Source organism: Pipistrellus hanaki (genome assembly GCF_964339955.1).
Source record: "Pipistrellus hanaki genome assembly, chromosome: 5".
In the NCBI taxonomy this organism is placed as follows: Eukaryota; Metazoa; Chordata; class Mammalia; order Chiroptera; family Vespertilionidae; genus Pipistrellus; species Pipistrellus hanaki.
In genome coordinates, this window is record NC_140507.1 from 13,932,492 (window position 1) to 14,004,580 (window position 72,089).

Below are 72,089 nucleotides of genomic sequence, written 5' to 3' on the forward strand. Positions count from 1 at the left end.
GATAATCCTTACTTCCTAGGATCACAGTAAAATTAAATGTGATAAAATCCATAAAAGTGTTGGCACAGTGTCGGAGCCCCAAAATTAATAGTTCCTTTCCCTTCTCCATTTTCCTTCTAAAATAGTTTTTTCCTCTCTGAAAAGGATGTGTACGAAATTGTGGTCTCATTTGTTTTCTGAAACTGTAACTTTACTGAATTCACCCTCTCCTGCCAGGTGGCTCCTACCACTTAGCTATCTTTGCAAAGTCTTACCCTCCCTGAGCTCTTGTCAAACACATCCCAAGCCCCCACTTGCCTTCTTTCTCCTAGATTCAAAGCTTTGGCTTACCTGTCCAGTGTCTTAGACCTACTTAAGTTCATGTAGAAAAATCATTATAACAGAGCCATCCCCTGCTTTCCCCTGCAATAATCAGGTTTTCTCCTTGGGATAAATGACTTGGCCATTGGGTTTATAGTTTTATAGTTGACACATTTGGGAACTGGATTATTGCTTCATAAAACTGTGCTACGTGGTACTATTATCATTTAATTATGTTGCCTAAAAATAAAACAATAAAGACTACCTTTTTAAGCACTGCCCTCCAGCTCTGTGCTAGGCTATCTGGGTGCCTGGGTTCTTCAGGAAGCTGACTCTTCCAGCATGTTTCCTGGCCTCAAGCATCTTGGAGGGTGGAAGGTCATTCTTACTGGCACATTTTTTTTTTGTGGTAGGATAGTTGGATCTTTATTTAACATGCTATCTCAAGTCCCCCCAGAAAATTGGGCTAGACTTTATGGCAATAGTTTCCTTCCCCAAAGCATTCTGTGTCTCATGTCCCTTTATCTAATATATCCCAGACACTCGATGCAATAAATTAATTTCCTTACATGCTGCATGGTTGTTCAAAAGAGCACCTATGAAAATGCTCTTAACTGTCTCACTGGTAAAATGCCAATAGCTCCTCCTTAAAATGCATCCTTCTGGGTTAAGTTGTCTATTACAATGCAAATGCCCATAGAAAGCATCCGAGGTAGAATGGAGTCGTTGGGAGCGCAATGGAAACAAGATTTGCCTTGAGTTGATTACTATGGAGGCTGGCTGGTGGTATTCAGAAACTCAATATACTATTCTCTCCATCTCTGTGCAGGTTGAAGATGGGAGGGATAATAGGATCAGTTTCATTTACATTTTAGTATTAATTAATCTATCAGGGCTGACAAAATCCTTCAAGAGTAATATAAGGAACCATCGATGGGGAAGTGAAATAAAAAGCTTTATGCTCAGCTCCACGAGAGCACGCTGGTTCAGTGCAACTGAGGGTTCCACCCATGGATACCTGTCCAAGTGCAGTGAGAGGGGCTTGCTGCAGGCAGCACAAATCCTGCCTGATGACCTCCCTGGATCCTTTCCCAGCTCCCTGCCATTGTTTCTAGGTTGCCCTTTCCATGCCCCCCAACCCTCCCACCCCGTGCCTTGGGCCTGCTTCTTAGAAGGCAGTGTTTCTTAACTCCATACCACCTTAACGATGATCAAGTGATATCATGAGGTCAATGTGGCCATAAACCTGCTCAGCTGACCCCGAGGACAGCCCTGCCTGAGCTCAGAAGAGCAGGGAATTTACAAATCCTAAGAGGGACAAGAACCTGACTCAGAAAGTAGGGATGGATCTTGGCTTTTTGCAACTTTTTCTTTTTAATTGACCTTGTTATGACACAACCCAGACATCCAAGCACTGAGTAGAGATAGCCTAAAAGTAATGTGATGAAAATGCTATATTTTAAAGATTGAATGAATGCATGTTAATAATAAATTTACCAAGGCTCTAATGAGAGAGAGCTAGGACTTCAAAAGGAGCATGGTCTGAACTCATAAGGAGGATTTCAAAATAGGTTAGTCCCATTCCCCTCTACCTCCACCCTTTCTCCTCCATGAAACTGACCAATTCCAAAGCACACTGTCCATCAACTGGAGGCTGTGGTTCGGATAAGAGACTCTGAGGATTGGAAATCTCAAATGTTCACCTAGTCAGTCCATTGCAGCAGAGCTACATGGCATTAAGACTCCTAAATATAGTTAAGTCTCACCTTGGGAGACCTGCCACCTTGTGCCAGAAAAATCAGAACAAATAATTAAATATATTTGGTCATAAGGATGATGAATCTCTTACCCAAGATTCATCTATTTTCATGTAGTTCTGTTGTTTTCAGTAAATCAGCTGATTTCCAAATTGTATCTCATGTGTATGCAAACATGAACTGGAACATAGGATGGTATAATAAGTAAGGTCACAGATTTGTGAGCCAAAAAGACAAGTGTCATTGATAAGTTTTGACCATTTAGAAGTCTATTAACTTCTCTAAGCCTTGTTCTCCTCATCTGTAGAATAAACATATTCCAAATACTTACCTGGAAGGATTGTGGGAAAATTAAATGAGAAAAGTCATGTAAAAACCTTAAAATAGTAAATACTCAGAAAAATGTTAGCTATTATTAATAACTAAACATGATTTTTATTTTTAAACCTTCATAAGACTCTGGTTAAAAATAAATTCACAAATGAAATAACTCTTTTTCTAACCACATGATCCAATTTTCAGTTTGGAAACTGCTCACAATAGACATAAATAAGTTAGAACAGGGGTGGGGAATGTCTGGCCCATGGGCTGTATAAGGCCCACAAAACCATTTGGTCTGGCCCTGCCAAGGCATTAGCAGTGAGTTAATTAAATGTTTGACCAAATATAGCAGGCTAATTTTTAAGTTGATAATTTTGTATGGCCTGTGAATGATGTTATAAATATCCAAATAGTACTTGGCAGAAAAAAGGTTCCCCACCCCTGCACTAGAAAAATCAATATGTAAAATGTAAATTCCTCAACAGTGCTCTTCTCTCCAAGTAAATCATTTCTATAAGACTAGATCTATTCACCAATGTCTTTTTCTCCTTATAAAATATACATACATACATACATACATACATACATATATATATTATATATATAATGCCACCGAGTTTAAAACAAATCAACAAGGAAAGAGAAGAACTGTACAGAGGTCAGCAGAACTTGATCCCAGGCCTGGTTCAGCCACCACTAGCTGGATAACTTGCCCATGTCACATTCTCCATGCAAGTTGGTGGCCTCGTCCGTAAGATAAGGGCTTTGGAACGAAGATTTCGCCCAGCCCTTACATTCCAGTGATCGCTATTTCAGTGATTCATTCAGACTCAGAGAGCAGCAGAGGGCTCCAATGTCAGACAACGATTTACCTCTACTCTTGCCTTTGTGGAAGACCACATGCAAGATGACAAATAAACATTCAGAAAAACAGGGGAAGGGGAGAGGTGGCATTGACTAACTCAGATGGACAGGCCACTCAATCTTCAGGATGGCAGGCTCCTGGGCTGAGGTTTTGAAAGCAGATTTCCCTATGGCCAGTCCCTCTGTCCCCAAGGATAGGAGCCTCCACCTATTATCACGAGATGACCCCCATCTTTCTGGCTCATGGAATGTTGGCAGCGAGGGAAATCCTGGCTCTAATCCAGGCAACCAGGTAAGCATCATCAATATAAGAGAGTAAGCCCTCAGCCTGCCCCATCATTATTGTTCTGAAAATAAAATTGGATGTGTTCACAAAGAATGCAGTCATGATGCGGCTCTTGAAAGTATGCCAGAGAAGTGCTCCTCCAGATGCAGCCCTCAACCACGAACCAGCATTGATTGCTGTGAGTTCATCACAACACCAAGAACTATGAGGATTCAAAAGTCTTCTGAACAGCAATCAATCAGATGGGCAACAGATTTAAACCTATTTGTCATTGCTAATGCAATTTTAAGTTGGATATAAATTTATATATTCATATATATCAAGATATAAATATGCTCTTAAAACATGCTAAAATGCTAAGGTTATCTCTGGTTGGTAGAATTATGGCTCTTTTTTTCCCCATATTTTCTAAATTTTCTGCAATTGACCTGTATTGCTTTTATGCTCAGAAAAAAAATAATAATTTTAATAGAGTTAAACACATACACACACCTCCGTTGGTCTTTGACACTATTTCAGAGAGATTAGCAGCCTGGCTGTGTGGCTCAGTTGGTTGAATATGGTCTCATGCACAGAAAGGTCATCAGTTTGATTCCTGATCAGGGCACATACCCAGGTTGGAGGCTCCTACCCAGGTTTTGTGTGCCCTGTTGGGTGTATAGGGGAAGCAGCCAATTGATGTCTCTCTCTCACATCAATGTTTTTCTTGCTCTCTCTCCCTCTCCCTTCCTCTAAGACCAATGAAAAAATATTTAAGAGAGAGAGCACCAAGTTTGTCCACTCCTTTTGGAAACTACTTTGTATGAACTGAATGCTCTCTTGAATTTGGACATTTGAAATAGCATTCCTATGACAGTTAAAATCAAAAGGTAATGTGATATGATGAGAAAAACTAAAAGTCAGAAAGCCTAAACAATAATCTTAGTTCTACTCCCCCAACTAGCTTGGGTATCAACTTCCCTGGGTGTCAGAATATGACACTAAAATCAGATCTCCCACATCCAAATCTTTCCTCTGCTTTCTAGCTGTGTGACCTCAGAGCAGTGACTTCCTCTCTGAGCCTCAGGTGCCAATTCAGAAACTCAAAGTAATAGTTGTGCTGCCTCCCAGGATGGCTCTGAAGATAAAATAAGACAGTCTGTGTAGGCCTTTAACCTCATGTCTGCACCTAAAACATTGGAACATTAGCTGGAACCCTTATTATTACCTTTCCTGTCCCAATGCAGAGGGAAAAATCTATCATGTTCTTGATGGGGGTGGAGGGTGTTCCACATGGGAACAAGGTCTCTGCCCCTCACTACTTTCCCAGAGGCAAAGCCAGTTCTTCCCCATAGGGGTCCGAATTCTACAATGTCAAGTTCTGCCCTCCCTTGACATTCCTTTGTCCCCCACAAGCAGCTTCTAAGATCTCCAGTCATCCAGGGGGGACAGGAAGGGGTAAAGGAAATCATGTGGTGCCTGCTGCCACCCACGGAACATCAAGATGACCTCTCCTACCTTTAAAAGAAACGTTTTGCATGTGTGGACCAAGACAAAGGGAGCACTGTTGACTTTTATTTGTTAGAGACTATCTCGGATCCCTGAGTTCATTTGATGAATTGTTTGGGATAGATAAAATAGCCCTGTTCCCACTCTCCCCGATTCTGCCACCAAACGCTGATTAACAAAAAATGTGCTCTTCACATCGGAAAATGCAACCCAGCAAAAACAGTTCTTAAGAGAGAAAATGTTTTCTTTTGTCTCTGCTGATAATTTTCCCATGCTTTGTGGACAGCCCACGCTGGCTTGAACTTGGGGTCACCTTCTCTCATTTGGAAGCATCAGGAGGACTTGGGGTGGAAGACCCTGCACACAGCTTGCAGGTAAAGCTGGACCAGATGAAAGATGGGCCAGGAAACCTGTAGGGAATGCAGCAGACTAGCACTTGCTGTGATTCATGAGCCTGACCACACTGACAGAAGAGGAAGGACAAGAGGGACCTTTGGCTGCAGGAACACAGAGCTTAGAGAAGGCACAAATAACAGTTACATAAGGCTGTATAGCCCAGGGGTTAAATGCACAGGCTCTGCAATCAGAGAGACCTGGGTTCCCATCCTGGCCCCGCCCCTCAGGCAGGTGAACTTGCTGAACCTCAGTCACAGGGAAGAGAAAGACTGATCACATAAGAATTGATGTTTAAACAGGGCCCTGGAGAACCAATGCAACCCTTGCATGCGACCTGCTCTCTGTAATTGTAGTTGATACTATATTGAGTATAAAGGCTGATGGTTATTGAGCAGTGCAGGCACCTTTCTAGGTGTTTTACCTGCATCCTCTTATTCAACCCTTAGAGAACCCCTTTAATAATAAATGTTATATTCATTTTATAGAACACTGAGTCTTAGAGACTTGTCCCAAATCACTCAGAGAGTAGAAAGCAGAGCCAGAATTTACCTATGCACATGCATGAGACATTTTGGGCACATTATTGGTTGGAGTCACTGAAGATTTTACCTCTTTTGCATGAAGAGATGTTAGGATGACATTCATCACATCACATTAACCCTTTATCCATGACCAGACTCAACTCCCACATCCGTGCCATTCCTTAAGTTGGGACCCTGCTGACACTGGCTGGAAATCAGACAGAATTGTTTATCCAGCCAACCCCTAAGAACCACCTATTTTATACAGTCATTCAATGAAACACCCCAAAGACCCTCAGAGATCTTCACTCAATGCCCTCCCTTTACAAAAGGGAAAATAAGTTTCAGAGAGGTGAAGTGACTACAGCAAAAACACACGGCCAGCTCCCAACCCAGAGAGTCTTAGAAGAATCAGCCTTCCCAGTTCCTTCCTACCATTTCATGCTTTGACACTGCTAATGTCATAGTCTTCCCTGCGAGTGAAATACTGGCTTTCACGAGGATTAATGATAACAGATGGCAGTCCACCTTCCAAACCTCATTCTCAATGTATGCGCCCATGTGAAACAGGGGAGCCTTCACCATAAATTGCACAAGCTGATACCTGCTGCCATGCCAATGAGAATGTCCACTTGCTAGCATCACGTAGCTGTCCTAAGTATAAGGCACCCCTCTCTTCCTTCCACTCATTTCCTGCAGCCCATCCTTGCCCTTTTGCTACCATGCTTAGCCATCATGCTAAAGCACAAGTCCACTGTGGATGTTTCTCTTCTTATTGACAAAGACTTTTGGGATATATAAGGATCATGAAGAAAATGAGTATCCAGCAATTCATTTAGTAACTCAAAAAGTATTTATTGAGCACCTACTATGGGCTGTGTGCAGGAACAAACCAGCAGATGTGGTTCAAGATAAGAACCTATAGTTCAGAAGTAAACAAATATTAAACAAGCAAACACCCCAACAAATAAAACGATAGTGAAAATGCTGTGAAGGAAACCAAAAGGGGTATTGTGGAGAGGATAGTAGAGGAGGTTCGCCTAGTATCATGGGCTTGGCCAAGGCCTCCCCTGAGAGGTGCTTGAGTTGTCTGTAAGAACAGGACTGACACTTCTCTTATAAGTCTATCCCTAGTCTCCATTCCAGATATTCAGCTTTCTCCCAAACCATGCTTAACATTTTTAATTATAAAAATAAGATATATTCATTGTAAAACTTTAGAAACTCAGAAAAAGACAAAAGAAGAAAAAGGAAATTGCCTACAAACTCATTCTCCCATTATTGCTAGCTGGTACATTTATAGTTATATACCATTTTAAAAAGGAAACTGTTATTATTGAAAAGAAAGTGTATGGGCATGGTAAAAAAAAAATCCAAAGTATAAAAAATGCATAATAAAAATTGCTATTCTCCCTCTAGCTCCTACCACCCCCAGTTTTATTCCCTAGAGTAACAGCTTTTTGTGCGGACTTCAAGGAATATATATATATTTTTTTTCTATAAACTCTATTCTGCTCCTTGCTTATCATTTAAAAATATATCCTAGGCAAAGAAGTATAATCTTTATTCTTTTTTAATGATTATTAATGTCTATTTTTACATAACTGAGACCACAATGTATAATAATCTTACATCCTGCTTTTTTACTTAATATTACGTCATTTAAAATTCTTAAGTTTTTTGTAAAAATTAAAGAAAAACATTTTAATGTCTGCAAAACATTTCACTATATGAGTGAACCATAATTTACTTAAATATTACCCAATTATGAATATTTAGACTGTTTTAGTGAAATGTGAAGGGCTTAAATGAACATTACATATAAAGCCTTTGTTCCTCTACCTATGGGATCTTGAATTAATTTCTATAAGAATTTATGAAAAGTCAAACAGAAAAGGACAAGAACCATCTGATTTCACTCATGTGTGGAATATAAAGCAAAAAGCAACAATGAACAAATAAAACAAACATACGTGCAATCAAAAAAACAGACTCATAGATACAGACAACAGAATGTTGATTCCCAGAGAAGGGGGTGGGGAGTAGGAGCAAGACAAAGAGGGCAAAAGGGGTCAAATACAAGGTGGCAGAAGGAAGCTGTCCTTCTGGTGGTGAGCACGCCATGGAGTACATAGACATCATATTGTGAAGTTGCACACCTACATTTATATAATGTTATTAAGCAATGTTACCCCAAAATTTTTAATTTAAAAATATGTTTAAGAAAAGAATTCACTGAGACCTCTCATGAAACAGCATTGTTCTCTAGTCTACAATCTACTGCAATATCAAAGATCTATATGATGTTCATGGCAATGTTTTTTTAAACATATTTTTAATATGGCTGCAGAGAGGAAGGGAGAGGGAGAGATAGATAGAAAGATCAATGATGAGAGAGAATAATTGATTGCCTACATACCCCACACTAGGGACGGAGCCCACAATCCTGGCATGTACCCTGACCAGGAATTGAACCATACCTTCTTGGTTCATAGGTCAATGCTCAACTACTGAGCTATGCCGACCGGACTGCATGGTAATATTTTTAACAATAAGAAGACTATTCACTGTGCTATATACAAATGCTCTCTGGGTGACCCCATTTCCCACTGATCTAAATCAACTCTGTTTTAGGCAGCAAGACTAAAGCCCATTCTCACTATTTTTGCTATCTGACTTATTCCTTCCATAACTGATTTTTGCTTACGGATAGGGTGATAAGATAAAGTGAGTCAAGGGCTCAGAAAAAGGGGCAAAGGAGGCCACTTGGCCAGCTAAGATTCCAAGCCTTGGTCTCCTTCTGATTTAGGGGGGGAAAAAAGATGTCTTCCATGTGGCCTAGGAATTCTACATTAAGGTAAGAGGATAAGCCCAATCTAGTTATAAAAGGTCTCTTTATCTGGCCTTGCCAGCACACATCTTTTGGGAATCTCACTGGGATTAGGGTGGAATGGCTGAGATACTTCCATATCCACTTGCACATAATTATTGGCCTAGTAGATATGAGGGTTCATAGACAAGTTATTACACCTCTCTGTGGCTCCAATATTCTCATCATTAAAACAGTGATAAAAACAGAACCCATCTCATATAGGACTGATCTGAGAATTTCATATAAGTAATTTAGAATTATGACTGGGACATTATAAGCACGCAATAAATGTTTATCATTATAATTTGTAACAGTCGAAAAATTAAGTTGAGCACTTAAATTTTTAAAAACTCATCAAATTCCAATTGCATAGAAGACCAAAAGGAATAAAATATTTTACAAAATAAAATGTAAATATTCAAAATTGTTAGAATAAAATAGGGAAGCACTGCCTGATGACTGAATTGTTAAGACCAATGACTAGACCAAGCTGTATGGACTTTCCTTCATCTATCCAAACTCATGATAGAGAAAATACTAGTTATTATTTCAATAATTCAATCATTGCAGTTATCCACCCTTATTTTTAGCTCTTCTAGGCAAGGGCTGGAGTATCAATTTCTCTGAGAGGCATTCCAGGCGGAGGGAATTATATCAGCATGAACACAGTGAAGAATACTATGTGCTCACAGATGACAAATGACTCACTGGAGAAGACACTGGACACTTTCTCATGGTGGGAGCCAGAATCTAGCAGAAGAAAATCCTGGAAAAACTGGAATTGGGTCAAATATGTAGGGCTCCTGAGGCTACTTAGAAGTGACTGCACTTATCCAACAAATGTAATAAAAAGAACAACTCTTCCTATTTCTATCTTAGATAATAGTATATGTGGCCATATAAAAAATAATTCCAAATGGCAGAAAATAGAGATAAAAAGGCTACATTAAGGTTGTTATAAAGATTCTAGGTGAACCCTGGCTGGTGTGGCTCATGCATCAACCCAAGTACCGAAAGGTTGTCGGTTCGATTGCCAGTCAGGGTACATGCCCAGATTGTGGGGTTATGGGCTCAATCTCAATGAGGGGTGTGCAAGATACAGCCAATCAATGTGTGTCTCTCTCATGGATGTTTCTATCTCTCTCTCTCTCATTTTCCATTCCTCTCTCTAAACTCAATAAAAACATATTTTAAAAAAGAAGAATCTAGGTGAAAGGTGATGAGAATCTAATGGAGGAAGATGAGGAAATTCAGAGGAAGAATGGCATTAAAAGGTATTTCAGAGAGAGAAGCAATGAGTCTCAGTGACTGTTTAATGTCATAGGCAAAAGAAAAAGAGTTAAAGTTGCTCCAAAAGCATCACATGGGAAAGACGAGATTGGAGTGCAGGACAGTGAAGTTGGTAGAAAAGGTTCCCTACATGTGGGAGTGTTGAGAAGGACATGATCTGCTGGTTATGAGGCCCAGGTATCTAAATGGCTGGGTTCCCCTGGAGCCAGGAGATACCTGGAGAGAGAAAACTGTTGAAACTGGAAATGTAGGATGTTCCAGGGATAGACTTGACTCGTTTGAGTACTGTGCCGGCTATTGTTTCTGCCGATAGAAATTTTTCTTCATTGCCTTCCGATGCTTCCCAAACCATCCACATTGCCTCTCTCTGCCTCCCACCAAGAGTGATGTGTTCTTACCCTGTACCTCCATGGTACTCAGCAAGTATGACCACATAATGTTATAATTATTGGACCCTCTATCTATTTTCCTAGGAATGTATCTTATCTACCTCTATAATATCAAATACTTAGCACATTGTCCAGCACAGAAGTACAATCAGAATCCTATGATGCAGGATTCCTTTACTGCCCAATACACAAAGATAATCACATTAGCCCCACACAGACAGTTGCATTAGCCCTCATGGATAGTTGTGGTTTTAATGTTCCTTGACCTGTTGAAATTGATAGGAGGAGATGTACAGTCTGACAAATTTTAACCAAGACATAGACCCATCTGCCTTTTCTCATATTCCTGCACAGTCGTTTTGCTATCTCTATTTCTGGAGTCGTGTCCCCCCCGCCCCCCCCATCCTCCCCCTGGCCCAGTAATTGTGTTTTTAAATCTGTACCCTGCCAATGCCCAGGGGGGAAAAATAGCAAGAAAAAAAGTGAAAACCAAACTCCAAAGGAAAGCTGATGACAAGCAATATATTTTTCTATGTTAATGATTTTATTTTAAAATGTGTTACCTGTTAGAGATCTGAAAGGATTGTGGAGTACACCAGGATTTCGAGATTTAATTTGGGTTTTACAAGCAGTGAAAGCAAATGAGGCATTCATCTCAGAGTAATTTCTCAACTATTATTATTGTCCTTGGTACATTGACAAGGAAACCAAGACACAGAATAGATAAGTAAGCAGTCCAAAGTCACAGGCAGCCTGAGGAGAAGAGGAAATGAAATAGAATTCTGAACACAGACCAGTGGCTCATAACCTTTAGGGGGCAGAAAAGCCACCGTGCACACTTGTTTTCAATGCAGATTCCTGGGCCCAGCCCTCACCTGGTGAACAAGACTCAGAAGGGTGTATTTTTAAAATATATTTAAATATATTTTTTATTTATTTCAGAGAGGAAAGGAGAGAGACAGAAATATCAATGATGAGAGAGAATCTCTGATCAGTTGCCTCCTGCATGCCTCCCACTGGGAGTTAAGCCCTGACCAGGAATCAAACCATGACCGCCTGGTTCATAGGTCAATGCTCAACCACTGAGCTATGCAGGCCAGGCTCAGGAGGCTGTATTGATATTGAGCTTTCTGGACTTCCTAGGTGATTCTTGTGAACACCTACATTTGAGTACCACGGAGCCCAAGGTCAGGGGTCAGAAACTGCACTGTGAGAAACACTATGCTAGACCCTTCAAATGGTTCTGTTCTTCTTGCCTTAACCAGAATGCAACTTTGTAAAGCAACTGAAGGAAGGCAGGAAGCAGGGATTCTGGGGGCTCTTCCGATCTCACCATGCTGGGCTGGCCAACAGGACCCAGCCCCACACACACCTATGCCTGCCTGCTTCCTCAAGGCCACTGTGCAGACATGGAAACTTCCCCCGTGCTGTCCTGCTTCTGAAAGGTTGCTGCTTCGATGGGACAGCTCCCATTCCCAATCCTTCCTGCTAGCTTTTTTTTTTTTTTTTTTTTGGTTGTTCTCTGTACAATTAATTAGCTAATAATTTTTGCTTCTGATCTATTCCTCATTAAAAAAGCTGAATCCCTGAGTTGAAGCTGTCAGAACAAAGGTGGGAGAATTTATGTCTTAATTTTGGTTCATTATGGCAGGAAGCCCCTTGCTCCCATCACTCTCTCTCCCCAGCCCCTCCCGTCCAAGCTCTGAAGGATCGGTGACCCTAAATGCCTCTCGCATGGCAGCCGCCATAGAGGCTCTGTCTCTGCCCTTTATCTTCCGCTGCCTCATTAAGAGAAATGAACCTGAGTCTGAGAAAGATGACACAGGGGAAATAAAAATGTAATCCCTTGGTGCCACCTATAATGAATTGTTATGAAAACCATGAAAATATCTGTCTGTGGATATTGTTCTTTGATTTGAAGTCAGTGTTGTAAGCGGTAATTTTTGTCATTAAAGCTGTTAATCTGCTCAGCGCTCTTCATAAGTTTTTATGAAGAAAAACAGCCCTGCTGCCTCCCTGCTCATTGCAGAGCACCATGGAATAATTAGCTTTAATTATGGCTGATACTGCTGTCTGTGGAGGTGGAGGGACTTCACGCTGCTAGGGTGGGGATGGGGCTGCTTGGCCTTTGATAGGCCAGAGAAGAGGGGCCTACAGTTTTGAATCTGGGCCCCTAATCACAGCCAACCACAAACGTCATGCACCACACCCCAGCTAGGGCAGATACTCTCTGGCCATGACATACTCATACCCAAGTATGTACATGCACACTCATGTGGACAAACACATATACACATATAGCTTACAACATACATACATACAACTTCACCACCTCATCCCCTAACTGTCATACACAAGTTCAACCCCCACAGATACCCACATCAACCACGATCCACACACACTTCTAATCATAACATAGGTATACCAAGTCATGAGAAGATAGGCACCAACTAAAGCAAGCACCACAAAAACTCAGCATACACAACCCGCTATAGCAACATAACCCTTTAGCTTTATCATATCGTATCATATCATATGCATACCCTCATCCCCTCAACCATACCCCACACCCTCTACAACACACATACACCACTTTGACATAGGTAATTGATATATACAGTCATGCACCATATAAGGACATTTCAGTCAACAACGGACCACATATATGACAGTTGTATACCTTAGCCTAGGTGTATAGTAAGCTATACCATCTAAGTTTGGCTAAGTGCACTCTATGATGTTTGCACAATGACAAAATCATCTAACAATTAATTTTTCAACCCATATTCCTGTTGTTAAGCAGTGTATGACTATACAGCCAACCCTGAACAGACACATACCCAACTATGAAGCACACCAGTGCACTGGCTCTAAGAGGTAGGCAAATCAATCACCCTTATTATGTGAAAAGCCTAGTATTACATTCTGGAAGAACAAATGTCCTTGACTCAAAGAACTCATTATATGGTCAGAAATAAGCATCCAGGCCAAAAACAACTGGAAATTCATTTAATATCTATCAAATATTAAATGTAATATTTAATACACTGAGCACTGATGTGTGTCAAGCACAGGGTGAGGCTCTAGGGGACCTTTATAGACAAGACATGGTCTGTGTCTGTCTCAAGAAGCTTGTGGTAGATACAGATTGCCTCTTAAGAAAGAATTTGCCCCATTTGCTGAGAGTGTGGTCTGCAGAGAACCTTTAGTTGTCTACTACCCCGGGGATTACATCAATGGCAGAGAGCTACCTAGCCCAAGGTCACTCTATGTCCGGGTGGACACACTCAATGACTGACTGCTGTATGGGTACAGACGGCTGGCCATTTCAGTCAAGGCTAGACAACTCTGACCAGCCACAGATCCCCTAATCAGTGGAGTTCGAGCAAGGTCTACAAGTCTGATCAATTTTTCACTTGGCTCACTCTATTTTTCTAAAGGGCACTCCCTAATAAACATCCTATCCCACTCAACTACATCTCAGAGTGTGCTTCTCAGAGAAAGCAACCTGTGACAGAGCTAAACTCAACACTATGAATGCTACCTACTAAGTAAGATTATCAGGGAGTAAATGTTAAGGGGACTCTGAAAAGAGAGAAAAATGGAGTAGTAAGAGAATGATTTCTGGAGAAGGTAACATTTAAACTAGGTCTGGAATGATGACTAGCATTATATAGCTGAGAAAGCACAGAGCTTTTTAGAGCAAAACGACTTGGACAAAGGCAAAGGAGCACGCAGTACAAAGTGTGTTCTTACCTCAGGGAAATAGTGAGATTTAAGAATGAAGCCAGACTATGGATGGATTTTGGAATAAAATTTTTAAAAAAGGTTGTACTTCATCTGTTAAACCACTTGACATCACATTTGGCATCTGAATTAATAAGAAGGAGTATTGAGCCCCAAAATGAATCCGGGAAGGTTATAGTTATAGTTATGATGGGAGTGCAGCATCATAAAGTGAGGAATATTGAAAAAGAAAGAGAGCAGGTTATGGTCATATTCATAAAGCCTGGCAAACACTGCTACATCAAAGGCAATAGTCTAGTTCTCCCACTGTGGGCCTCCAGGCTATCCATCCAACCATCCATTCATTCATTCAATATTTACTGGGTCATCCCAACCCCAACCCCAGCCCCCAAGCAGTATGCCTCCTGTTACCAAGGACTTTGCATGGAGAAAGCATTTGTCCCTAGCAGAGTGAATGTAGACATTTGAAGGTCTCCTTTTGTTCCATTTCAACAGAACTCAAAAATATATAGCTTTGCTGCTGCTTTGAACTAATTTCCTAGGGAGTTTGTAAAAGAGGGGGGAAAAGGCCTTTTCTTTGACTTGTCACTCAGTTAATATTTAACATAAAAATAACATTTGGGTTTGGTTTAAAAATTCAAAAAATTAGTATTTGCTTTTTCAGTGATTTACTTAATCAATTCAGTTCAATTTCCTATAGTTAGCCTAACCCAGAAGAATCTATACAGTGAGGCATTGTGGTTGCTTAGGAGTCATCCAAACTTTCCAACTACTACCTCTTAGGCTTGGGTTTAGGAGCTCAGGGGGGTGGAAAGATGGCTCCTGTGTAAATAAGTGAGAACAGTGAATTCTACTAAGGGGAACAAACAAATCAAACTATGAACTCTTCCTAGGAATCAAAGGAAACTTCCTTAATGATATTCAAAGTATATATCAGATCCTAATAGCAAACATACATAATGTTGAAACACTATGAATAACTGTATGAAAATTAGTAACAAGCAATGAAGCCACTATCGCTGCTATCATTGAGTTTTGTCCTAGAGCCAATGCAGTAGGACAAGAAGAAAAATATCTGAATAAATATTGTAAAGGAAAAGAGAAAATATTATTTTTCAGTCATAATTATCTTCCTAGAAAATTCAGAAAATAGACTGAAAAATTATTCAATAAGGGAGTTCAATGTAGAATAAGATACAAGATTAATAAGCAAAAATTAATAGTTTTCTTATATGCCAGTTAATATATTGGGAGTCTTTATATTAAAGAAATATGCTATTTACATAAAAAATGTAAAATTCCTAAAAATAACTTAATAAAAAAGATCAAGACCTACATTTTTTGAAATTTTTAAAATAAATCCAAGCACAATTGAAAAGCATAAAGCCATTTGAGGCTTACATGCATGATGCTATAAAGGGACTGTGGATCTGAACTCCCTTTTGTCATTAATTTTTCTTCTTGGTGAATTTTCCTCCTACACATAATGATTTTGCTTCATTAACAACCAGCCCTTTCCAGCCTTGGGTCATGGAGAGCACTATAATGCAGTTTAACTTTTTTGCCTGCTGGAAGCCAATCAAAGGATATGCTTCTAAGATTGCTATAGCTTTGACCAACAACACAGACACCCAACTATTCAAAACATTTGGGTTCAGCTGAGAAGCTTGAAAATAAATGCCATAGAATGGAAGTTTACATATAATAAAAAATTAAGCTCTGGCTGGTTGAGCATTATCCTAGACAACAAAAGGTCACCAGTTCATTTCTATTTTGTTTGGCTCAGTGGATAGAACGCTGGCCTGCCAACCAAAGGGTCCTGGGTTCAATTCCAGTCAAGGGCACATACCTTGGTTGCAGGTTCCTCCCCGGCCCAGATCCTGGTCAGGTTGCAGGAGGCAACCAATCAATGTGTTTCTCTCACATCAATATTTCTGTCTTTTCCTCTCTTTTCCACTTTCTCTAAAAATCAATGGAAAAAATATCTTTGGGTGAGGATTAAAAACAAAAAAGGTGACCAGTTCAAATCCCTGTCAGGGCAAATGCAGGGAGGCAGGCAATTGATATTTCTCTCTCACATAGGTAATATTCTCTCTCTCTCCCTTTCTCTCCTTCTCTCTCTCTCTCAAATCAATAAAAAATTAGTATTTATGAAGTAAATAATGCTTACAACAGGTGTGAATTTTATTTTCTTATGTTTTTTTCTTCATTTTTTTATTAAGGTATTATATGTGTACATATCTTACCATTGCCCCCCCCCCACTCCCATACATGCCCTCCCTCCCCAGAGTTTTTCGTCCATTGGTTTTGCTTATATGCATGCATACAAGTCCTTCGGTTGATCTCTTATCTCCCCTATATCTCCCTACCCTCCAGGTGTGAATTTTAAATACTTGTATGTATGAAGCATATATCCTTCTGCTCTGTGGCATACACAAACAGTGTACTAAACATTTCACACACAATAACTCATTCAATGACGTCTCATGACATCACTAAGGTAAATGTTTTATTATGATGCTTATTGCATAAATAAGGAAACTGAGGCTCAGATAAGTTTTTTTTTTAATCTAATGACAGAGCCAGTAAGTGGCATAGCTATAATGATCCCAGCTATGAATGGCTTCAGAAACTTCACTCTTACCCCTTATGGTGCTATTATGACCCATCAACATCAGCAGCAGCAGCATTATTACCTATTGCATTAATTAGCTTAGGCTTTCACGGAAGAATAAAACAGATTTGGTGGCTTAAACAGAAATTATTTTCTTATAGTTCTAGAGGCTCCAAGTTCAAGATCAAGGTGACATCAGAATTAGTACCTGATGAGATCTTTCTCCTTGGCTTGCAGACAGCTGCCTTCTGCAATTTTATATGACATGTGTTAAATACCTCACATGGCTTTTCCTCTGTGCATGCACACCTCAGTATTTCTTCTTCTTATAAGGACACCAGTCCTATTGGACTAGGTTCCCACCTTTATGACCTCATTTAACCTTAATTATCTCCTTGTAGGCCCTATCTTTATATATTTTTTTTGAATTTTTACAGAGAGGAAGAGAGAGGGATAGAGAGTTAGAAACATCGATGAGAGAGAGTCATCGATCAGCTGCCTCCTGCACACCCCCTCCTGGGGATGTGCCTGCAACCAAGGTACATGCCCTTGACCGGAATTGAACCCGGGACCTTTCAGTCCGCAGGCCAATGCTCTATCCACTGAGCCAAACCGGTTTCGGCTCCTTGTAGGCCCTATCTTAAATTACAGTCATATTAAGGGTGAGAGTTTAAAACCTATGAATTTCTGTCCATAGCATCTACATTTAAAAATAAGGAAACTGACGTGCAGGGAAGTTAACGGACTTGCTAAGGGCATATAGCTATAAAGTAGAGGAACTTAGACTCAAACCTAAATTTGTCTAAGTCTAAATCCCCATGTTCTTTCCACTTCCCCACAGTAATTATTCACACTGTTGGGAAGGGAAATAGTATAGTGGTATGTAAACAATGTAAAAGTAGGTGTGTGTGTGTGTGTGTGTGTGTGTGTGTGTGTGTGTGTGTATACTCATTATCATTGTGCTTTGGAACACTAGGAATACATTTTCAAACCCTGTTTTATCTTCACCATTATTTCTAAACTGCTTCTATAATGAGTTTCTATTGCCTTACTGTGCCTTCACCCTACCCCCAACCTGAGAACAAAGAGGGATAGCCCAAAACCAAATTGACATGCATTGCAAAGACAGCAGGACATTAAAAGCCTACCTTGGCTAACCACACACATATATACCAGAACTGACTGAACATACTTTCATATACTTTGAGAGAAAGGGCTATATAAATTCAAATTGCTCTCCTACCTAGACATCTAATTCAACTTCAGAGTTGTAGGCTTCAGGTACAGTATTAATTTCAAGACAGATTCATTCATTTATTTATTCAAGTAGCATATACTAAGCAGGGACTGCCAATTAGTCAATCCCAAGCCAATACATTTTGTCAGTGGATGGCAGTGCTCTCACTTTCTCACACATCCTCGTGGTGAGGAAAGGGACCTTTTTTGAGTCTTCTCTCAATGTCTCCATCCATATCCTTCCATTCCCAACACCTATACACCTTATTTTGGTGTATAGGTGTTGGGAATGGAAAGATATGATCTATCTTTGGCAATAAGTTTAGTCATTGTGCTTATTTTGCAGATAGGGAAACTGAGACAGAAGGGATGAAGTTCAATGTCATGCAAGTTGTAAGGGGTAGTGCCAGGATCAGAACACAAGTAGCTTGATACCAGACCTGGCACTTGTACCCACTGTGTTATATATACTTCTTGACATGCTCTATTTCTTGAATTTTATTATCAACATCAGAACTGAAGGATATCTTAGAAAAAGAGAATTCTTAAGCTGAAAAAATAAGACCTGAGAAGTCAAGGGATTTATCCAAGGCCACCCAGTGAGGTAGGAGACAAACAGTGTTCAGAACACGAATTCCTCAGAACCTGCCTTACCATCCTAACCCAGTTTCATGGACCTGGCACCCCCATTACCTTGGGACAATGGTCTGGAAGGCAAGAGGAAACCAAGCCCACTAGCCACTGTCCATTTGAGCATGGCATTCTCTCCATGAATCAGGGTGAGCCCAATGATAGCATGCATATCTTGTATATATGGCCAATTACCCCTGATGGGGGAAGACTAAGAAGAAAAAAATTAATATGATGGATTAAGTTAATGTATAATATGTAAGAAGGTGCTAAGCACTAAAAGAAAATAGAAAAAAAGTAAAGCAGATAGGGAGTGCCCCCTGTGAGGGTAGAGGGAAAGAAGTTAACAGTTTTAACTAGTGTGGTCAGGGTGAGCCTCATTGAGAGGGTGACATCTGAGCCAAGACATAAAGGAGATCAAGGACATCGCCATGCAGATATCCGAGGAAACAGCATGCTTCAAGGCCCAAGGAGAATGGACAGATCCCTGTTGGGAGGTTATTGCAGTAATCCAAGCTAGAGATGATAGTTGTTAAGAGTGGCAGCAATGGGCCGAAACCAGTTTGGCTCAGTGGTAGAGCGTCGGTCTGCGGACTGAAAGGTCCCAGGTTCGATTCCAGTCAAGGGCATGTACATTGGTTGCGGGCACATCCCCGGTAGGGGGTGTGCAAGAGGCAGCTGGTCGATGTTTCTCTCTCATCGACGTTTCTAGCTCTCTATCCCTCTCTCCTCCTCTCTGTAAAAAATCAATAAGAAAAAAAAAGGAAAAAAAAGAGTGGCAGCAATAGAGATGATACATGTGATTGAATTTTGGATATATTTTGAAGGCCAACTTCATAGCATTTTCTGACAGATTGGTTGTGGAACGTAAGAGCCAAAGTATTCAAGCATGTCTCCAAGCTTTGGACATGAGAACATGGAAAAATAGAGATGCTATCAACTGAGAAGGGCAAGGCTGTGAATGAAGGAGATTTGGGGGAGGGGAACCATCAGGAATTTGACTTTGGATACATTGAATTTGAGATGCCTATCGCATATGCAAATGATGATGCCTAGTAAGCTATAGATTGTATGAGTCTGAGGTTCAGGAGAGAAGTCTGGCTGAAGATATAAATTTGAAAATTATCAGCATATAGATTTAAGCCAGACTCAACAGGGAGTGAATGTACACTTTTTTTTTAAAGGGGGAAGTGAGAGGGGACACATTAAGGACAGAGCCCTGAGGCACTCCAAGGTGCAGAGGAAGAGGAGAAACCAGGAAAGATTTGAAAGGCACATGTACATCTACCATGTGAAGCCATGAAAGTAGCTAAACCTGCAGAATAAAATAAGAGGCCTTTGCCATGGCAACTTGGAAACCTCCCCCATTTTGAGTTTTATGGATATATTCTTGCTAGTTAAGGTTTCAGATGAAAGGATTTGACTATAAAATGCACTCTAGTTCTTAAAACAACTATTTCATCATGTGCTACTGTGGGTAATCCAAGCATTGTTTGTTGCCATGTTATATAAGATCAGCAAAAAGCTAATTATCTAAAAAAGTGATTCCTAAAATGTGGACACATATCCCTCCCAGTGCACATAAGATGCTTTTAGATTATATGGAAGATGATTTTAGATGGTACATGAACATAGCACTAAATAGCATGGACTCTCATTGTAAGAAACTACTTCATTTCCCATTTTCTTTCAAGGAGAAAGACACACTCTGATGCTAGTTGATCCTTAATTCCCCTGATATCCTTTCATAACCTAAATAAAATAGGCCTTGGGTTCAGAGTCTTCCACAAGCCAGCTTCTAACCAGAATTGCATAAGTGTTTTATTTTCATTGTATTTATTTTTATACTCAACTTCTATTTATGCCTAATGGTTTCCATTTTAGAGCATGGATTCTAATGCCCTTCTAAAATAGAGTATTCCTAAATGAATCAATTTAAAGAAATATATTAAGTAAAAGATGGTTCTTAGATATGTCCAAAAAAATTAAGATGGTAGTTAGTGTTAACAGGTAATTTCTACACACAGACACACACACACACACACACACACAGTAAAATCATAACTCATGCATATATAAAATAACACATTAAAGATTTTATTATTTAACTAACTCATTACTTAAATGATATAACCAGTTCAAAGGAGAAGTAGAAAAAGTACAAATTTATATGCTTTAAACATATTATATATTAAAATAAATGTGGTGACTTGGACACCAGGAGAAAGGTTGTTCCTGCACTGCACAGAATTCATTTGCACATCAAGAAACAAAAATTATTCTGCATTACTATCTATTATCTATAATATACAGAGTAATAAGAGAGTTCAAGGACAGTGAAAGGCTAGGACCAAACACCTGAACAATGCATAGTTTTTCACGGCCCAAGGCACTGGCCCAAGTACTGGCCCAAAGCAATTTATAGTCAAAATCCTAGGCAGATGGCAGTGAATAGATATAAGGTATGTAGTTAGCGGAGGTATGGAAATTTGGGGTCTTGACCCTGCAGCTGTATAAGCCTGGGCAAGTCATTTCTCCCTTTGGGCCTCAGATTACTCACCTATAAATGAAGGACCTGGATAAGATGCTTTCCAAGAGTCCTATCTGTTATGAAATTCTCAGATTCATGATACTTAAACCCCAGGGGCTTTTGTGGGGTAAGAGTGGCATTTTAAAACAGAACCCCTTATTTGTAAGAATTCACAACCTAGGACTGGCCTGCTCACCAGCCTTCCCAGAGCAGAAGCAAGGGAGCTGCCTCATGTACTCTGATTGGAAGTGTGGTCAGTGATCACCATTCATATGCTAATGACTGTTCAAAAAGTGTGTCTTCCTTTGTGTTCCTTTGTAATTAAGACTTTGCTGAAATCCAGCAAACATACTTCATTTATCATCATAGGTACTGTCATTAATAATGAGAGAAGTCCCAGCTTCCACCGCCTACCCCACCACATCATTAACTTCCTTCTCCCCAAACTGGCTTCAGGTCCCACTCCTGCTTAGACAGTTCCTGTGCCATGGGAGGCAGTAATGTAGCTATTTTAAAAGTGATTTGATATGAGAATTTCAGTGATGCACAGTTCAATTTCTGTACCCCCTTCTGAGTTTTTCTGGACCATCATATTGAGGAAACTGGATTAATATAATTTATACTGAGTCCAATTCCTTCCTTACTCCAAGGACAGGGGATGGGGACAGGCAGAAGTTAGGAGGACTACACTACATGCCCTTATACCAGGAAAGAGCCCAGAGAGGGGCAAATACTGCCTTTTTCTCCTCAAACTTTACTCCTGTGCTGTTTTGATTCCCTGACAGCTGGAGTGGGAACTGAGAAGGTGGCCTTTGAGGCCGAAAGGTGTGGATGTTCCACTTTTCAAGCAAATTCAATCATTTCTTTGTCCCTTGGTTTCCTGCTCTTTAAAAAATAATTATAACAATCACAGAGTTCTTGTGAAGTTTAAAATTAGGTGTGTAAACCACTTAGCATAATGCCAGTAAGCACTAAATAAATGTTACCTATTTTTGTAGTTACCATGTTTCTACTTGACTGAACTTGGAACTGGAAAATAGGAGTAACCACAAAAATAAGCATTCTTTCACTCAAGTGATGGGATTAAGAAGCACAACTTGGCAGAAACTGGTTTGGCTCAGTGGATAGAGCATTGGCCTGTGGACTCAAGGGTCCCAGGTTCGATTCCGGTCAAGGGCGTGTACATTGGCTGGGGGCACATCCCCGGTGGGGGGTATGCAGGAGGCAGCTGGTTGATGTTTCTCTCTCATCGATGTTTCTAGCTCTCTATCCCTCTCCCTTCTTCTCTGTAAAAAAAAATCAATAAAATATATTTAAAAAGAAGAAGCACAACTTGGCAGCTACAAAACAGTCACAGGGATGTAAGGTAAAGCATAGGAAATAAAATCAACAATATTGGAGTAACTACCTATGGTGCCAGGTGGGCACTCACATTGTCAGAGGGAACACTGTGTAACCCAGATGGATGCCTAGCTGCTATGCTGTACACACCTGAAACTAATACAAAATAGTGCTGAATGCAAACTTAATCAATAAATAAAATGTTTTTTTCATTTTTAAAAATAAATATTTTTACTCAACAAGTATTTTCTCCTTTACCCATGTTATTTCCCATTATAAAATTTATGCACTACACAAGTTTAACATTTTCAGTCCATGTTGGAAAGCATATACACAAAAGTATTGGGCATCATTTCTGGATTGTGGGGTTGGGAGAATTTCACATTATACTTGCAACACTACGAGGTTTTATTCAATAACAAATTTATATCATTAGGATGACTTTTTTAAAGATTTTTTTATTTGGAGAAGATACTGAAATGCAAGTACCATGAGTATGTGAATAACAAGTTGTAAATGCTGAAAAGGCGGGGAGACACACTCCTCCTCCTCCCACTCCAGTTATCATTGTTCTAACTCTTCTACAAATCGAAGTTGGGAGTGGGTGGAGGTTGATTCCTGCAGAAAGTAAGCAAAAAATCATGGATGCAAATGCAACAGTTCTGGGAAGCTGGAGTTCTCAAAGCTGGAAAGGCTATGGATATCACTAAGAATCTGACAAAAGCTATGGCCCTTCTCCCAGAGACAGTGCACATCTGAATTACTGCAGACCACTGAAGGGCGGTCCTAACCCCCAGAGACTTGTCGAGGTATAATATCAATGCTCATGTTTTACACTAACAAGATCCTTCACTATCTACTTATTTAAGGGCAAGAAAATATTTGATTAAATACCAAGAAGATCCCAGGACCAAAAGAACCTTCCCCACAACAGCCCTGATACTAGTGTCTAATATTTCACTATTAGGAAGTCCTTTGTATCAAAACACTATCACCTATAAAACAGCAAGGAGCCCCAAGAATTTAACACATTAAATTTGTATCATTCATTTTCCAACACATACTTACTGAGTACACACTCTGTTCTAACAGATAGGATAAACAAGGACAGGTCTCTTTGAACTCAGTCTAGTGTGTAGGGGAGGATGGACAGAGAGATAGACAAGAGTGTAAACTAATTAGTGCTGAATTTGGTTAATGATAAGGACATTGAAGAAAAGAAAATAAACGGAACAGACTGGCTTGAGGACTTTAACTAGGGTGCTCAAGGAGGCTTCCTGTAGACCCGCCTGGCAAAAATAAGCCAGCCACATTGAAACATGAGGAGAGACATTTCAAGACAAGTCATAAAAATGCTCATTGAATCTGCATATCACATTTTTTCTCACATGAAAACAGCTTCTAAAAATAGGAAGAAACCAAGTTCAGAAACGAAAAGACTGCAGAGGGAGAAAGAAGGAGACAACCACAGGGGAGTTTCCAGTAGGGAAAGAGGTAGAGAAACATGGGTAGAAAAGAAAGGTAAAATGCCAGACCTGACTTTGCTTATACTTTGGAATAGTTAGAATCTTTTCAGCTACAAGTAACACACAGCTGACTCAAAATAAGTAATTTTACTGGCTTACACGGGGAGAAATTCAGAAGTAATTTTTTAGTATGATACCATCAGGGTTCCTGTTCTGTTTTCCTTTCATTCTCAGCTGTGTCCTCCTCAGTAGAGACAGATATAGAGAAGAGCTAGAGATAGAGAGACAGAGATAGAGACAGACACAGAGATAGACAGAGATAGAGACACAAAGATTGAGACAGATATAGAGATAGAGACAGAGACAGAGACAGAAGCAGAGAACAGGAAGATATATAGAGACATCGATGATAGAGATAGAGATAGAGATAGAGATATAGAGATAGAGATAATATAGATGTATATGTTTATTATTTCCAAGCTTTTCTATCCTCCTTGCTCCCAAAAGATTTTGGCTTTGCTCATTTGGTTATTCCACTCCCCAGATTTTTGAAGTAGGTTCTGCTATCATCACACTAGTTCTTTAAATTTCATGATAGAAGTGGAGAAGTGTAGATGGACAAAGGGCACAAAAGCTGGAACTGGAGGTGGAGTTTTTCTGAGAATTTTATAAAATTGTAGAAAAGGAGAAACCACAAGGTCTGAGAGAATTAGATGATTAGATAGAGGGGTATTTTTAAGAGAGGTTTTGAAACATATATATGTACCCGTTTCTTAATGTTTGAGCGATTTAAATAAAAAGCTTTAGTTGTTTGGGATAGACATTTTTGGTTTGTGTGGTTTTTTAAACTACGTTTTATCATTGCAACATAGCTCTGAGACCGGACTACGTATGTGAGTCCTGGCTTCAATAGGGTTACACACATCTACACACTCACACACACACTCACTCCCTCCTTCACAAATGGCAAAAGCTCAACAACCCTGTTTCTCACATCCCCTGAGAATAAGATTGTCATGATTTTCTCCAATGCTCCTAGACCTTGGGTGGGCATATAAGAAGGAAAGGGACTGGAATTTTGGCAAGTCACTTTTTAAAGGTCATTGATCTCTGGTTTGCATGAACTTTGCACTACAAATCATTACTATTAAGAGCAGTTTGGGAATAGTAAAAAGGTCTTGGATTTATGAGCAGGAGACATGGGCTAACATGCTGTTAGCTCACTAGCTGAGTGATCTTTAGTGTATTCTTTAACATCTACAAAAGGGGCTTTATAGTATCTCCTTTACTATTATAGATTAGTGCAAAACTGTGAGTACCCTGAATATATGGGCTTAACATGTGGAATATTCCTTATTCATTTGTGATTCCTTAAGGCATAGCTCATCGATAGCAAACACACAGCCCTAATGCTGCACTCCTACCCAGGGACAACAAAGCTAATGAATAATAGTAGTTTGCTCCACTTAACCTGGTACATAGAGGGCACTAAATAATAAATATTTGTTGAGTGAGTGAATGAATGAATGAATGAATGAATGAAGTGCTCCAGGCACTCACTACCAACTGACCAGAGCTAGCTCCTGAGATAAAGCACAATTGTAAGTCTAATCCTAGCCTTTACTGGAGCATTTTCACAAGGTATGTAACTATTTGCCCTGCCCTCTAGGGACCCACCACCTATTTTTATAAATAAAATTATATTGGCATGCAGCCACACTCATTTGTTTGCATATTGTCTGTGGCTGCTTTAACACTACAATGGCAGAATTTAGTAGTAGTAACAGTGGCCATATGACACACAAAACCTAAAATATTTACTATTTGGTCATACACAAGAACAAAAATTGCCAACTCCAGCTCTAGGCCATGACTTCATGAAGGTAGAGGCTGTATGCTTCATCTTCTTATACCCAGCACCTTGCAAAGAGCAGGCATTTGACAAATGTTAACTAAATTAACACATGTTGAGATTCTAAAAATGAAATTATGAGGTTACTAGAATTAGCCATTCTGTTTCTTATCTAGAAAACAAGATAATCTATTTTCATAAGGAGGAGGGCTTTGCCAAGCAGCAGAGACCCAAAGACAAACTGCCAAGTAGGGACCTTGTGGTGGGTGTGACAATAGGGTGGGGGTGGGGTAGGAGAGTACAGACCAAGAGGAGAAAAGCATTAAAAGAACCTGGGGGACGTCGTAAGTCAAACCTGGTCTCCCACCTACTTTGCTGAAAACCAACACTGTCTAAAAAATGTATTTTAATAAGAACCTCAAAGTGTTCTTTGTGGGCCACTTACATCAGAATAGCTTGAGGGAAGGCATGGACTCTAGGGGTGGGGTCCAGGCACCTGTCTGATGAAGAAGCTCCTGAAGAGCTTTTTATATCCACTGATTTTTAGACCAGCCGAACTAGAGAATATGCTCCTTCCCAAGTGTGAATTCCTAGTAAATATTTATCTCAGGTAGGACCCTTGTCACACATACACTGAGTGGCCAGATTATTATGATCTTTGAATGCATAATAATCTGGCCACTCAGTGTATATCCTATATAATAATTGGCTAAAATGAAAATTTCCCCTTAACAAGGAGTTCGACCACCCATGTCCCCTCCCCTTGGTCAGTCGGGCCAGACCCTACCCATGCACAAATTCATGCACCGGGCTTCTATATATGCACATACATACACACACAACACACACACACACACACACACACACACACACACACTGAGTGGCCAGATTGTTATGCGTTCAGAGATCATAAGAATCTGGCCACTCAGTATTTCTATGTAAATATTTTATGATCCATGCATTCTCACTGAATATTGAGTATATCTGTGAAGAGGTACTTTTACTGTGTCCACACAATGCCAAAAAGCCTGGCAAGCCCAATAAAAAACACTGGATACGGTTTTGCTTCATGAACTGATGGGTCAGAAACTGATTGATGACCCAAGAGTCTCATGGAGACGTAGGCCTAGAGAGAGACAAGGACAGTCGGGGGAGAAATATGTGACAGAATTACTACATCTTATTGGAAAGTATCTTTACCCCAAAATAACCAAGATAAATGATTTGTGACTGTGACATAGGACAAAGAATTTCAGTATAACAGAGTTGACTATGGAAAAATGCAGCCAGTACAGTAAATCACTCTGTGGGGGAAAACAAAAAGGAAACAGTTCAGAATGAGTGCCTTTAGAGATAAAAATCACCTCTCTGAGATATTTTTGTGGGGGAAAATGTCCTTAAAAATACTGGGAAATAATTTATAGTAGAGGGGTGGGGGAGAGCCATTATAAGCCAGATGGCCTTTCTGCATGATAGTAAAGCATACATTTAACATGGGCTCATTATATCTTACTTTCTATCCATTGTAACTAGGTTTTCATTTGCTGCCAAGGTTGGACACCAAGAGTGTTAAGTCTAAAATCAATCTTTTCTTCTCAAGAAGGTAAATGTTCATGAAAGAGATTATAAAATGAAGATAGACTCCTCCCCCAGTGCTGCCTCTGGGACTCACTTCCGAACTTCGCAATAGCAGTCATCGATTACTTCTGAACCTGGGGATACTCAAGCTACCTGCCAACACTCCCTACTCGGATTCTAGAAGCAGAATTCAGAAACAGCATACATTTCAAAGAATTCTTATTTATATTTTTTAGGAACTATAAAATTAGTAAAATGGTACTGGGAAAATGGAGCAATTTTGGGGAAACATAAATAATGTGTGATTCCTAAATTACTAAACCACAAGGAATTCCAGATGAACCAAAAATTAAAGTGCAACATATAAAAGCTTAAAGGTTCTAGAAGAAAACACTGGGAGAAATGTTATGATCCTACAATGGAGAAAGTATTTCAGTGTGTAACACAAGATTCAAGTGCCAAAATGAAGTATAGATAAGTTTTACTCCACAAAATTCTGCATTAAATAAAATACCAGAAAAGGAAATGCAGGATAAACAAACTGAAGGAAAACTAGGTTGCAGTGCATATCATTGACCAAAGGCTATATTTCACTAATATAAATCATTAGCAATCAATAAGAAAAGAGTCCTTAGAAATCAGTAAGAAAAGTCCAACTACTAAAGGAAAAATAGGCAAGGGCATAGAGACATCATACAAAATTAACTACAGTTACTTATAAGCATATTAAATTTACTCAACTTCTCATAAGAACTATACTGAGATTCCATTTTTCACCTCTCAGATTGACAAAGATTACAAAAAAGTATAGCCGCTTTTATTTAAGGAGGGAAAACAGACACTTTTATTACCATATTTAGGGGGAATGTAAATGGATTTAACCTCTGAAAAAATCAATTTGGCAATATTTATCAAAGTTAAGAATGCACATATCCTTCAATTAAAGTTCTAGTGATAATGATTCACCTTGAAATTTACCTGTGTACAATAACCAAGGCTGTTTACTATACCAATGTTTATATTAGCAAAAAACTAAAACATCGTAAATGTTCATCAACAGAGGGCTGGTAAAAGAGATAAGAGTAAATAATATCTAGTTTTTCTACCATGTTTTATCCTTTAAATCTTCCTTTTGTTTCTTTATAAAATATAGAATATAGTATGAAACTACTAAAATTAAAGTTATCTTTGTATAATTACATCAATAAAATCAAATACATATATTAAGCAAAAAAGGTACAAAATAACATATTTTATTCATATATACACTGAGTGACCAGATTCTTATGATCTCAGAACGCATAATAATCTAGCCACTCAATATATGTGTGTGTGTATATGTATATATAGAGGCCCAGTACACGAATTTGTGCATGTGTAGGGTCTGGCCAACCTGGCCAGTGGGGAGGAGACATGGACAGTTGGCTGGCCTGCCTGCTGGTCAAACTCCTAGTCAATAATTTTCATATTAGCCTTTTTTTATATATATATTTTATTGATTTTATACAGAGAGGAAGGGAGATAGTTAGAAACATCGATGAGAGAGTGTCATCGATCAGCTGCCTCCTGCACACCCCTTACTGGAGATATGCCCCCAACCAAAGTACATGCCCTTGACCGGAATCAAACCCGGGACCCCTCAGTCCCCAAGCTGATGCTCTATCCATTGAGCCAAACCAGTTTCGGCTCCTATTAGCCTTTTATTATATAGGATATACACTGAGTGGCCAGATTATTATGGGTTCAGAGATCATAATAATCTGGCCATTCAGTGTAATTGTATATGCACTGAATATTTCTAGCAGAAAACACAACAAACAGGCAACAGTGGTTCCCTATGGAAAGAAATGGATGGTTGGATAATATAACTTTTCACTATACTGTACACTTTTTGGATTTTTTTTAATTCTGAACCATGTGCAAGTACTACCCATTCAAAAGATACTTTTTAAAGAGCTGCAAAAAAATTAGACAAATACTCAAACTCTCTCATCACATTCTAAAGGGGTCCTAAAGCCAGGTTTTTACTTGCATAATTTGAATATTATTACCAGACAGGAAATCTTTTTGTAATATTAATTAGAATTCTGCTTTATTTTTCCCTCCTCCCCCTTCCCAAACACGTATTCAGTCCCTTAGTAATTCCTTGCTGTAGGGAGTTCTGCAGGGGAAAAAGCAGAGCTACCCGGACAATGATTCTCTCCATCTTTTATAAAAGCTCCCACACTTTGAAGGTATTATGGCAATACACCCAAAGGTGAAGGGTGTATTGAAGATAATGAGGATGTGGAAAGAAAATAAGAAAGGTTCTATAATCAGAGAGGTGAAGTTCAGACAGAACCAACAGTTAAGCTCCTAGGGATGGCCATTTGGTGGGCTAAAGGGTCTCTACCCAGGACACAGGAGCTCCTGGGCTCATTAAAGAGTCTAAACCCCAAAAGTTAGCACAAAAAGGCCTGTGGAAATTGTGAGAGCTAACCTATGTGGACCAGTGGGGCTACTTCTATTTGGCATTAAGAAAAACCTATGGGAGGAAAGGGGCGAGGGGATATTTGTAATACTTTCAACAATAAAGGTAATTAAAAAAAAAAAAAAAAAAAAAAAAAAAGCCTAGCACCTTCGCAAATCTCTGGGTGGGGTGGCAGAGCAGTGTGAAACGTTTAAAGGAATCCCCATAACGACTGAAGTTGGGTTTCCCCCAGCCATCATGATGCAGGGCTTATAGCTGTGTTTCTGTTTATTTGTTACGTAGCTGATTCTGTGGGTGGAGATTCCTCCCTGGTTTATAGCAGGGCGCACTGTAAATCAGCTGGTGTACAGCGGACACTCAATATATTAATGCCACTGCTCAATGTCTTTTTTTATGGCAACAGATGAAACCATCTTTCTTTTCTCTCTTTTCTACCATGTTTTATCCCTTAAATCTTCCATTTCTGGTTTTTTCCCCTTTGCCTTCTCTCTTTTTCTTTTCCTGTTACCCAAGATGTATACATGCCAAAGGCATGAGCAAGGGTGATTTGGCATGCCCAGAGTCACTCAAAGATGAAGACACTCTCTTGAGCTTACAGAATCCATGCCCCAAATGTAAGCAAATTTTCCCAAATGGCTGCTTCTTCCAGCGGATTTCTCCATGAGGCTGGAGATGTTAACACTGAGGCACACAATGAAGCTGACCCTGAGATTTCACAGGAGCCTTCTAGACAGGGCGAGTTCTCATTCAGCAATGTGGAGACCGCCCTATGGAACTGGCACTGAATACAACTGTGCCCTTGAACCTGAGTTCAAGGAACTGGCCCTTCCTGGGTCAGCACAAGCAGAGAGTAAGGGGACTAGTGAGAGACCCCAGCATCATTAATCATCACAGAAATGCCAGTGGCCTGTCTGAAGAAACATAATGAAAAAATAGGGAGAGTGAATGGGGAACTGAGACCCTAGGGGGATAGAGAGTCCCCTGGGTGCTTAATTTAATGGGCAATGAGAGGCTCATTTTCTCAAGAGCCTAAGAGTTCCAAAAACAGTTTTTAATTGTGTGCTTTCATTTCAACAATAATTTCAAACGGGAAAAAAAAATGACTTTGCAGCCAAACTCCTCTTTAGCAGTGACAGTTTGCAACTGGAAGTTGAAGTCAGTATTCTCCAATTAGGGGTGGTCTTCTCTGGAGCTGAGAGAATATTTTTCCTTGAGAAGGGACAAGACATTACACCAGTCTTTGAAGCCCTGGTTTTAAGCATTGTCTTTTCAGGAAAATGAAATACATTGTAAATGCTCTCCCATCAGTGTTTTAGTATTGGGTTATGGAACAGCCAGCCATGACTTTGGAGGGCAGGGACCCAGAAGAACAGGTAGGAGTGGTATGGATCACAGAGCAGCCAGGTGTGAGACCTGAGGAGAGGGCACTGAGGAAGAGAAGAGTGGGCACCAACTAGCAGAGGAGGGCCTTACAAAGGCCACTGAAGTGCCTCCCAACCCAAGGTCAGATGTCACCCTAACAGGTCGGTCCACCTTGAACTTGAGCTGCATCCACTTAGTCAATCTTCTCTACTCCAATATGCTCCACCTGCCAGTGTGTTCAGCAGCATCCCCACAATCCCCAAATATACACTATCCTGGACACCTGCTCTTCTCTTTCAAACCACCACCCATTCCTCAAAGCCTACTTCTCCCCTTCCTCATCCAATATATTACGTCATCTGTGCCATATACATGATCACTTATCCATACACTGTTTGAACTTCTCACTGCCAATCAACCTTCATTCCTCTGATCTGCCCAAGAAATCTGTAAGACTCTTGTCGGTAGGCCCTAGGAAAGCCCCAGCCCATAATAATAATCCCTATTTTTTCAACCACTACAAAGCACTTTTATGCATAGTCTCTCATTTTCCTCAAACATCCATCCTATTAGGCAAATTGGACATAAAATACTATAGACTGCTATCAAGAAAAGAAAACAGCCCCAGAAAAGCTTGGCGACTGGGTTTGAACTGATTAAGTGAACTCACAACCATGCTAATAAACTCTCTAGTGGGCCAATCACCATACTGACCTGGCAGTCATATTACATTGATTTGTCTTAAAACTGTTCGGAGAAACAGCATATGTCCCAGTCTAGTAACCTCACTACCTTGCCTTCATATAACTCAACTAGGTTGCAATTTTGTATGTAGTTTGTAAATATGAGCCTGACCCCAAAATTGGTGTTTAATAAATATTTGCTGGTGAATGAATTCTACCTCCTTCACTAGACTGTAAGTTTCATGACAGTGATGACACACCTGTTTTGCTTATCATACCCTCTGTGCCCAAACAGTGCCTAGCACAGAGTAGGGCCTTGTGTGATATTTATTGATCAATGAAGGAAACCAATAACTAATGCCTAAATGCTCTCCTATGAAAAGCATCCATGAAGCCCAAAAACCGATTTCTTTTTAAAATATACCTTATGTCAACCCCCCAAACCAGGGCAGTGAACCCAAAACAGAATAAAATTACTTTCAAGAAAATGAACTGTTCCCCAGTTGCAAGTTGGCTCTGGATGCCGCTGCCTCACTTCCATTTACACTCTTCCCAGGAAGCTATTTCAGGTGATGGCATTATCATCCATGGAATTCAATAAAGCGACCCGCTTTCCCCCCCTCGACGTTTATTTTCCTTAATCCGTCTTACAGCAGGAGACCATTATCCAGTCAAATAACGTTCAATTTCATCGGCATTACCTCTTCTAGGAAGCATGCAGAGGGTTTGCATAAACGGGTGTGTAGTAAATTTAGTCTTTTAATGGGTTCATTCTTTATTAGGTATTTATTTGGGGAGGCGAAGTCCTAATTAGATTAAGTGTAGAAGCAAAAAGGCTGTGGAAACACACAGAGATCCCAGAATTAGATGGATTTGGTGTAGGTTTCCAGTTTTCCTTTTATGCTATTTTCTTCAGATGGCTGGAGAAATCCACACTGCAATCTCCAGCCCCTCAGATAAGGGTTTGGGAAATGAAACCCTGCCAACGTTTTGTGTGAGGAAGTCACATTTGTCTTTCTCCTACAGAAAGTTATTGAGGCCAGAAGCTAGGAAAAAGCGGCTCCCAGAGCCAGTGGTGAACCCAATTTGCTGTGGCAGATGAATATAACAAAAGTGGTGGTCTAGATGTTTGGCCTCAAGGCACAATTCAATTTTCAGCTGTTTCAAAGCTATTATGTCAAAGGCTGTTTGCATAAACATAATGTTGCTGGGGTGATCTTGGGTAGGCAGGAGTGGAGACGTCTGCCCTCTACTGCCCTAAACAGAAATAGCAGCTGGACTTTCTTCAATTGAGATTTAGAGCTACAAAACATCTCCTGTCCCCCAAACAATGAACCATCTCTAGAAGTTTCTGAAACGTTTTTTCTCAAGCTTTAAAACCAGAAGTGATTTATTCTGTTTTGTTTCAAGGGAGAAAATGAAGTAGACTGAGGATGTGATGAGTTGATTGATGATGTGGGAACCTAGGAGAAGGCTACTTCCCTTCTTAGAATTGAAAAGAAAATTCCCTTCACCCTCCCACCCACCCACACACATATATTTATATAATCACATTGATATTTAATGTGTTTTTGTAACATAGAAAGAAGAAACAGACAATGACTCACAGGATACAAATCAATACATTTCAGACGGGGCTAAAAATCTCACCTTAAAAAAAAAAAACGTTTAATGTTTATGAGGGCAAGAGTGGGAGAAGATAGCTTTTCAGTTTCATGTAAAAGTCTAGCTTTTTCTTAAATGTTCTTCTTTCTTAGTGCTTTCTCTTTCATAAAAAATACTGTGTCAGACTCTATGCTAAGCACTTTACACCCTCTGAGAACCACCATCAACACTTAAATGTCTTTTTCTTCAAACACAGATAATTTTTTAGTGGAACAGCGGATGGGCCACTTTGGGGGAGAATATTGTAGGTAGGGTGCTACAGGGGAGCACCCCCAGACAAAGAGAAAGGTCACATGCAAATAGATAGAAGATGTGCTCCATGGGACCCTGGCTAATCCCAAACCTACATAGAATCTGTCTGGAACCAAACTTGGAAAAGAAAACTGCCCAACAGGTAACACTGGCCCCATGTGGGACAGAAATAATCTTTGATGAGGTTTTATAAATTAATGCCCCTATATTGAGAGTTGTCCTTTAAATGTTTTCTATTCTAAAATGTCCAAATTTTTTACAAGTCAATGGACACAAGATATTCCTTCTGCATTCCCAGGTCCCAAATAAGGCTATGCATCAAGGCTGGACAATGTAAACACATACATGGCATTCACAGGCTATTGGAGATCACAGTCTAGTGGAGTTTGCAGTTCAATGAGAGAGACTAACATTCATCAGATAACACACTCAGGTGACTAATTACAAAATGAAGATTTTTTTAAGTGGTGTTCGTAGGGCATGTTTAATAGGGTACCTACTAGTATACTAACACAATGTCTGTGGTGGCAAAATATGTGTCTATAATAATAAAAGTATCTACTGTTTATTGGAGTCTTTCCTCATTCCAGGCACTCCCTGAGGTCTTTTATGCGGTTATCTCACTGGATCTTCATTATACCCCATAAGGAAGGCATATTGTTACTCCCTTTTTATTGAAGAATTAACTGAGGTTCAAAGAAGTAAAGTAACTTGTCCCAGGTCATACAGCCAATAAATGGCTCATTCATGTTTAAGTCCAAGATCATCAGCCTCCTTGCTTCCTACTTTTCTAATTAAACTAAATATTCTGGAAAATTTAGCTAATGAGTTTAAGGTGAGGATCAATAACATTCAGATTAGACAAAACTACTGTATTTATTTTCTTAAAGTTTCATCTAAAAAAAAAAAAAAAAAAGAATTAACTACTATTTTTAAGCAATAGGGGACTAGGAAGTGACTGCCCAGGGCAGTTAGTAGATAAGCTGCTTTCTAAGGCCAGTCTGCTTGGGTTCAAATTCCATGGCCATCAATTACCAATTCTGTGGCCTTGAGCAAATTTCATCTCCCCATTCTTCAGTCTCCTTACCTGTGAAATTGATGCTAGGAACAGTGTCTACCTCATGGGGTTGGTTGTGTGTGAGGATTAAATAAGGGAATGCAGTGTGTCTGAAGCACTTAAAACAGTGTCCGCAAAGAGTAAACACTCTGTAAGTGCCTGTGTATTCTGGATTCAGAGTGAAAACACAGACAGAGATCTACCTCAAGAGGTTCTTGAGAAAATTAGATCAGATAATATTTGCAAAGTGCTGAGAACAGTGCCCAGAACTGAATAAGAACTACATAATTCCTCAGTGAAACCCCCACTGTCTGCCCATAACTGAGAAAGAGGGCTTGACAGTCAATGTCATCCCAACATCAGCAATCGCAGGTTAGACATAAACCATATGTGGGTCACCATCATAGATGTTTGAAGCCAGAGCACTTATCAAAGACTCTGATCTAACTGAAGAATGGACTTGTGTTGCACACTCATTTGCATTTGTTAGGGAAACCTTGGTATTGAGACTCTGCAGAACAGCTCTTTGAAGGGGGGGGGGGAGGGGGGAACAATTATATAAGTAAGAGGTTCTTTGGTTTCTTTCCAGTTAGGAGTAGTTTGCCTCACCCTCCCACACAGAAACAGGAAATCAGAAGTGAGTGAACTTACTCATTTTAGTTGGTATATTAAATGATAGGAAAGCAGAATAGAACAGAATTTAGAGTCAGGAAAAACCTGTGTTCAAATTCCAGCTCTATCCCTTATCTTCATATGACCTTGATTGAGTAACTTAAGCTTTCTGAGCCCATTTTTCTCATGGGTAAATGGAATTTTTTTTTAAAAAAAATAGTTTTTTCCTTATAAGATTATTGAAAGAATGAAATGTGATGATATAAAAAGTGTTGATCATAAAAAGGTAATAAAAAACATAAATATTTGGTGATGTGGAAACATAGGAGTATTTCCAAAGCATACCACTGGAGAGAGACAATTTTTTCACTCTTCCATAGAGATCCCTTCTCTGCATAAGGCAGTTAGAATTGAGTATTTGCCACTTTCAGCCAAAGTAATCTGGACTGCCAGTGTGCTCCATAAATATAAATTCATTAATAGTAGTGGGAAAAGCAGGAATTGACTGCCTATATTCTTCCACACTTCTCATCCTTTGAATCACTGGCACATCCCAGTGACATGTCTCTCCAGAGTCAGGAATGCCCCTAAAATATAGAATGAACAAAATTTGCATCAAAAGGTAGGAATGAACCAAATTAACTCCACTAAACCTTGATTTCAACAATGAAACAAATAATGTGGACTTTAGCACCCAACATTTCTAACACTTTCTATGGTCATAATTCAAAATCATCAAGACCAAGAGTTATGTGAGCACTTTAGGTTGAACCCAAAATAATTTAACTTATTTTCTCCCAAGCAGCTGATTTCAGGAAAGCAAACCCTAAGACCTAAAGAAGCTTCCTTTTTAGGAAAGGAGACATTGTGAATCAAAGCAGCATGTTTTGTAGAAAGACAATTGTTTCAGACATTCACTTGTGTGTTTTCCTTCCTGTTTTTTTCCTCTTTTCACCGAGCCCTGTGCTTCCCTGCCGGAGGGAAGGTTTCTAACTGTGAAACACTTTCTTCCCTGGCTTTGGCTCTCAGAAGCCTGCACTGGTGTTGGCCACCTGATAGCTGATAGACATTTTCCTTTTGTCACTTTTCTTTGGCATATGCAGAGTAATTTTAAATGCTTGAGACAACAGCTAACACATAGGTTGCTCACAATAACCTAGATTTCTTGATTTTCTTGGAAAATCAGAAGATCCAGCAATACAGGGCAACAAGCCAGAACTGAGTAGCAGTCCTCTTTAGATAGAACACATGCCACGCCCCTGCCAAGCTGCTCCACTCACTTCTATTCCTACCCAGCCTCTGTATTCATTTGAGTTTGCAATTCTTGGTCTAAACCTACTGAGAAGAATATGCCAGGACTCCTGGGAGGATAGGAGAATAGGGTTGGAGACTAGAGCAGATTCCTCTGATAGAAGCAAGATGAGGAATATATTCTCTCAAGATTAAGGAATTTCCAGAAGCTGAAAAAGACAGAGGGCATTCTCTCAAAGAGTAGCAGACTGAAGGTGGCTGACTGATGGTGTTCTGGAGAAATAGCAAGTCTCGAGCGAGGAATGGCTGTGTGTATTTCTCCGCTCTGACAATGATGTTCTTGCTCCAGTTGTGGCACAAAAGCAGCAGGGCAGGAATGATACCACGTCGACTGGGTTCATGGCAATCTCAGCAACCAAGGCTCTGCTGGTGGTGGCGATCTGAGCCTTCCCCAACCACCTGACTCTGTTGCAGACCCCCTTAGCCCTTCGGGGCTGGGGGAAGACATGGTCCGCAGGACTCAGCAAGGTTGAAATTCTAGCCCACCAGTGAAATGTGGACTGGGTTGTTCTGTGTTTTTTAAGGAAAGAGAAGAACACTGTTTCTTGAGCATAAGAATTGAAAATTACTACAATTTTTAAGTGTTTCAGGAAGTCACAAAATTACCCTACATCACCCTACAGAAAAATTTCTCCCACGGTTTTGTGCTATATATTTTTATATGCCTAGGTGGGTTTTGTCAGATGGCCATTTCTGTTTGCAGGGTCCCTATGCTGCTGAGACCTTGGCCTATAGAGGCCTGGGTTTTATAATGTCATTAGTCCCAAAATGTTTGGAAATTTCTCTCTGTCGCGCTGACCTGGACACTGTGATCCCAGATGGAGCAGCAATCTCCACATTCCTCACATACTGGAAGAAGCCCAGTGGGTGGCTTCTTAGCTAACAATAGAGTTCAGCTCAGGCAAAGCTGTAGAATGGGGTAACCGGACACTCTCTGTGGTCTCTAGAGCTGAGGGGAAAAGAGTCTTCTCTGGTTGCTCAGGAGGCAGTATTTCCACATGGTCCTTAAGAACTCCAGCTTTAAAATCAGACCAAGTTCAAATCTTGGCTCTGCCTTTTACCAGTTGTTGTTGTTTTTTTAAACCTCAGGCAGCCTCAGAATAATAGTAGCCATCTCACTGTTTCGTTGGGAAGATTCAATGAGCTAATGCATAGCAAGTGTCTAGTTCAACATCTGTTCATAGTAAGAACTCAAATAAGGCTTAACTATTAAAATAATAATAATTACTATTAATGGAAAACAGCCCAGGCCTCCTGAGAATTTGGAGCCTGGATAATGAAACCAGATAAAGCAACATCTGCCCAGTGATTTCACCCATGGAACATGCATTCAAGAAATCACAGGAAGCAGCGCCAGCGCTCGGCCATTCCAGCCTCTGCTAAAACCAATATAAATACTTATTTGCCCCTCACGATGAATAAGAGAGAACAGACCTTCCCTGTGCAAAGGAAATGGAAGGCAATACATGTAAAGCACATAAGAAAGGAATTTCATGAGGCCAGTTGTTAGCTGTTCCAGTGAACAGGGAGAAGTCAAGGTCAGCCAGTGTAGCCAGTCAGGACCAGAGTCAGCAGCAGGCAAAACTGGGAAGAAGAACAAGATTTTGCCTAGATCTTTGTTATGCTCTGTGTGTGTGTGTGTGTGTGTGTTAGGATATATCCTCCCAATTAAGCACCCCATGCTTCACGTTGCCTTTTAGATGCCCAGGATCTCCAAGTCAGCTAAAGTTCTCTCTCTAAACATCCTCATGCATTCTGACCCTTGAGGTAACACACCCCTAGTGACAACCTGCCCTTGACACACTGCTCTCTTTTCACTAATGTGAAAAATTAATTTATTTTAAAGTATTATGGGTATATGGACGTTTCCTCATTACCGCTTCTATAAAAAAATAAATAAATAAAAATAAAAGCCTGCATTTTTACCAGGCTTTTGATACCCCAAGAACAAGGATTAGACCTAGCTCCAGAGTGACTAAGACTTGGGGTGAAGTAGACAGACAGGACTTGAATTTGGTTCAGTTATGAACTGTGAGATGCTCCATAAACATTGCAAGAGTTGAGCTTTACTGAGAGAGACGCTGTTTCACAAACTAAGGCAGGATGGAGATATCCCTCGGGTCTGTGTAGGCAAAGCCCTCCACTTCCTTCCTCCCACCAAAGTCCTCTAAGCCAGCCTGAGTTCCAGGCACACAGAGACGGCAAAGAAGGCAAATGGAGCCTAATAGCTGGATCAGACTGTGGCGAGAACTCATGACTCACAGAAAATGCCACTTGTAAAATCACCTCTCTGGTGCTCTCAGAACATACAAACATCTACAAAAAGATAGAGGAGAATTTCTTTTTGAGTTAACATCTGAGCTCCTTGAATGCACTTTACCATGTCATCTGGGACTTCTCATGCCTCAAAATCCCAATTCCAATTCTGTAGTGTGGGGGAAGCCCTACATCTCCCCAAGATTCCTATAATTTCCTCAAACTTATCCAGTTGCTCCTTCCTCCCTATTCCCATGACCAAGGGATCACTTCTGCTTTCCACAGAAGGGACCTAATGTGAGGTTCAACATCTCCTCAGGGGAGCCCCAAAGTATCTACTCATAGAGAGCTGGGGGTGTGAACAATGAGGATTTTCCTAAAGATATTAGAAAAAAGGTAGCACATGGCCCGTGGTGAGCTACACTAGAAGTCACATTAAATGGCTTCCACCTGATCGTTCACTATATAGACTCAAGTCCCCAACTCATAACTGATGTCTAAATATTGCTATCCCCAACTTTGTTGGTGGCAGTTGTGCTGCTATTGTAATTATATAACAATCCAACATAAACAAAAAACAAAATATAAGTATAAAAATATAGCTCTTCTTTCTATCAAAACTAAGTTAAATGCTTTGTAGAGACTTGATGAAAGAGCACTTATAGAGAAATTACTATCCAATTCAATCTTGGAGAAAAGATCGCTATAAAAGATGGGGAGGTAAGAGTAAACCTCTGAAAGGATTCTGTACCGAAATTACCTCCCAAGTTTCTTTTAAGTTAATGATCCAACTTAAAATAATAAAAACTAGAATTCACAGATGATGGGTTTGGAAAAGAAAAGCCAGGAACTCCAATAGCAGACGGCTGGCCAAGAAACAAAGACCTTGGCCAGACATCAAATGATGAGTAAATGAACACATACTTTATGTGTCTTAAGTTAAAATAAAATGGATCAATGTGTCTTTTAATGATATCCTGATTTAACCTTTTTTTTATTATTAACTTGCAACTGCTCCTGTCATATCAGATTAGAGAACTTCTGAGAGTCAATCAATCAGTATGAACCATCAAAAACAGATCACTGTAACCTCAAAGTGGATTTAGAAGAAAGGCTTGACTTAACTAAATAGATGAATTTCAACACTGAGACTGCCTCATTTTATGCTACATAGACATATGCACTCATTTTTATTCTGTTGATCAATGTATTAATCCTACTGAAAACACATTTGGGGAATGCTTAGAGGACCACATCTCCCTCACCACTCATTTCCTGCGATTCCTCAAACGATGTTCACAAGTTTGCCAAAAAATAAATAAATAAGGAAAGTACCTTGGAACCTGGTGATTTTTCAGAGTCTGTATTCTTAACCAGAAATTCATGAATAGGCTTCAAAAGGTCCAAGAAATTCCTGAAAATGTATGCAAAACATTGCATTCATGTGGGTGTGTATTTTTAGGGGAAGAGTATTTGTTACCATCATCTGAGCTTCAAATGTGACCTTAAGAGCAGCCAGATTGTTATTTTAATGGGGACCAATTGTGCCCATATGACTGTCCTAATTTTAGACTGAAGGTCCTGTGTCCCAGGAAATCCTCAGACCCAGGAAAAGTAGGGTGGTTGGTCACACTAATCTGGAATTTCCACACAAAATGCAAATGCCCAGTTAAATTTAAATTTCAGATAAACTGCATATAATTTTAGTATAAGTATGTCATGAGAAATATTTACTGTTTATTTGAAATTCAGATTTAACTGGACATCCTGCATTTATATTTTCAAAATCTGGCAACCCTACCCTAATATAATAATTAATAGCATGGGAATCATAGTAGCAATAGCACTAACAGTTATTGAGTGCTTCCTTCATCGGGCACAGTGTCTTACTCAATCCAAACCACATCACAGGAGGTTATAAATTATTACAATCTTTCCCAATTACTGATGCAGTGATTAAGGACTAAAGAGGTGAAATAGCTTGCTCAATATCATAGTTAAACAATGGCAACGTCAGATTGAAATCCACCAAGATCCATGTTCTATAAAAAGGGAAAGGGGGAAAGACGTATGTGGAGATGCCAAAGGTGCTACTTTGCCACCTGGTCCCCTCTCCATACCCTTCTCCCTGCCCTTGTCATCAGTAACTTCTCCCCAGGCTCTGAACATCACTCACCAGGCTGTGCATCTGAGGCTTACACAGTCAAAGCGTTGGCATCCTGGCTTGGCTAGCATCCTGTTTTCCAAACTCAGCTCTAACTCCCCCACTTTTCTCATAAGCTTTATCAGGGAGACTTTGCCGGAAGCCTTTCAGTCCACAAGAGTTGACAGTGGCTTCAAACATTAGCTGTAATTCATGTGCCTCCTGGAACTGCTTTCTGTTCTCCAAAACCAGTTAGCACTTTGCCCAATTATTTTGCAGGTTGTAATGGGACTTGCATAGAGGAAGCCAAGTGTCCTCATTGGCCTGGAATTGAAAAATATCTGAGGATCAGGACTTCCATTGCTAAAAATTGGAAAGTCCCAAGAAAATCGCGGCAGTTGGTTCCTACCTATCTGGCTTTCACTAACGTTATCTCACTTGACCCTAGACACAACCCAGGGACAGAACCCATTTGACAGACAAGGAAACTGAATCACAGAGGTATTCAGTGATTGCTAATGTGTTCAGGGCTGTGATACATAGCTGAGCCTTCCAGATATGCCCAACCATAAAGATGGCCTCAAGCTGAAACCAGTTTGGCTCAGTGGATAGAGCGTCGGCCTGCGGACTGAAAGGTCCCAGGTTCGATTCCGGTCAAGGGAATGTACCATGGTTGCGGACACATCCCCAGTGGGGGTGTGCAAGAGGCAGCTGATCAATGTTTCTCTCACATCGATGTTTCTAACTCTCTATTCCTCTCTCTTCCTCTCTGTAAAAAATCAATGGAATATATATATATATACATATATATATATATATATATATATATATATATATATATATATATTTTTTTTTTTTTTTTTTTTTAAAGGATGGCCTCAAGCTGAACCCTGAGCCTTACCTTGGGTCATTTTATCACCCATCCTAGCATCCCAGTGTCCTTTTCTATAAAGATGGAAACCTAACCATCCCATCCCTGAAGTCTAAGTAAGATAGTGCATTGGAGCACACAAAGCAATGCCTGATGCTAAATTAAGTGCCCATGGATGGAAGTTATCATAACTCCATCCGACGGCTAAAAGAATAAGGTAAAGAAATAGTATGTCACCCTAGCTGGCTTGGCTCAGTGAGTAGAGCATCAGCCTGTGGACTGAAGGATCCCAGGTTTGATCCCAGTCAAGAGCACATGCCTGGGTTGCAGGCTCGGTCCCCAGTGGGGGGCGTGCAGGAGGCAGCTGATCGACAATTCTCTCTCATCATTGATGTTTCTATCTCTCTCTCCTTCTCCCTTCCTTTCTGAAATCAATAGAAATATTTTTTTTTAAAAGAAACATGTGATCTCTGCATGAACCCCAAAGATATTTGGGGATATACTCAAAATGTCCTGCTTTTTCCTCATAACCAGTTATCCATCTGTTATAAAAGTCTTTTCCTAAATATTTTCTAAAGCTACATTTTTAGCTTTTGCTGTCTCTTCTGAGTCCCCTATTCTGATCGGAAGCTTTTCATTCAAGCTGTATCTTTCACAAGCTCAAAGAGAGTAAAAGTTAGTCAGGGTCCACTTAAACACCAAATCCACCTGGACTCCACCCCAAGTGACTTGGTGTACACAACCACATTTGCCTTGTTCACCTGAGAATTGCCTCTGATTGCCCAATCATTGCAGATGCTCAATAGTTATTGATTGGATTCATTAATTCATCAATCAATAGCAATTTCCCAATTATCAACCATTCTTGATACTTTGTATCTGGAATAAACCATTCCATTCTGTGAGTCTTATTTTGCAATAATTTTTAATCCCCATTTTACAGTTGCTAGTTTTCTAAAATTTACGGTCAGACAAAGCTATTCACCAACCCAGTCACAAGAAGAAAATTGTTCCAACTAAATAAGAGTCAAGGAATGAGTGAAGGTGAGGGTAGGAGAAATACCACACAGAAGCCATGAGAACTGGAGACCAGATTTGCCATTAATCAGCTATGTATCTGTGGGGGAAAAGGCAATAAGAACATTTGTGAAGCCTTTGCTATGAGCCAACTCTGTGCTAAACACTTTCTACAGATTTGGTCAATTTAATTCCCCTGCCAAAAAGCTATTCTATCCCAGTTTTAAGAGAGAAAAAAAAAACTAAAACTCAGGGAGTTTGAGTTTTTCATCTAAGTTATACCTAGTAGTGAAATCAAGATTTGAGCCCATCACTCATATGTGAAATGAACAACATAAACTGATGAAAAAATTAGATAGATCCAAAGACATAGAACAGACTATTAAACCTGAACAGACGGTCAAACCTCAGAGGGAAGGCAGGGGGAAGGTGGGCAGGTGAGAATAGATGAATGAATGAACTTGTATGCATATATGAATAAGCCAGGAACACTGACAATATGGTGGTGAAGGCCTGGGGTGGGGGAGTGGGACAGGCTGGGAGAAGTCAATGGGGGGTAAAGGGGACACATGTATTACTTTCAACAATAAAGATTTTTTTTTTATTTAAAAATTTTTAAAGAGTAGATTTGAAACCAGCTGTACTGACTAGAAAGCACAAATGTCTCTCATTTTTCTCACCACAACCAACTCACCACCTTAAAATAAGAGACTGTAAAGCCCTGGCTGCATAGCTCAGTTGGTTAGAGCATTCTCTTAATATCCAAAGGTTGTGGGTTTGATTCCTGGTTATGGTATATATATCAACAGAGCACCTATAAGGGTCAACCAATGAATGCATAAGTAAGTAGAACAACAAACTGATGTTTCTCTGTCAACATCAATAAATAAATTTTAAAATAAGAGATTGTAAAATAAAATCATTTCATTCCATTGGTCTCTGGTTTATAGGCCCAACAAGCTTCCCTTGAACCAGACCATGTTATCTATTTAAGCCCTAGTTTTCCTCCAGGGAAAATGAAGAGGCTGAACTAGATGACTCCTTTTACATTTTAAATCCTGTGACTTGTCAACGTGCTGAAGTTCATTCTGAAAAAATCTGCTGCTAGTTGGTGCGGAAGAAAGTAGCCTGTGTGTTCAAGCATCTATCCTTCCAGCACTTTCAATCTGCCACATTAATATGCTAATTGTGAGGGAAGAAATGTGGAACTAATGCCATGTATCATTCAAGTAAGGGCATCCAGGTACCACCAGAGGCGGGAGAAGCAGATCAGTACGGCTGCACTGACGGTGGGTGTGCTGTGGCAGGAGAACATGGCATGGGTCCTTCTGTCCCAGCTCCTTCACATGCTGTTCATTCTAAACAGTCCCACAGAAGGAATGCTCCTCTCTCCATTTGCTCCTAGTGTTGGCATTGTCCAATATATAAAACACATTGGCAGCCTCCTCCAGCCCTCCAGGAGCCCATCAAAAAGTAACAACCCGGATGCCTTGGGGCTGGGTAAATCTGCTGCTCTCCAAACCTCCACCCAGCTTTGAAGGGTTGGCTGACTTGAATAGATGAAGCTAAAAGAATGTTCCAGTTGGCTTTTTCAGAATCTTGACTAATTGAACCATCTGGTGAAGGACAAAAACCATGTCATTTGGGCATGATGATTTTAAAGAAGCTGCCAGCATGTCCAGGATGAAAAAGATTGGTGGCATGTTGGCAATGGCTACAGGGGAACCTAGCACATCTGCCAGAGTGGACCTTGAAGTAGAATCCTTAAATGCAGAAGCAGGCTTTTCCCCTCCACCACCCCTGCTCTGCATATAAAACCAAATATATGCCTGCATTCTTTTTTTCACACCCATGGCCCAAATGAGGGCATTCCTGGCTTCCTCTTTTCTTTCCTTTACTAAAAACAAGCCTAACACATCAAAATGTAAGTCGCCAACTTGGATCAATTTGCAATATATATACTATATATATATATAATATATATTTGCAATATATATACTGTATATATATATAATATATATATATATATCATATGATTTCAAAGAGGAAGGAAGAAGAAAAGAGAGATAAAAACATCAGTGATGAGAGAGATTGAACCCACAACCCAGGCATATATATGCTCTGACTGGAAATCGAACTGTGACCTCCTGGTTCATAGGTTGACACTTAACCTCTGAGCCATGCCAGCCAGGCTGCAAGGCCCTTTAAAGTCTACCTGTCTTATCTGCCATACCACCCACCACTGAACTCTGGCTTTGCCACAGAGGCCGATATCCCCATAGTACCCTTACTTTGTATTAAGTGTCTATGTCTCTAAGATGTGGAAATGCAGTATGTTGGGGGTGCTTCTCATAAACAGACCCTGATTTGGGAAAGAAACATTCCCAGGAGTAAGAGGGAAGAGGCAGAGAGCAAGCTCATTCTGATCCCAGAGGAAACACTGAAGTGTGAGTAACGTACCTCAGCTTGTCTCAATTTGAGACAAGGAAGCTGGTCAGTTAGTGGCTGGCTAAGAGTGGCTAGGCATTTCCACCTCTCTAAGAATTGGGCAAAGCTACTCCAGTAGCCCCATAAAGTTCTTCAAAGAGAGTCACAGAGAAAGGTCACAGAATCAAAAGCACATAGGTGACAGTATATGAAATTCTTGAGCTCAAAATTTAGATGAAATAAAAATATGTCCAGACTCATTTATTCAAGAAATGTTGGAAATACCCGAATGAATAAGACAATAGTCAAAGGTGCCTACTCTCATGAAGCAAAGAGGTAATAAGCAAATAGTGATGAGATGAGGTGGTGCCTACTCTAGAAACAGTGGGCAAGAAAAGCCTTTCCCGGGTGCCATTGCAACAGAATGAGGTATGAACAAATCCATGCAAAAATCTGAGGGAACCCTCGCTGGTCTGGCCCGTGCTTAGAACATCAGCCTGTGGACTGAAGAGTCCTGGGTTTGATTCCTATAAATGGCCAGGGAGTATTTTTCTGCTTTGTAGCACATGCCCAGGTTGTGGGCTCAAACCCCAGTAGGGGGGTTTGTGGGAGGAGGCCAGTCCATGATTCTCTCTCATCATTGATGTTTCTATCTTTCTCTCGCTCTCCCTTCCTCTGTGAAATCAATAAAAATGTATTTTCTAAAAATCTGAGGGAAGTTATAGGACCTGGTTTAGGTTTTTACAAGATCACTGTGTTTGTTATGTGGAGACTGAAGTATGATTAGACAAGTACAAAAACAGACAAGTTAAGAGCTTTTCTCAAAGACCATGGCAGAGGATCATGGCTCAGACCTGGATGGAAGCCATGGGGATGATGAGGGTAAAAGGCATAAGGAAACATCAGAGAGGGAAAGGAAGCACGTCACCTTGTGTGCAACCATGGGAATGCTTCAGGGTGTGCAACCATGGGAATGCTTTGGATCTTGAGATCCAAAAACTACTTTAGGACATGCCTCTTCGTTTCTCTTAGCCTGCCTATCTGTCCATTTCAAGAAATAATCCAGTTCATCAACATCAAGAGTCAATATCCACTGTACCAACAGCAATAAAGGAACTTGAACACTTCTAGTCCCAGAGCTATCCAATACAGAGCCCAGGCCAAATCCCTCCAAAACAAGGGTCAGCAAGATCTTAATATAAATGGCCAGGGAGTATTTTTCTGCTTTGTAGCCACATGGTTTCTGTCACAACCACTCAGTTTGCAGAGGGTAAAAGCAGCCACAGATGATGCATAAACAAATGGGTAAGGCTATGTCCAATAAAAAACATTTTATGGGAAAATGAGATTTTAATTTAATATAATTTTCCTATGCCACAATATATTATTCTTTTGATTTTTTTTTTTTTTTACATTTTTAAAAATGTAAAAACCATGCTCAACTCACAGGATGTACAAAAGCAGGCAGTGTGTGGCCTGAGGGCCACAGTTTGCAGACCCCTGCTCTGAGAAGATGCTGGTCAGTAGAGCAGGGTCTCTAACAGCCCCTCCCTGTTGAGTTTCTTAGGAAGCATCACTCCTGTGGGCCCAATATATGTCACACTGCATATCTTCCATGTAAACATAAGCCAGATTTTTCATTCCCAGCCATGGAGTTCCTCTGGGGACTCACGGTTCTAATAGCCAGAGTGAACACATTTTGCCAACAAACCCCTTTCCATAATAGAATTTAATTATTTGGCCTGAGAAGCATTTATGCTTAGCTCTACAGAAGGAGTCAAATAAATAAATAATAAAGGGGCACATTCTGATAGCACCTGCCTCAAAGTTCTTAAAGGCACTGTCATGCCTGCTTTAATATTTTATGGTGTAGAAATGTGACTGTTACCAGGTCATAAAAATATACTGCTTTTTATACCAGGTCACAATCTAGGGGCAGCAGTCCTGTTTTACAGCAGGATGCAGAGAGTCGGCCAGGGGAGAGGACAGAGTTGCCTGTTTTGAAATCTGAAGAGGAGCTATTTAAAGATGATGGGTCAGATAAATGCATATTGGGTTTTGTTTTTTTTCTCTCTCCCTCCTTCTGCATCTCAGAACAGAAGGTTTCAGAGCCTGCCAGCAGCTGGTGCAACATTCATTATTTACCGCTCAAAAGCCAAGACTCTCAGCCTCTGACCCTTCATTGTTGCTTTAGGCATATTCTGGAAAGAGCTGAGAGGCAGGCAGGTGTTTCCTGAAGCCAGTAATATGTGGTTTTTATGCAAACACTCCAAATCTTCAAGTTGGGAGTGACACTGGCAAAGATGTACCCCCACAACTTACATCCTGGAAGAGAGGGCCCTGCGTTGTCCTAACAGAGAACAATGCCATCACAGGGCAGGGAGTTTATTGGCCAGGATGCTGGCAGGACGGGAGAGAGAATTGGCCATAGTTTAATGTTCACAACAACCACTGAAAACAGGGACCATTTTAATGTCCATTTCACAGAAGAGGAAACCGAGGTCATTGAACTTGTGAAAGTAATTTGGCTTTAAGTGGTGGGACTGGAGTTTGAACCCTGGGTTTTCTGGCTCCTCAAGGAGATTGCACCAGCCTTCCCATCAAACATTCCCACCTTCCCAGCATTTTAGTGTCACAAAGTTCTTGACACATGAGCAACCCTATTTCCAGCCCAAGAAAATGACTATTTCCAAGACTGAGATGGAAAAAAAAAGAAAGAAAAAGGAGAGAGAGAGAGAGAGAGAGAGAAAGAGACAGAGAGAGAAATGAAACATTCCACAGTCAGGTACTAACAAAGCTAATAACTGATGTATAAGTAAACCAATGCAAGGAAAGGGTTCTGGCGCCATAAAATGGAGATTAATTAATATGAGATTACAATGGAATTCCTACAGAATTACACTTGATCCAGACCCCAGAATAACAAAGGAATTCAGCATGATTAATGCCTTGCATAGCGGGGGAGCAGCAGGATGATTTACCTCTCCTTACTGAGAAGGCTGCCAGATTGCGTAAGAGAGCCCTGCCTGGCCCAGGAGGCTGCTATCTCCAGGGCAATCTGCAATCTGAGTTTCCTCACTTGACAGGAGCACCAATTCTTTGCCAAGCCGGCTTCATTTCACATTATCTCCTTTCCCCACTCCCTCCCCCGAACTCCACCCTCTCTCCCCAACAAGCCCAGCTGGGCAGCTCTGGGAGTGTGGAGGAACCAGTTCCAGGCAATGGGCAGCACAAGCAAAACCAGCCTGGACTCCAGGGCTGGCAGCCCCACCAGTGCCGGAGGGGCTCCTTGGTTTTATCTTCTCATTTTTCCCGTGCGGAAAAATCTCTGCTGTGAGTCATCTGTGGCTATAGGTGTTTAAAGCATTTATGTGAGGAGAAAGACAGATTGATGCCTTTAGCACAGTCTGCCTGCTCTGGTCTAAGGAGAGGTCAGGAGGATGACAAGAATACTAAAGCTTAAGACGACAGAGTTGGCGCCAACATGCATTTAAGCAGAGACTAAGAGTCCAGAATTCCTGGACATCATAAAGAATCTATTATCGTTGTGGTCACTCGCAGCAAGACTGATTTCATTACCATCTGTCTTCATCTACAACTGCTTGGTGAATAAATATTAAATATGAAACTTTTCCTGGACTCTAGGCACTAAGGCCAAGAGGGAAGCAGTTATGTAACCATATGATGCCCACACACCTCACAGCCAAGAGGGCAGAAGATGAGGGGAGGCAGTGGGGGAAGAGGGGGAGGAGGGGCGCTGGGGGAGGGAGGTACTATGGAGTGAGATAAGATTGTTAGCTCTACTGAGTTGAAAATAAGAGTTCAGTTCTCGGTTGAATAATAATTCTCTTTCCAAGGTGGGCAATATTTAAGCAATCATCTCTAGAAAATTGGTCATTACCACCAGCTAATAACTGATTTGTTAGTTAATAGCCCAAGGTGAAGCCAAGGGCAGCAAATGTTCTGGCATTCCGTTCTCTGATGGCAGGATGAACAGATTTCAAGGGCATTATTGCCATTATGAACCATGTTCATTGATTTATAACAACACTAATACGTTTTATAAAAAACGGGGTGCAATGTCCTGGAAAAATTCATCATTGTCTGGTGCTTTGAAGTTGAATAACCACTATACCATGTCCAAGAGAGACACCCTCTGGCCTGATTCTGGGTATCACCAAAGTCTATGCTGGCCCCGGGGGGCTTGCACAGGGTGGAATTACAGAACCCAGAGAAACAGCATTCATTCAGAAGAGACTAATGTAAAAATAAAAGCTTCAGTAATTAGGTAAGCAAGACATATTATCACCAAATCAAATCTATAAAACCTATCGCGAACTGGTTCACAACAAATGTAGGTGCCTGAAACCAGCAGTTCTGTGTTAAGGGAAGAGGTGGTAGCTTTTTCTTCCTTTTATCTTTAGCTGAGGCAAAGGTCTTCCAGCAGCTGAATCTTACTTTTCAACTTCTAAAGAAGATGTCACTTCTTCCCTTAAACGTGTCCTGATTATATATTTCTTTAAACCTGCCAATATAAAGTCTAGGGAATAAACAGTAAGATGTTATCAGTGCACCTCTTAGGAGTAGGACCGGCATAGGGAAAAAGCAAGACTCTTTCTTTCATTTAGTATTTGTTTCTTTTTTGAATAGTTAATAAAGTTTGGGTCAAAAAGAAATCTCATAACTTTCCATGAGGGGACCCTGGTGCTCAGGAAGGGAGCTGATGTCCACTGACGAGACAAGTCATCGCCACACGGCTTTGCACAATGTCTCTGGGTCCAGGGGAGAGAGGTTGCAATGTGGGATAAGGCATCGGGGTCCCATCGGGAGCTTTCCCGACAACAATCTGGCTGAGTGATCACCACTTCCATTCTTGTAGTCAAAGCTTTTCTGGAAGCCTGGAGTCATGTCCCCCTCACTTCTTGTGACAGCCCTTTTCCCCTTCTTCCTTAAAAGCATAACTCTAATTTTATGCTTCAAAGATGACAGGGCTCCTCCCCATTCCCAAGGGCAAGTCTTAATTAATCTAAACTAGTCATGGTAATTCCAATTCTCTTTCAGTAATTGATGCAAGAGTGGGCATGTGGCTCAGTTCAAGCCAGTAAGATTAAGGAAAGATCTGTAGAGGGATTTCTGAGAAAGGTTTACTTGTTCCTAAAATCAAATGTACAGGAAGACCGAGGCCCATTTTTCCCCTCTCTGGATGGCTGGCGAAGAGGTAATGCCTGCAACTGCGGCAGCCTTACAGTAATCTTGAAAAGGTGTATATCCCGGGACCAAAGCAAATATGCCAAGGATGCCAGAGCAGAAAGATGGACTTGGTTGAGCCTCCAAATGAACCAACCCTGCAACTGCCCTATCTTCAAACTCATTCTTGGACACCATAACAATGTCCAGGTTGGCCAGCCAGTGTGGCTCAGTGGATTGAGCATCATCCCATGCACCAAGACGTTGCTAGTTTGATTCCTGGTCAGGGCATACGCCTGTTTTGCAGGCTTGATCCTCAGTATGGAGCCTGCAGGAAGCAGCTGATGAATGTTTCTATATTCTCTCCTTTCCTCTAAAAAAAAATCAATAAAATATTTTTTTAAGTCCATGATGTTTACACCACTTTTCTTTGGGTTTCTTTTTCCTTACAGCTAACAACATCAGCCTGATACACTCCTCTAAGCTTCCTCAAGAAACATGGATAAGGAAGTAAAGACAGAGTCAGCACAGAAGCTGAACATGCAGGATTTGAAAATCCTGAGAACATTTAAGTGAGTTCTACAAAACTGAGCGGTTCCTTGTACCCCCGAGATTAGGTGGGAACTTTGCCATGGCAGACACAAAAGGAATGCGTATGTTGGCCAGAACAATAAGCACTCATCTATGCCAAAGCCCTCAGAAAATCAGAGTGCAGCCAGTGGACATCAGTTGGCATCCCTGTGAAAATCAAGTTGGGAGAATATCCATCTCAACTCTCAGCTTCCCTGAATTTCTTTCAGAACAGTCTATGGGGAGGTAGCACTGAGCAAAGGTAGTGGCTTGGCTCTCTCAGGCTGAAGAAGAAAAATAAAAGGTGAGGATTCATAACTGATTGGCTCACTAAAGAGACATTTATTCACCGCCGGTCCAGTGTGAACACTGCGTGTCAGGACAATAGAATAGAGACGCCTTTGTCTTCAAGGAGCTCATACTCTGTAGATACCAAACAACAACAAAAAGGTGATTGTGGGTTTCTTGAAGAGGAGACTGTAAAAATAAAAGCTTCAATAATTAAGTGAGACAGATTACCACCGAACTCAAACCTACAAAACCTACCGCTATCTGGTTCACAACTAGCATAGGTGGCTGAAACCAGCAGTTCTATGTTAAGGGAAGAGCAGGTGACATTTTCTTCCTTTTATCTTTAGCTGAAGCAGAGGTTTTGCAGCAGCTGAAGCTTGCGTTTCAACTTCTAAAGCTGCCAGAGTTGGAGGAGCCAGATGAAGCAGAGGATAATGAGGAGGAATATTTGTCTATGACACAGATATTATTTTGGAGGAAATTTTATGCGATTGTTTTTTTCTATCATTTTTAATTGAGCTATCATTTTTTAATTGAGCTGAGATTAGTGATCCAAGGTCATCAGTTATAGACCTTCCCCAAAACAGAATTTTAAATATTTCTTAATTCCATCAGTGAAAAAAGTATGGTCAATTTAAAAGAAAGATAGACCTTACTTACCCCACCTTAAAGAAGAAAAAAAAATAGAACTCTTCTTTGCTAGTAACAGAAATAAAGCCCAGGAGATCTTTCATGAAAATCAGTCTGAACTTTTTTTTTTTTTTTTTACTAAGCCAAGCTGCATAATGGGGCAAAGTTTTCCTGTGTACCTCCTTCCCATTATCACTCCCACCATCCTATTTATTGAGCCCAGACTCTTCCAGGCACTGGGGGTGGGGGGATGTTCCAAACAGCTCTTCCTCACCCAGGGTGGGCACCCCATATTCTAAACATTTCCATCTCCGCCAACTCACTGAGCCTTCATCAAAAACTCATTTGACCAATGTCTTATCCCTTTAATATCAGGTGCTCTGCTTAGATTCTGAAATGCTAAAAGTTCTTAGTGGGTACAATTAAGTACCCTGGAAAACTTGTGAAGGAATTTGGGGAAACATTCCTGAAAGTACACCTGGAAAGCCATTGGAACTCACATATTTTAGAACTGGTTATCTCCTGCGTATATCCAAATCGGTTCTATAGGTTTATATGAAATGCTTCTCCTATAAAACAACTTGCACGCTAGCAATCTTGCTCCAGAAGACTCCAGTGCTCACCTGGCATCTGCTACAAGAGGCTGACTATGTCAGTTCTAGCATGCACTGCTGGACTGAGTCTGGAGATTCATTTCCCTTTAGGAATGATGGCCGCCTTCTCTGCATGTTCGACAGGCAGGCTGATCATAGTAATAAACACCAACAAAATGTGAGGGCCTTAACACAGTATAGATTTGTTTGGCACTGTAATTCAAGCAGCTCTCTTCAACAAATAATTAGAAACCCAGGTATGCGCGCGCGCGCGCGCGCGCGCACACACACACACACACACACACACACACACACACACACTAGAGGCCCAATGCAGGAATTCATGCACAGCTAGGGTCCCTCGGCCTGGCCAGTGATCAGGGTCAATCAGGGTTGAGGGAGGTTGGTGTGTGTGTATGTGTGTGTGTGTGTGGGGGGGGGGGGGGGGGCGGGGGGAGAAGAACTGCAGGAGGTTTGGCTGGCTGGGGGGAGGGGCCATGGGAGGTTGACTGTGCACTGATCACCAGGGGGCAGCCCCTGTGTTGAGTGTCTTCCCCCTGGTGGTCAGTGCATGTCATAGTGACTGGTTGTTTGGTTGTTCAATCATTTGGTTGCTTAGGCTTCTATATATATAGATATGTGTGCGTGTTTTGATTTTTTAGAGAGAAAGGAAGACGGAGAGATAGAAACATCAATGAGAGATACACATCTTGATCGACTGCCTCCTACATGCCCCCTATTGAGGATCAAGCCCATAACCCAGGCAGGTACCCTGTCAAGGAATCAAACCAGTAACATCTTGGTTCCTGAGTCAATGCTCAACCTGAGCCACACCAGCCGGGTACCGAGCTCCTTCTCTTTGGAGCTCTGCCACCTGCAATCCATAGCTGACAAAGTTCCCTGGTTGTACCTCTGGCCAGGGGGATGGTAAAGAAGGAACATGGAATCAAGGGGAGGCCTTGTTGCCAGGCATAAACTGGCAACAATACCTCAACCCATGCCAGTGGCTAGAACTCAGTTGCATGCCCACCTACCTGCAGAGAAGGCTGGGAGATATAGTTTAGTTGTGAGCATGGTGGCAAAGTTCCAGTATAGTGAGCAGTATCTGCCCCACCACGAAGCACACAGGGCAGATAACAGTCCGCTCACTCCACACAGGCCCATTACAGACCCACAGCTACACAGACTGCATCTGATGGGACTCGGTTTTTCCTAACTGCTTCCTCTGTGGGTTTCAGTTTGTGAGACCTGACAAAGATTCTTGGCCTGACCAAACTTTAACTAGGCTTCTGAACCCTCTCCTAGGCTCATCTGTGCACATCCTTATAAAATCTACTTTTAGCAAACACTCTGCTAAGTCAGTTTAACCTGCTCTATCTGATCACCCACAATTTCTAACGAGGTTCTTTACCCTCCACCACCCCAAAGTGATTCCCTAAGAATCTTACTTAGTCAATTGATAAGACTTACTTACTAGGATAAGACCTACCTTATCCTTAATGGGTCCTCTTAGTAATTTTCCATCCACTGCTCCCCACCCTGCTCCTTGGTTGTAAAGTACTACTTGCCTGTTGAGTATAAGCCCAATCTCTCACTCACTATCAAATCCTAATGCAGTGGTCCATATACCTACTGTGATGGTCCTGAGTACAGTTTGCCTTACCATCCTTAGCAAGTGTCATTGAATATTTTTTTCCTTAATAGACTAAAAGCATGACCTTTAGGAAGATAAAGGCTGAAGAGACAGATAACTCTGAGTTATGATGAATGCTTTTGGGGAAATTATCTTCAGTTTGAAGAAAAAAAACAAAGTATATACCTTCCAGGATCATTACCCTTTCAGGAAAAAAAAATGTTTAGCCTTTGGAAATTTTCTGCTCCAGTCCCAAAAAAATATGTCCATAAAATACATAGGTCTGAGAACAATATACAACTCAAGGAGACACAGACCTCTGGAAACTCTGCTCCATAGAGTTTGAGTCTGAACAGCTTTTTCTCATGTGGACCCACAGCATTTCTTTCTGGTTGGCCACTTCACAGAAAACCACAGTCAAAGGAGGACTAAGCCAAGGATTGCCAAGACACTTTGATCCAAGGGTCACTTTATCAAGGCACTCACCACTGATGATCCAAGCCCATTCACTTCATCCTTAGAAAACCTCCCCAGAGTGCTTGGGGAAAATTCACTGCTTCCAATGAGACACCAATGAGGTGATGTCTGTTTTGTATTCAATAGGATAATTATTAATTCAATATCAAATTATTAATTTATGCCAGAAACTAAAGTATGAATGTTGTCATATGGCAGCATAAATAATAGAGGAGACCAGACCTCAAACCACACTTTGAGACTCTCAAATATAATTGATTCCCACTCCTAACTGACCCCATCCACACAGAACCACATGACCAGTAACAAATGTTGACAAATGTGTTTACCAGTCAACAAATATTGAGTATGAGAATATTACAAGCAAAAACTTTTTTGGCTTTAGATGAGTCTTTTTATCTCTTAAGTTATTTATCCTTAGTCTCTAGATTTAGTGTATATTTACTATTTGCCAAAAACTATTCTGTGAGCTTGGATACACTTATGACCATAATCTAGAAATGCAAGTGGGAGAAAACAGACTTCTTTACATAACAAGAATGAATCCCAATTCTAGAGACAATGAAGGCTGCCTGTCAGCTAACCCCAGGAAAATGGTACTCAGTGCCCAACACCTTTATTTGCAAAACTGACCTGAGAAACAACCTCAGTGTTTTGCTACCTGATGAAGCAAATACTTAGACTCAAGAGAGAAAAAAAGTGGTTGGAGATGAGTGGCACATTTGGGCAATTACAGGACAGAATGTGGTTCCAAATAGCCTTCAGTTTAATTTAAAATGCTTGATCCACAGAAAGGGAAATAAAAAAGAGTTTAGACTCGAGTCCTGACTCTGCAAAAAACTAGTTAAGAGCCTTAATCAAGTGACTGAAACTCCCTGGGCCTTTGTTGCTTCATCATCAATGACGATGAGACTGCAGAAACATCTACAATAGTCATTTGCTAAATTTAAAAAATATAACAATTACACTTGTTGGCTGTCTTAGTTAGGGCTACTATAACAAAAAACACCATAGACTGGGTGGCTTACAAGCAACAGAAATTTCTCACAGTTCTGGAGGCTGAGAAGTCCAAGATCAAGGCGCTGGCAGATCCGCAGTTTGATGAGAGCTGTCTTCCCAGCTCATAGATGGTTGTCTTTTGGTTGTGGCGGAGGGCAGAGAGAAAGAGGCAAGCTCTCTCATGTCTCTCCTTATAAATGCGGCAATTCCATTCATGAAGATTCCACTGCCATGAACTCCAAAAGGCCCCACCTCCTTATACTATCACATTGGGGGGTGAGGATTTCAACATATGAATTTGGGGGAACATAAACATTCAGTCTATAGCATTGGCCAAAATTTGACAACTTTATTCACAGAGTCCTTCAAAGTTTTGACATGGATACTACTGGGTCCTGCGAGTTTTCTTAGCCTTTAATTTAGGATATTCTGAGACAACATTTCTCAAAACACATGCTGTAGACTTTAAGTTCCAAAGACAATCCAGTAAGAAAAGCTTCCATGGTAAAATAAACTTGGAAAACACAGCACACCATCACCTTGACTTTGGATAGTCAGTATCTATATTTAACATATTAGAGACTCTAAGAAGTCCTGAAGCAATCAAACAAAGAACCTTTGCTTTGTTTAGCCCATCTCCCTTGAATCCTATTGTCAGTATCTGCATCTTTCTGCCTGACTTATATTTGTAATCTTTCTCTCTTCTCACTCTCGCCTCTTTCTTTCTCTCTTCTACCAGGAAAATAACAGCCCCCCAAGAGCAGCCCTCAGCCAATAGCTGATGAGAGTGGGGGGGAGGGGGGGTTGCGGGAGCTATCCAGCTCCCTTGCTGCTCGGTTGGGATAACTCAGAGGCATGTGCTTTAAATTGTCTCCCATGGGGTTAAGTTCTAGTCATGCACAATAGTTGCTGGTTTGATAAGGTACCATTTATTAGATGCCTTCCTTCACTGTCTTACTTCCCCACTCCCCACCTCCCAAATAAACTACTGGCACACAAATTCCTCCTAGAAGGCCCACACCATTATGTCCAGGGTTCCCCACATGTGTGTGAAGACAGATCGGTCTTCACATAGCACTTTTTCAATTAGCCCAAACTCTTTTGGTGGCAAGTGAGAGAAGCCCAATACTAACTGGCTTACAGAGAAAATTTACTTTAAGTCCAAGGATAGTCTGGCTTTCAGCCTGGCAGAACTCAGGGTCTTGGACAAAGTCATGGTGACTCTTTCTATCTCCATTTATGGGCTCTGCATTTCTGTGTATTGGCTTCATTTGAGCAGACTCTTCCCATAAGGAAGAAAAATGACCATCAGCAAGAGCTTACATCCTCTCTTTTCAACAACCCCAGTGGAGGGGGGAAATGAGCATATTTCTGTCAATAATTAAAAAAAAAGGGGGGGGGGAGCAAAGGCATCACAGGACTGTCTTTGATCATATGGTCATCCCTGCATCCATTCCTAAGACAGGTAAGATGGAATGTGCTGACTGAACAATCCTAGGCCATGTGCCCATCTCTGGACTCAAACATACCTAAACCACAGGGACCAAAAATAGAAGGAAGGAGTGGCTCCTTGAAGGCCAATCAGGGTGTTGCTATCAGCAGGAAGAAATGGCTTCAGGGCAGGCACAAATGACAGATGTTCACTCTACCCTTCAATATTCTATAGCCCTCGCTTGGGGAAATGCTAGTTCTACAGCATTCACAAGTACTTCCTCCAAAATCCCTGAGGAAGCCTTTCCTGGGAAACGAGTTAAGTCTCTCTGACAACTTCACATCATCCTGATATACCCTTGACCCGTGGCCATGTTAACGGTGTCATCAGCTCTCTACTTGGCTTCCTGGTTTTGGTATATTTAAAGTATTCATTATCAGCACTGGCACTTCTTGTCAAAATAAAAAAGATATTCCATCAATTCTTTTCCATCTACCTAGATCTTCATGATAAATGTCTTTACTATTTCTATCAAGGAAGGTGATCCAGCCCTAGCTCAGTGGATAGACCATCAGCCTGTAAACTTAAGGGTCCCATGTTCAATTCCAGTCAAGGGCACATGTCTGGGTTGCGGGCTTGATCCCCATTAGGGGATCAAGTGCAGGAGGTAGCCAATCAATGATTCTTTCTCATCATTAATGTTTCTATCTCTCTTTCCCTCTCCCTTCTTCTCTGAAATCAATAAAGATATATTTTTTTAAAAAATAAAAAAGGTGATACAATAGCCTTAAGCAAACAGAACACATTTACCTCCATAAAAAGACTGAAGAATAATGGAACTCAGAAGTGTACTCAATAAACCACCCAACCACTCCTGAAAACATTTTTTCTTTTACTTTCTTGTCTTTCCCACAGGAAAAAAAAAAAATTAAAACCCAGAAACAAACAAATAGGGGGCAAAAAAACACTGAAGAATTTAACTACACACTTGTGGTTTTTTTGGTTTTCCTAGAATTCACTACAATGCCAGAAATTAATTTATAAGTAACGACAAGCATGGGATCACAACCAACATCACGTGAAGAAAAGGAAAGCACCTCAAGAATGTTATAGTTGGCATGGAAACACTCCTCTGTGGCTGGAAGAGCCAAAAGAGAAGAGCAAGTTTCACATACCAGCCTTGGAAAGCATTGTTGGTTTGCATATTCTTAAACAATGTAATACTGCCTTTCTAAATTTTTTTTTCTATTTCTTTTCTCTCCAGGAGAATCTCACAGAAGTAGGGTCACTCATCTATTCTATAAGAGGAGCCCTTAGGCCACTTACTTCCACCTTGCTTTGCTCATTCTTTATATTGAGAAAGAAGGTCCCTGAGTCATTTCTATTTATTGGCTACCCTGACAAATACAAATACTGATGTTCAACATTAAAAAGGTGCATTATGCCCAGTCACGGTGACTCAGTGGTTGAGCATCAACCTATGAACCAGCAGATCACAGTTCAATTCCAGGGCAGGGCAAATGCCTGAGTTGTAGGCTTCATCCCTAATCATGCAGGAGGCAGCCAATCAATGATTCTCTCTCATCATTGATATTTCTATCTCTCCCTCTCTTTAAACATACTTTAAAAAAATAATAAAATCAAAAGGTACATTAGGAAAAATCATATGATTTCAAAGTTCCACAGTCTCTCCGTGATAAGCAGCTTTTAAAATACAGAACAGCCGAAACCAGTTTGGCTCAGTGTATAGAGCGTCGGTTTGCAGACTGGAAGGTCCCGGGTTCGATTCCTGTCAAGGGCATGTACATTGGTTGCGGGCACATCCCCAGTAGGGGGCATGCAGGAGGCAGCTGGTCGATGTTTCTCTCCCATCGATGTTTCTAACTCTCTATCCCTCTTCCTTCCTCTCTGTGAAAAATCAATAAAATATATATTTTTTAAAATAAAATACAGAACAGCCCTAACCTGTTTTGCTCAGTGGCTAGAGATTCAGACTGCAGACTAAAGGGCCTCAGGTTCAATTCTGGTCAGGGGCACATGCCACAGTTGCAGTTTGATCCCCAGTAGGGGGCATGCAGGAAGCAGCCAATCAATGATTTTCTCTCATCATTGATGTTTATACCTCTCTCTTCCTCTCCCTTCCTCTCTGAAATCAATAAAAACATATTTTAAAAGATAATAATACAGAACAAAGCCCCCCCAAGTGGCTGCATCCACCTCACCCAAGTGCATCATTCCATATGAACACACACACACACACACACACACACACACACACACACAAACACACACACCATTTTCATGAGCCCCTAGTCTTCCCCAGGTGTCCTAAGACAGCCTCAAAAACGAAGGCTAGGCAGCCCATGCAAGGAGGAACCTGAAAAGACTCGATATTAAGGGGCCAGTAAATAAGTGGGAAGAAAAAAATCTTCCACAGAATGTTAATGATATGGAAAAATACCAACAATAAAACTGTTTTTTAAGAATGAGAAGACATATGCTCAAACATTTAAAGTAATACTCTGGGTGATAAAATTATGAGTAGGTTTTATGCCTTCATGTTCTCCCATGTTTTCTACAATGAATATGTTATTATAATCAGGAAAAAAACACACAGGCAAAATATTTTTAAAATATTTTAAGAGCCTCTGAGGAAAATCTGCAAAATTATTATATTACCAAGTAGGTAATTACTACAAAAATCAGAGCCGCAGATTCCCTTCCAGAGCAACAGATCACCACCTCATCACATACACTTATCCTCCACCCCAAGATTGGAACCTCCTAAATCATCAATGCCACATCACAACTTCATCCTCCCAACAGTGCTTTGCACAAAACAGGTGCCCAAGAAATGCAGTGTGAATTGATGTGTGAGAGCACGGTGGTTACCAGGTGAGTGTGAATAGGCAGGGACCATCAGAGGACAAGAAGAACTAAGGGTCCAGGTGTCCTGGAGCCAAGAAACATCAGGTAAGTATCCGAAATCAGAGAAGCTGATGGAAGAGTCAAAGGTCCAGGAAGTGAGGCAGGGTCTGCGGGATCAGGAGTTTAGGTGGTTAAAACAATCATTTCAGAAGGCAGTTGAATCAGTGACCCTGAAGGTCAAGACAGCAAAGCAAGGATGAGCCTGCTTTCAGCTTTCTGCTCAACAAAGGGGTCCTAGGGGAAGTGTGCTCTATAGTTACCAAGAATCGCCCCCTGCATGCACCAGATCCAGATGGTTTGACTAAAAACAATTTAGCCACAGAAATTTAATCCAGTGAGCAATTTAGGCTGGCAATGCAGGTTCCTTAAAACAACCTAGTCCCCCAACAGGATATCTTTTAAAATATCATTTATTGTTTTTGCAAATTTTTAAAAATAATGCATTCTCCTTAGAGAAATATCTTGGATGGCTAATGAGCATATCAAACTTAACACATCCAAAACTGAGCTGCTGGTCTGGTCTCCCAAACTCCACCTTTCTACAGATTGCCCCATCTCAACAAATGCAGATCCACCCTTCCACTCACCCAGGTCAAACAATCTGGATTCATACCTAACTGCTTTGTCTCATATTCCATATCCTATATATATATATATATATATATATATATATATATATATAAGCAAGTCTTGTAGACTCTAATTTCAAAATATATCAATAATTCAACCACTTTTCACCACTTCCACAGCAATCACCTTGTCCAAACCATCATCGCTTCTCATCAGTCATCTCCTGCTTCCACCTTTGTCCCTGCCACAGATGATCTCCCACGGGCAATCACAGTGATGTGTCTGAAACATATGGCAGGTTTACATCACAGCTCTGCTCAGAACCCTCTGGTGATTGCCTACTCTTCCCCATGGCTAACTGTGCCAATCACATGGGCGTGCACACGCGCAAAAAAAACACCCCTCGCCTCCATGTTCCCCAAGGATGAGCAGACAGAGACAAGGCAGACCTCTCTGAGATAGCCAAGGCACAGTGTTCGCACTGCACAGTGGGCTTTTGCAAAGCTAACAGCATGGGGTTGATTTTTGGAGTCCAGTTACCGTCATCTCTTTTCCTCGCACTGCAGGGCAGTTCCTGGGGGGCACAGACGGGGTCACAGTGTTGTTCCACACCCGTCACCTTTGCTCATCCTGACCACTTGGTTCCTTGGATTCTGTATCCCTCTGAAACCACCCAGTCAGAGAAGTGTGCTCTGTAATTTTGAGACTTTAGGCTGACTTCCCAGTATCTGAATAAAGTGGATGATATGGAGTGTTGATTTTTTTCTTTCCCAAGAAAATGGAAATGAGACCCTCTGTTTCATATCAGCAGTTCATCTACTGAGGTGAGGTGTCACCAGCAAGACTTGGGCTTTAACCATTTCCAAAAGGTGATTTCTGGAAGGGAATGCGGAGTTGGCACCTACAAAGGACTCAGTCTTCACGTAAAGAAAGGAGAGAGGCCAGTCATCCTTCAGCAATCCAACTCAGGGATCCTTCATGAAGAGAGAGGAAAGGATGAAGAAATGACACTCTGAAGCCACTCTGTGACATACTCTATGCTGGTGCTTTCATATAAATTACCTTTGTTAGTTCTCATAACCACCATATTAAAAAGAATTACCTGTGATGTGAGTGTCATTTTACCTACTTCACAGATGAAGAAAATATGGCCCAAGGAAATTAAATAATTCTAAGAAACTATGCCAAAACTTGAAATCTCCATGAAACTTTACTGCCCTAAAACAGCCCCTCCCCCATACTGTATTTTTGGTCTACAAGTTTATTTTTTTAATATATTTTTATTTATTCCAGAGAGGAAGGGAGGGGGAGAGATAGAAACATCAATGATGAGAATAATTGGTCAGCTGCCTCCTGCACACATGCCACTGGGGATCAAGCCTGTAACACAGGCATGTGTCCTTGACCAGAATCAGTTCACAGGCTAACGCTCAATCCACTGAGCCAAACCAGCTAGGGCTGGTCTTCAAATTTAAATGGAATAGTAGTCTCTAGACTTGGGAGAGATGGAAGGAATAAGAGGTAAATACCAAAGAATATGAGATTTCTTTGAAGGGGGTGAAAATGTTCTAAAATGGATTGTGGCAATGTTTGCCCAATTCTGTAAATATATTAAAATCCACTGGATTATATACTTTAAATGGATTGAGGGTATTGTATGTGAATTATATCATGATAAAGCAGTCACCAAAAAAAATAATAATAATAACATTTAATGGAAGGCTTTCCCCAATGAAGTCACAAAAAACTCTGTGTTCCCAATAATCAACATATCTTGAGGTTCAAGGGCTGTGCTTTAGGTCTTTTTGTGATTTTATCAAGTAGGCAATAAACAAATGGCTCTGATAGTAATGGCAAAAAAAATATCCAAATCCCCCACTCCAGTTGTGGGGGGAAATGCCCAGTTAAATTGCAAGTGAATGGAGATCAAAAGCATAGTCCTAGATAAAAAATAAAGCAGCCAAATCTTCTCTAACATAGTTACTCTCCCATTTTAAGAATCTGCCCCCACTCTCCTCACATTTCCTCCTCTTCCATCACCACCACCATGATTTTGTGGTTACACAATTTTATTCTGAATAAAATTAGAAATTGGCTAAAGAAGCAATGGTATTCTCCTGATTCTATGATGTCATCCCTTTAAAATGAATCATCAATAACAACTTTCCAAGAAATGAGAATGAAACATGACATGAAGCACATATACTGTACACTAATTGAGCTTTCAGAAGTGTTAAAATGTGGGAAGAAATGCATCTTAAAATCAAAGAAATGAAGTAATTCCTATGAAGGTGGTTATCCAGTTAAAGAATGATTTCTCCATTTTGAAGAGAAACAAAATGTTTTTTTTTTAGACTCACAGGGGTGATGAATCTTTAATGATGGAATATAGGCCTGAGAAAAATAGAAGAAAAAGTGATATATATTAGAATGAAAGAGGCAGCTTCCCAGAACCTACAAAATACCCAAGGCCGTGCCCTATCCATTTATTTTGCTGGAATGAATCTTCATCCTCGTTTTGCAAGGGTAACAGAGGAAGTGGGAGAGGGTGTGGCTTTGAAATTTACATGTCCTCAGAGGCCTGGAGAGGTGTCCATAGTGGCTGGGACTTCATGGCTGTTACCACCATGCTGCAGAACTTTCAACTTTCAACAAAGGATTGGTAATTGGACCACCCAAGCTCCAAGAACTGTGAAGCCTGATTTCTCATTGTTCAGGGGGGAAAAAAAAAAAAAGAAAGAAAAAAAAAAAGAAAAAGGAAAAAAAGCAACTTGGGAACCCATCCTTCCTATGAATGAATGCTTTGCCTCTATGGTATTGGACAGACCATTGCAAGTCCATTACTTAGATAGGAAGTAATCAGGAAATGTTAACATCTCTGCCCCTGGCTTAATCATGGGACGGATTTGCCCAGCCTAGAACCTCTGAATTCCCTCCGCCTAAAAAAATAAGCCTGGGAACATCTCAGCCAAAGGGATCAGACAGGACAGATAATAAATCTCTGTTGTGCTACTTGTGCCAACAACTTGATTCCTTGAATTCCACACCACATGTAATCCATGACTACTTCATTTCACCTTGGCTGATCAAATCCCACTGGATTTGAGCCTGCCCAAACCTTACGTATCTGCAGGGTGGGGAACCCAGAACAATTCCAGAAACATCCATATATCCACATTAGATGCCCAGTGCATGAAATCTGTGCACAGGGGGAGGAAGGGGACCCTCAACCAGGCCTGCGCCCTCTCACAATCTGGGACTCTTCAGGGGGATATTGGGTCTAAATAGTTAATCATCCCTCTCACAATCCGGGATGCAGCATACACCAGTGACCATACTTTTCATACAGTTGAAAGGCATTTTGCTTTTGTATGGGCAGCTACATTTTTTTGCCTTGATTATAAAAAGTAGTACATAACATGATCTTTCTGAGGCAGTAGTACCATTTTCCCCATCTTATGGGTAGAAAAGAGAGAAGTTAGGTAATTGGCATTGTCACACAGTTGTAAGTGTCAGGATCAGGTCTGAATACAAAATGTACAAGCTAAAGTCCATGTATGTCATTACTGCTATATCCTGTTTTTTTCAGTGATAGAGTAGCTTTCACAGATTTTAATTTTTAAATCTAAGAGACTGTTCTCAACATAGAGGGTAGGGTCCCTAGGCCTGGCCGGTGATCAAAGCCATTTATGGGACAACCAGTGGGTGGGGTGATGGGGGGCCCCCCATTGGCACTCACCTTGGCTGGCTTTCTGGCGCCACCTATTGACCGGCCCCACCCCCTGATTGCTGCTGCTGCCAGTTGCTTCCCTCTCTGGGAGCAGATGCTCCTGCTTTGAGCATCTGCCCTCTGGTGGTCAGTGTGCGTCATAGTGATTGATCATTCCACTATTCAGTCGATTTGCATATTAGGGTTTTATTATATAGGATGATGACTATTTCCTCAAGACAAAGGAAATGCAAAAGTCCAACCAAATGGTGATAATTTAAGATGAAACTTTCAATAGTGAGTTCCATGGAGGCAGAAACTAGCATATTTGCTGGAACAGAAGTTGCAGAATTATTCTGCATAGAGATTTCCTGAGGGAAAATTATGTGAATTATATTTATCACAGATGACTTAAAAGTAGCTCTAAATTGGAATTAGAGGATAATATTTTGTTTAACAAATATAGCATATTATATACTGAAATTCAGTAGAAAAGTATATATACTAGATTTGGGCTATTAATTTTAAGAAAAAATATAATTCAGCCCTGCTGGTGTGGCACAGAGGTTGAGCCTCAACCCAGGAACCAAGAGGTCACTATTCAATTCCTGGTCAAGGCACATGCCCAGATTGTGGACTCAATCCCCAGTAGGGGGCATGCAAAAGGCAGCTGATAATGTTTCTCTCTCATTAATGTTTTTATCTCTCTATCCTTCTCCTTCCTCTCTCTCTCTAAAAATTAATTTAAAAAAAAAACATTTTTAAGAAGAAAAATTATAATTCAAATGGCTAGAAATTTTACATTGGCATCAGTGAATCTGAGCACATAGTAGGGTTACAGTAAAGAAGAATCCTATTCATATGCTTGAGATGGGTAGTTGACAGAACAATTTTATATCATTTAATAATAAATAATTAAATTAATAGTACTTACATAACCATTTTAACTTTAGACATGTAAATGTACATTTATTCTTTCACACATTCTCATTCATTAAGAACAGGGATGTTGATTGAAATGATCATTTTCTCTTCTTTGCATAAACTAAACTCATTAATGCCTACAATTACTAGTCTCAGTCTTCTTAAAAAGTGATAAGATATTAAAGACACTTATGAAGAAATCTGAGTGGATGCAGAATCATTCTTGATTTTCACAACATTACACCCATCTTCCACAGTTATTTCTCACACTCCTAATTCAACAGCTATGTGTATATTTTTAATGATCACCTTAATCAGCCCTTATGAAGTATTCAACCATATCCTTACATGTACACTAACTTTATTTTTACACATATGTCTCATTGGATTTCTCAGCAGCAAGCATAGGTAGTTTATTTGTGGTCCATGAAACAATAGTGTTGTAGTAGAAAATCAAAGGGTAATTATATGTCAGTTATATCTCAATAAAACTAGGGGGGAAATCAAATAAACAAACAGGTAAGCATACAAGCAATATCTTTGAAGTCCTTCGTTAGAATGAGAAAAAATATAGTTAAACTGGTATGTGTGGTTTCCTAAAAAACTAACAGATGTGGACTTGTTAAAATATGCATGACAGTGTGAAGTGGAAGAATGTTTAATACATTTAGCAGGTGAAAAAAAGAGCAGAGTGCTGAGAAACATAAAATCGAGTTCAAGTGTTACTCTATCTCTTCTGAGAGATGTGTCCTTGAACAACCCATTCAGCTTTCTTGAACTTGGGTTCTTCCTTTTAAAAATGAGAGGGTGAACCAAGATCTGGAACTTTCAAACTATAATCCTAAGAATTTTGTGTGCCCACTCCCAGCAGACATGTACCCACGTTCACACATACTGCTTCATACATGCACACACACTCCTTCATACATAGACCTATATGCAAATACTCCTTCACATGTGTACCCATCTTCACTCACAGTCCTTCATACATGGACTCACATGTTCACACACTCCATACATCAAAGCTGAGGCTATCTGCTTTACATATCAGACTTCTGGGTAAGATCTGATATTAGAGATTACTGGGATAAATAACATCGGAGTTCAAGCCAGCTCTAACTCTCTGATCTTTCCATACTGCCATTTGTGCAGAGGCACTAAAAAAATTAGTTGTTGATGGTGTCTTTTGTGAGCATTGCAAAACTGAATATTCTCCTATGGAGAGCTGCTGGAATTAAGCCTCTCTATATGATCCCTCACAATTCGACACATGTTTAAGATTGAAAACGTGCAACGTCGTTAACAAAGTAAAAAAATTCGCATGGCCTTCAAATTATATTCCCATTTGAAAACTTTACCACTAGATTTTTTTCAGATGCATTTGACATTTTACTTCCCTGTTAAGGGCTAAGCTCAATAAAAATAAGAAAGAGAGGAAGAGAGAGAGAGAGAAAAAAGAACCAAACAAGCAGTCTTGTAGGAGGACAGAGAACAGCTTGATAAAGATCACCGGAAGACTTCGGCCTTTAGAAAGTCAGGAGCCTTGTAATAAATAATCCTACATAAATCTAAAGAGGTTTGAAATGTTTAACTAGTTTTTACATGTGAGCTAATACACAAACCAACAGCAGTCTAATATGCTTTAGCTTCATATCCTGAGCACTATAAAAATGTCCCATTATTGGTGTTCACAACAATTTAACAGCTTGGATAGATTATATTCCTTAGGGACAGAAGGCAGCTGCAAAGTGAGGTTCAAGTTCCTGAAGTTCAGATAGTTTGAGGACATTTAAAAAGTTTCCCATAGGAAGAATTAAATTCTCTCAAGTGAAAAACAAGGAGTGAGGATTTCTTCAATTAATCCCATATTTTGGACAGAGGCAGTGGACAGAGTCAGTTTCACAGGTGACTTTTGCAGAAAGGCTTAAACTAGTATTTTCTCAAGGGCCACAGGCAGGTCTGTTAGAAGTACAGAAGCATGAAAATATATAGAAAATTTGCATATTCATTGTGCCAAGTTTACATATACTAACAAGATCTACACAGTTGTTTCTCAAATTCACATTTTAGTGCTGCTACCTTTAAGTTGATTTAAAAGTTCACTCTCCCCTTCTTACTCAGCTGATATTACTGACTTGGTCCCTGAGGGGAGGTACACTACTTAATTCATACAATCAGAGGAAGGATGATGAGATGCCAGAGTTCAAAAGGTTTTGTTCTCTACCTCTCCAACAAATAGAATTAGGAGCATGATGGCAAGGTCACCTAGACTTTTCCTGTGGCCCCTCAGTGCTGATGAACCAGCTGGAAAACATTGACTTAAAGAGGGAAAACACACAGAAACCCACCTAGGACTCCGAGGATGAGCTTAGAGATCAAAGAGTAGTGAGTCCATGTCCCAGCTCTGCTTCTCCCTAATTAAAACTTAGGTTACTAAACCTTCGGAGGCTTTATTTTCTCATCTGTAAAATGGGGATTATATTAAAGATTATATATCCATAGTGTTTTATGCTTAGACTTCATTCATTAATGTTTTAGAATCATTAACTCATAATGAACTAAGTCTTCTGCTACATGACTTGATGTTTAAAGTCATGAAAAAGGTCCCACATAGAAAGAATTTCTTATAATTAAGAGAACTTTCATAACCAAATCTTTCATGTTCCACATCAACACAAAAACTAAGATTATTCATGGAGTCATATGCCCTAAAGAAGAATAAAGAAAAAAAGAAGAAAAAAGACTGTTTTGTATACTAGGGTTAAAGGTTATTAAATCAGTAACCAAGTCATAGCAACCCACTCCTGCCAATATTCTTCAACAGTGAACTACGGTCACCAGGTCCCTCATTAGCACTTCAGAGTCCCGTCCCCACCCCCTTCCCCACTACTTTTCTTAGTCATTATCCTTGTCTATGTCTACTTTGTTGTTGTTGATCTTATTATTATTATTATTATTTATTTCAGAGATGAAGGAAAAGGGAGAGATAGAAACATCAATGATGAGAATCATTGATTGGCTGCCTCCTACATGCCCCACACTGGGGATCAAGCTCGAAACCTGGGCATAGACCCTGACCAAGAATCGAATCGAGACCTCCTGATTCATAGGTCAATGTTCAACTGCCACTGAGCCAGCTGAGCTGTACCCACTTTTTAAAAAAACCTCATGGATCTGGGTCATTGTAGGAAAAAGGGTACAATTAGGCATTGATTATTTTCCCCCTTTCAGCTTGTCCCTGTGATAGAGGGAATAAAGAGCACTTGGCAGGGAGGAGGGGAGAGAATGTTAGGCCCAGCCCTGGGCTGACTTTAATTTGAGGCATTTCAGCGTGGCTGTTTCTCAGAGTCACTGAGGACTAGCGGTGCAATCCGACTTTGCCTAGATGAATTTCCCATGACAAACGATATTGGCTCATCATCTGTGGTCGTGACTGAGTGCCAGTATTTTTCTTCCGCCAAAGCCTGGGTAGGACAGCACGGAGCTCTTATGTTCCTTGGGACATTTGTTTCCAATTTTGCAAACACTGTGAATGTGCTTATTTTTGTAGCTCTGTTAGGAAAGTGCATGGCATTTAGTTTTTCTTGTTGGAGTTAATTATAAATCATTAGGGTTCCAGTGCCCACAACAAAGTCCTTGGACCTTGAAGCCCAATCACTGGTGATTGCAATAGTCCTGCCCACAGCCTCCCCCTCCCCCCGACCCAACCTCTTGCTAAATCCTCCATTCCTCATTATAAAGCAGGAGAGAGGAGGGGGCATTATTTTAAGATGTTTTTATTGGCTTCTAAATGTGAAGCTTTGGTTCCAAGGTCATCTTTTTTCCCAGAGCAAGATAAACTTTTTAGGGTTTTAAATCATGGGACTTTTGCATCACTTGACAGGGTCCATGTTTAAAAGTCACTCTAATCGCCTCTCAGATGACTTAGAAGCCCAGAGAGTTGCCCATGCACCATGAAAAAGACCCTTTCAGTAGCACTGGGCCTGTGCCCAGGATCTGTTGCTTTAGGACGATAAATTACTTCTACGTTCACCCCCTCCCAACCTCCATTCCCTGTTTATAGAAAACAGCATTGTGACCTGACTGGTAACTTTAGGATGAGCCATTGGCAAGAGTGGGAGGACCAAGATGGGAAGGCCCAAGATGGGGCCCCTCTTCCACCTCTGAAATGACCCCTTTCCTGACCACTGCCAGGCATCCACACCCTTAGGCTGCCTCAAGTTCCCTGCTGAATTTACCTGGCCCATCTCACTCTCCAGGGCAACACTCACAGTCCCAAGTTTTTCCCATTAAAATATCCCCATCCTAAATGGCGTTTTCCCCTAGGGCTCTGCTTCCTGCCAAAGAATAAATGGGTAATCTAGTTTGTTAAAAAATACCTGCATTCATGTATCAATAGGTGCTAACTGGATAGTAAGGTTAGGAAGAGACTTGTGTTCTGCCTTTTTTAAACCTCCAAACCCTCTCTTCATTTAAGGCCTTCTTTGGTTGAATCAGAGAATTCACCTCCATCCCCAGTGCTGGAACAGTACCTGGCATCCAGCAGGCTTTGAGGACTATTTGATGAATGAATGAGGGCCCATCCTGCTTCTTCACCCTTCCTCTGCCCCCTCCCCATCCACCAGCAAATCCTGGAGGTGGCTGGGTCCTTGGAGCAGAACTTGCATGCCTCAGAGTTAATGAAATTTATTCAAAGAGTGTCCTAGAATGTTGACCCTAAGGATCCCTGAGTCCCACCTCACCACTTCACAGATAAGGAAACCGAAGCTCAAAGAGGAGGAATTTCCTGCCTAAGGTCACATAGTGAGTGACTGTAACAGAATCTGATTCAGGTCAGGGGTCATCCCTCCAGGTTTGCTGCCCTGTTCCTTTCTTTTTAACATAAGCCTTCTAGAGAAGAATAACTTGGCAGCTGTCCTCAACAGTTTCTTAATGATGATTTACTTCTAATGTCTCTCTCTCTCTCTCTCTCTCTCTCTCTCTCTCTCTCTCTCTCTCTCTCTCTCTCTCTGTCTCTCTCTCTCTCTACACACACACACACACACACACACACACACACACCGCGTTCTTTTCATGGAAGGAGCAAAAGCTTCTAGTCCTGACTGTCCCTCCCCTCCTTTTTACCCCCAGAATCCCCACAAGATGGAGACACAGTCATGAAAACAAACACAAAGAGCTTAGAGATGGTCTTTGTGTGGCTTCCTCTCAAACACAGACTCCGAAATAAGGATTTCAGGACGCATTCATGAAAGTAAGGCCACGAGGCACCATGAGGAAATGAGGGAGGAGATAGCAGAGAAGGGAGGAAGACCAATTACCCAATTACAGACTTCTTGATGCTCACAGTATCACTAACAACTCATGGGGTCTCTGCCGCCTAGGGACCCTGCAAGAGTCTGTGTAAACACACCTCCAAAGGTCCCACTGAGAGATGAAGGGCTCCGGTATCCACCCTCCAAATGCTGTTCCACATCAGGAGAAGACCAAGAAGAGGTGCGAACTCTCCTGCACTCCTGGCCCCCACAGGCACACAGTCTCTTGCAAAGTCCTCCTTTCCCAGAAGGTACCTTTTCACGATGAGTGATGCCATCGCAGCCGGTTGAGGAGCAGGAGGCTGGCCCAGTCTTACCTACTCTTTTATAAAAATATACTTTTTATTAATTTCAGGGAGGAATGGAGAGAGAGAGAAAAAAAACATCAATGATGAGAGATAATCATTGATTGGCTGCCTCCTGCATGCCCCACACTGGGGATCGAGCTTGCAACCTGGGTATGGGCCCTGAACGGGAATAAAACTGTGACCTCCTGGCTCATAGGTTGACGCTCAACTACTGAGCCACAATGGCTAGGCAAGAGTGACCTATTCTTGAGAAAGCCCTGTGCACAGAGGTGGAATTTCAGCAGCACAAAGAAACTATATGAAACCCAGTGGCAGGCTGACCTCTTCCGCAAATAGTACTCTTATTCCTAGAAGGCTCTTCCCTGTGCTCATTCTTCAGGTCTCCGCTTCAAAAATAAAACAGTTTGCTAGGGAGGCCTTCCCTGACCTGCTCTCAGGCCCTTCCCTTCTACAGACACGTAGTCCTACCGACTGGGTCCTGCAGAAACACTGTCTTACTCACTTCCATGCTGCCAGCACCTACCACAAAGTCTGGACATGGAAGGTGCTCAATAAATATCTGTTGCATGTGTCACTGCAGCTTGTATTTAACAGAGCTTGATTGTGGATTGCATGTGTTTAGAGAATTAGATTCTGGATTAGGCCTCCTGGTTTATCTTTACCTCTTTGTACTTGGTCAACAAGATTCTTCTGTGAACGGTTAGTGAGGCTGTTTCTTAAAGAAGCTGGAGTCAGTAAAAACTCAGGTGAGAGAAGAGAATCGCATCAAGTTTCATTAAAGGAAATCTGCTAAAACTTCCTCCTTCTAAGCTCCTTATTGTCTGGGCCCATTTATAAAGCACACGGTTACAACTAGAAAAGATTTAATCAGGTTTCCTCTTTTCTTGAGAGGATGAAAATTGATCTTCCTTATACAGTAAGC